The sequence below is a fragment of the Ochotona princeps genome, chromosome 22, assembly GCF_030435755.1.
Source record: "Ochotona princeps isolate mOchPri1 chromosome 22, mOchPri1.hap1, whole genome shotgun sequence".
Lineage (NCBI taxonomy): Eukaryota > Metazoa > Chordata > Mammalia > Lagomorpha > Ochotonidae > Ochotona > Ochotona princeps.
The window spans coordinates 40,440,552-40,512,640 of record NC_080853.1 but is presented as its reverse complement, the minus strand read 5'-3'; the positions used below and the strand labels follow the sequence as shown (position 1 = coordinate 40,512,640).

The 72,089-nt window shown below is 47.6% G+C and overlaps 1 long non-coding RNA gene and 1 pseudogene across 1 annotated transcript; one reads left to right on the top strand and one right to left on the bottom strand.

Annotated features, from left to right (window-relative positions):
- Positions 1–5,648: 5,648 nt before the first annotated feature.
- LOC131482972 (catechol O-methyltransferase-like) lies at positions 5,649–9,114 on the bottom strand (annotated as a pseudogene).
- A 35,838-nt stretch (positions 9,115–44,952) lies between these two features.
- On the top strand, positions 44,953–52,652 carry LOC131482987 (uncharacterized). The gene is made up of 4 exons (XR_009247462.1): positions 44,953–45,072; positions 47,932–48,249; positions 51,770–51,871; positions 52,471–52,652. It is a non-coding gene; the product is annotated as an uncharacterized LOC131482987 (long non-coding RNA).
- The last annotated feature ends 19,437 nt before the right edge of the window (positions 52,653–72,089 follow it).

Below are 72,089 nucleotides of genomic sequence, written 5' to 3'. Positions count from 1 at the left end.
GTTTCAAATTTGCCACTGTTGCTGAGACTGATAGTATTGATAGCTTTAAGAGATGCTTATACTTTCTGGAATGCTTCAACACATTTAAATGACTAAAGTATACATTACACTGGAGCTAAATGTCTGGGCTTCATTTGTTTTATTTGAGTTTTATGACAATTTCAAGTACTCAGAAAATATGTGCAACCGATTATTGTATGTGCAATCACTTCCAAATCAAAGCGATATTAAGATTCTCTTTATTAAAGGCTTTGGTTTTATTTGTTTGTTTGCAAAACAATTCTGACACAGGCAACTTTCTTTTGTCTTATGTCCCTCAGCTCAGGTAAATGTTATCTCAAAGTCTCCGTGTATCATTATCGTAAGTTTTTACCTTTATAGCAGATAGGAAATTACCAATGCACATTTGTTTGTCATTATATTTGACACAAATAGTGTTTCTAAGTATTTTTAATCATTTGTTTGTTTATTAGAAATGTAGGGTTAAAGAGGAAGATTTCCCATCTGTTGGTTCACTACCCAAATGGCTGTAATGGCTGGCGCTAGGTCAAGTCAAAGCATGGAGCCTGAAACTCTGTCCAGGCTTCCCACACACTTTAGTAAGGAGCTGGAATGGAAGTGGGGCAGCTGGCACCTGAACCAGCACTTTCATGGGAGACCAGCACCACAGATGGTGCTGTAATGAGCCATGCCTTCTTTTTTTTTAAGATCTATTTATTTTTATTGCAAAATCAGATATACAGAGAGGAGAAGAGACAAAGAGGAAGATCTTCCATCCCATGATTCACTCCCCAAGTGACCGCAATGGTCAGTGCTGTGCCAATCCTCTGAAGCCAGGAGCCAGGAATTTCCTCCAGGTCTCCCACGTGAGTGCAGGGTCCCAAGGCTTTGTGCCATCCTCAACTGCTTTCCCAGGCCACAAGCAGGGAGCTGGATGGGAAGCAGGGCCGCCGGGATTGGAACCAGTTTCCATATGGGATTCCAGCACGTGCAAGGTGAGGACTTAACCACTACGCCATTGCACTGGGCCCAACAACTTCTTAATAATTGTAATTCTTGAGATTTGCCGATAATAAAGCTATGCGCACTCCAAGTATTTCAACTTTTAGTATGAGTGTTGCCCCCCTGAAGTAATACAACACAGCTGCTATTTCTATTATATTATGTAATTATTTAATCAAAGTGATCATTGATACATTAAACATCGGTGTACATGTGTCCTTGTTCATTTAAAAATAAGTGGGTTTTCTTTAGGGGAGGAGGGATGGTGGGGAATGATGGATAGCTAGACTTGAAATTGCTGTCTTGCCTTTCCTTCATCTTGCCTGTATTTTGCCACATTGCTCTCAGAAGTGCTATCTGATTACTTTCAGTACTGTTTAATTGTCGGGGTCTTCCGTCCCACAGAAGAAATCAGCCGACACTCCAGGCTCTGTTTCTTGAGGAACTTTATTCTTCCAACCAGTCCGTTTCCCAGCCAGTCGACTCGACTTCTCCCTTTTCCTCCCGTTTGTCTCTGCTTCATTCCCCAACCTCCTCGTCACCCCTAATCTTCTGTCCATCCGTCCGTCGGTCCCAGTCGTACTCTGTCCTCCGTCTCAGTCCATCCGTCCGTCTCCGTCTCTGTCTTCCTGTCCTGGCCCGCTTCTTCCTGAAACCCCCACCACTAAATACAATCCTAGTCCAATCAGCTTAAAGGTCACCGATGCACGCGGCAGGCACACCAATCATGGCTCTGATCATGCGAAGCACACGCGCTAAGCATGCAGCTACGGGCAAATCAGAAGGCACTTCCTGAAACCTGTGTACCGCCAAGCTCCGGAGGGAGGAGAGGTCTCAGCGCCATCTTAGGGCACACGTGCAGTGCTCCCGACATCTCCCCCTTTTTGTTTTAATAAGCAAAGGACCGTGCCTGTCTTAGGTGTTCCGAGTTAGGGCTCTCCTTACCGGTCATGGGCTAACCGCGTGGCTGTGAACACGACGCCTGTCTTAGGTTGGTAAAGCCTTATCAGATACTTACCCGTCTTTGACTACCGGTCCATCATGTTCAGCCATACTTCCTGGGATTCTCTGTTGAGAAGCACTAGCACTGCCCGAACAAACAATTACTGCTGATGTAGTTGGTGTCCTCAGTAAATTAGGAGCATGCGGGTACCCAGGTCAATAATAACCAACAATAAATTAAGACCTGCTAGGCCTGCCCACTGGCGTGCAAACAATAAACCCTGAAAAATCCAACCAGTCCAAAACCGTAAAAACAATAAAGATAAATGGGGATTTCACACATACATAAGCAGGATCATGAATAATATTGGCACTACAATTAACTGATACACCCTATTCCCAAACTCCCAGAGCATTACTGCTATAGATACAGTTTCTTATCACAACCTTATCAATAAATGCAAAAGCTGATATAGCAGAGCATCCACCCCTACTGGTGTGCATGTTTTTGTGGTTGACTGTTTACTTGGGATACTGTCTTTCTAAATCTATTTATATATATATATATATATATGATATATAATAATAATAATATGTAATTTATATTAATATATAATGATATATCTAAATATATATAATTATATATAAATATACAACCATATAAAAATAAATATATATATAAATTGGCATAGAATAGCAATTCATTAAAAGTTAAGTGAATTGATTAATATTTTATCAATTTCATCTTAAAGCTGTGACATAAGTAAACCAGATATATAGGGTGTGATGGCTATTTGTGTGTGTGTGTATGTGTGTATGTGTGTTGTTCAAATGAAGAAACTAAGGCACAGACCAACTGCCTATTTTGGGTCACACACCCTGATGGTAAATAATAAAATTTCTTGTTTCTTGGCTTGAGTGAACTTATTTCAAGGTGTACTTAAACATTTACAGTTCTCATAGAAGATGCAGGTTCTTGGTAGTGAGAATCTTTTTAAAACATTGAATTTATTTTTATTGAAAAGTCAAATTTACAGAGAGGAGGAGAGAAAGATCTTGCATATGTTAATTCACTCCAAAAATGCCCACAAAGGCCAGATCTGAGCCCACCTGAAGCCATTACAGGTCTCTCATGTGGGTGCAAGGTCTTAAGGCTTTGGGCTGTCCTGGACCACTTTCTCAGCCCACAAGCAGTAAGCTGGATGGGAAGCAGAGCAGCCAGGACATAAATCAGCACCTGAATAAGAAATCAGGGCATGCATGGTGTGTACTTTAGCCAATAGGCTACCACACTGGGCCTAGTAACGAGAATTTTACGAAATTAGTCTCCCAACCCTTGCATGTTTATGAAGTAGCAGTGTATGCCCTACATTCTGAAATTCAGATACAGGTTGGCTAGACTAACAGCTGAGCCTTTCATTCTCATGCAGTTGGAAACACTTAGTGCTTGGCGTGTGGACAAGATGCAGTTTTATGTATGTGGAATCAGTGACTGAACCCTTTCCATTCTGGAATCTTTTACTCTGTGTAAAGAAGTATGGGCATTAAACAGTTAACAATAAGAACAATAACAACAACAACAAAACAGGAAAGGCAGGAAGAATAGGTGACTCCCAAAGCCTGCCTTCTGCCAAGCCAGCAGGCCACATGCTTGAAACCCAGGTGTACGAGTTCTTAAAGCATAGAAGCAATCCTTAAGACTTCAGACCATGGAATATATCTACTTTCCTTAGGCGCTGGTCAAGAAAAGTAATATAGTCAGATAATACTTCAAAAGGGTTTATAAAGATGGAAATTTTAAGTTTATTTTGCATTTTTTTTATTTTTTAAAGATTTGCTTTTATTGGACAATCAGATATACAGGAGAGACAGAGAGGAAGATCTTCCATCTGCTGATTCACTCTGCAAGTGACTGCAGCGTGGCCTAGTGGCTAAGGTCCTCGCCTTGATCCCATATGGCCGCTGGTTCTAATCCCAGCAGCTCCACTTCCTCTCTATTTCTCCTCCTCTCAGTATATCTGACTTTGTAATAAAAATAAAATAAATCTTAAAAAAAAAGAAAGTGAGTAGTGTTAGTTATTTAAAGCAGTTTAAGTTCTAGTTCATATGATATTACAATATTTATTATGTGCAGCTAATTCCCGCAACCTGGTTCTTTACCGTGAGCTGAAAATACCAGACGCAACAAGGTACCTTAGGAGGTTTGTTCCAGTGGGGCAGGAACGGGGTAGGGGTGGTGGAGAGGCGAGGAGGAAAAGGGGAAGGGGAGGGGGAGGAAGGGAGGGCTGAAGGGAAAGAGAGAGACAGAGCCGCACTTGGGGGCCTTTTTGTCTGCAAGGTGTGTGTGGGGGGGATTGGGAGGAATTGAGGGCAGGCCTCAGGGGATTGGTGCCTGAGACTGTCACAGATGATTGCCTAAGAATGATTGGTAAGTGAGCAGAGTTGGGGATGGGGCTGGGAGAGTGGGGGTGGGATTTTCAGGTGAAATGGCTGATTGGTGGACAACTGGAGTGGCGCGAATTTCTTGAGCTGTGAGAAAGAGGAAGTGGTGCTGTGTCCAGGGTGGAACATTCAAATCACTCCTTACAAGTAGTGATTGGCTGCCAGGGAAGGGAGTGGATGCACCCTCCCTTCCTCAAGAGCATCCATTGCAGTCCTGAAGTCCTGAGCCCTGGGCCATTGGGCGCAGGGAACACAGCTGGCCTGTCCACCCTGTCTGGGAAGAAGAGCAGGGTCTGGGCTCTGCATGTGCATGCTAGGCGAGGCCCACCACCTGCTCCCCGCCAGTTCTCCTGGCTTCACGCACAGGCCAGTGCACCCATCTGCTCTGGCCAGCTCGGGTCCTCCTTTGGCACTGTGGTAGCGGACCCATCGTCAGGCCCCTCCCTCAGTCTCCCCCCACTAACCTAACTGCTGTGTTCTGCCTCTTAAGGCTGCTGTGCTCCTGCCTGCCCATTCACACACCCGCCTGTGTGCCTGCTGCAGCCCAACCCTGGCAAGAAGACTCCTCCCCTCCTGGCCCAGGAGGCCCACTGTCAGGCTGGTTGTCACTGCGGGGGACACTAAGCCTCAGCTTGTTGACTCCTGGGTCTAGCTTGCATGCCTGGTATGTTGTTCTCTGCCCTGGCAGTTCGTCCCACTTGCCCTTTCCTCCTCTGGCCAGGGGCTTCTTGTAATGATTGCTGCTAGCTGTTCTCCCTGTGTGCCCCCAGCAGCACCACTCCTCACTCACCCACACACAAATTTGGCTCAGGGAAGGCCACACCTGCCAGCTCCGGGCCTGAGGCCCCTGAAGATCAACCCATACCACCCCTGAACTGAGCTGCATCCATCCGGTGTCTCCATTCACCGGAAGCCAAGCTTGTTTGCCCGCTGTCATGCCCTGTCCCTCTCCCAGCCCTGCGCACATGTGCAGCTACAATGCCCTCCTCCCTCTGCCTCTCCCTCCATAGGGCCGGGGCCCAGCCATGGGCTCCTAGGGATTAGATCTCCAGCAGCAGGGCCGAACTGAGCAACACCCGCTGTGGGGTGGGGGCAGGGACTGCTGCTGTTGGGTGCCTGCTGTTATGACTTTGGAAACAGAAGAAACATTATAACATTGAAGATGAGCATTTAAATGAAGCCAACATTAAGACTATTAGTACACATCTACATTTTTGTAAGAAAATGCAAAAAGTTTAAAACAAAACACCAATAGAGCAACTGCAGCAGAAGCAGGATTGGCAGGGGCCAGCTTGGTGGAGGGACCCAGGGCAGGGTGCATGGTTGAGGTCATGCTGGGCCACCTGGGCCCACATAGATGGCCTTCTCCAGCCCATCCACCACCTGGATGTGTTCCAGCATGGCACTGTAGTGAATGCACTCGAAGCTGATGCTTCCACGCATGTGTGCCAGGAAGTCTGGGGTTCCCGGGCAGATGACGTTGTTGGCCAACAGCACCATCCCCTTCTGCAACAGGCCACACTGTTGCAGAGGACAGAGATGGCCCTTGGGGCATGGTAGGGTCAGGCATGCCCACATGGGAACCCCAGGAGAGTTCATGGTTCTTGGCTTCAGCCAGGTCCAACCTTGGCTGTTGGGGGTCGTTTGGGGAGTGAAGCAGAGGATGGAAGATTTTTTCTCTGTGTCTCCCTCTTTTTGTATCCTGCTTTCTAAATAGTAGAACAGGAAGTTAAGAACTAGGTGTTGGAGCATAGCATGGGAAGCCCCTGCCTGGGATGCTGCCACCCCACTTGGGCACTGGCTGCTCCACTTCTGAAGACTCCCTGCAAATGATCCTGGGAAAGCAGTGGAGGATGGTCCCTCGTTCTCACCCCTGGCACCTTGACTGCCACTCCCCACATACCCCTAATGCAGGAGCCAGCTCTACACCCTGTGTGACTCAGCTTGACTGGGCTCCTGGAGCAGGTCCACGCTGGGTAGCCGGGGGGAGACCTGAGCCTGCTCTCCCAAACGAGGGGTGGGCAGGAAAGGGAAAGGAGGAGTTCGGGGGATAGCTGAGTGAGCCACACTTCACAGTCTCCTTCGCATCTCCCAAGACAGCAGCATCATCCAGGCGGCCCTGTGCTGGGCAATGACTTCCCTCCCTGGAAGGAGGCTTGCAGTGTCCCACTGGTTACTCTGTCCAAGGGTCAGGGAAAAGCCAACTAAAATACACTCGGCATCTCCTGGCACTGGGTGCCAGGTGAGCAAGGTGGCTAGAGGAGGAACATGAGGGAGGATGTAGATATTCCTGCTCCGTGTTATTTATAGAAGATGTACAGCCATGTGATCATGAAATAAATGTCCTCAACTTCCCCCCCCCAAAAAAAATAACCTCCAGTCACCTCCAGTCATGGCTGGGCTCATCCTCCAGGATCAGTATGTCCGGCAGGTAGCTCCTACCAGTGGTCCAGGAACACCATGTCCAGGGTGTCCACGTCATGCTGCTTAAGCTGAGGGAGGAGGTCCTAGGATGTTCCCAGCAGCACGGTGACCTGTTACAATGGCTGTTGATGCCTCCTTGGGCAACAACTGGGCACAGCTGCAGCCCTTTCTTCCTGGGCACCAGCTGGGCACAGCTGCAGCCATTTCCTCCCTGGACATCAACTGAGCATGGCTGCAGCCCATCCTCCCCACCCCAGCTCCAGGCCAGCCTCCCCACTCTCCCGCTCTTGGGAAGGGACCTTAAGTCGATGCCCACACTGGCCATGTGGGTCAGAGAAGCTGCACCTTGTCCTGCAGGCCGGCAAAGTCCAGCATCTGGTGGGTGATGGCAACAAAGTCAGGGTTGATCTCCATGGTGAACAGTCGCCCACCAGGGGGCAGCAGGCGGGCTATGTGTATGGCCGAGTAGCCACAGTAGCCCCCAGCTCCAGCAGCAGAGAAGGGTGGTACTCCCGCATCACTGCATCAACAATCTCTCCTGCAAGGGGCAGAGGCAGCAGAGGGTGGCTTGAAGGCAGGTGGGGGTGGCAGGTGCCTGACCCAGCTCCCTCTCTCCCTCCAGTGGCATCTGCTGCCTACCTCCTCCAACTCCCAGCTCACAGACCCCTGTGTCCTACAATGTTGTCTCCCTGGCACTGGAAGCTAGATATGGTGCCCCCTCACGGGGTGGGGGATGACCAGCAGGGGCTGCCCCATCCTCTCCCCTGGGTCCTGCAGCTAAGATGCCTGTGTCCACCCTTGAGTTCAAGGCTAACAGGAGAGCCAGGGAGAACCTGCCAAGCTGGTCCCATCACTCATGTCTAGAGATCAGAAGGAGCCGCACCCACCACTCACATCCACCTAGCCCAGGAGCCCCTGAACCCAGGGTGCTGAGAAGTCACGGAGGCTGATATTGGTGGACACCACGGTGGTCCGTGTTTCCCCTGGGCAGACATGCACTGTCCACCTTATCTGTATGGACAGTGGTCTGGGTGCAGGCTGGGGCACAGGAGGCCAGACTGCTGGCTGCACAACCTTTGTTCAGGGAGAGGGCTCTGAACCTGCGGCTGGGCCCACGGAGCTCCAGACCATTCCCTCGCCCTGGCCTGGGTGCAGCCACAACCCCAGAGACAAGGTGACAACAGGTTTCCCCAGCCCTCGGCTGAGGACCCCACTCCAGCCCTCCCTAGTGACCACGCCTGTGTCCTCTGTCTGCGACCACTCTCACCTTTTTTTTTGCCCACAATCATGGTTCACTCCTGGGAGCAGAAGGCGTCGATGGTCCCCACGCTGAGCGTGCTGCTTCACGTGGTGCAGGATGCGAATGTCCTTGCTGTCACCCACGCTGTTGGAAGCGGCTGCAGACAGCAAGGCTGCGTGCTGTGCTGCTGGTGGTCAGCAGCGGTTGGCACCGCCCACAGGGGGCGGGGCCTGGGATTGAGCCTGCAGGTTGGGCGGAGCAAAGTGTGGGAGTGGCAGAGTTTGGGTGGCCATGGGCGTGGCTAAAAGGGGGCTTGGCGGGGAATGATGCACATGTGGAGCACACAGGATGGAAAAGGGCGTGGAATGGTAGAGGTTGGTTCGGGGCGGGACAGGGCTGAAAGGGGCGTGGCGCAGACTCGGTCGCTTTTCCTAGTGGCGGAGGTCGGGAGGGGCGGGGTTAAGGAAAGGGGCGTGGCGGGGATTGATGGATGTGTTGCCCCGACAGGCTGGGACAGGCCGTGGAGTGGCAGGGCTCGGGAGGGGCGTGGCTATGCGGGCGGGGTGGGGCCAGAGGGGCGGGGCTCCCTACTCCTCCCCCGCCGCGCCCGGGCATCAATGGCCCCCCCACGGCGCATGGGGCTGGGGTGACCTGTGACCTTCAAGGCCGGAAGCCTGCCCCAGCTCGGCTCCCTGGGCCTCCCCACGGGGAAAGGCGTGGAAGCCGGCTTTCCACTGCACGGGCCCGCTGCAGAGCTGAGGAAGGACCCTGCCGAGGGGAGCGCGCCCGGTGCCAAGGCCGGAGTCCCGCCTGGACCTCTTGACCCGGTGCCTGTGGCCTTGGGGACTCAGAATTAGCTTCCGCCCACGTCCTTCCCACCCCGCCACCTCCACGCGCCCTGCGGAGACTTTGGACAGATGGGAAGAAGTTTGTTTTGGCGTGGGTTGGTTTATCTGAATGAACGTTCCTGGTAAACTGCACGTGTGGATTTGCAGGAAACTCACGCAAACCAGTGTCTCTGAATTCCGTTTTCCACAGAGTCGTCCCCGCCCCAGACCCGCCATGCCCAAGCTGGACTCCGGCCACTTGCCTGGACGGCACAGGTATGGGGGGTGGTTTCTCTCTCCCACCCCCATGGTGAGGTCCCGTGAGGGGCGAGGGGCGAGGGTCTGCCCAGCCGTGGTGTCCCAGGGTGGGCTTGTAGGGTAAGCAGAGTGGGCTGAGTCCAGCAGGGTGGAGTTCCCAAGGCTGAGTCCCCGAGGGTGCCAGGGGACAGGCTTACAAGCACAGCCAGGCCTCTGTTGGGCAGGCCAGCACCTTACACCTCGGATCAGATCCACCAGCCACAATCAGCCCCTTAGCTTCCTAAAGTGCCCAGGGCCACAGGGTACAGAACAGAGCTGGACAGGGGACAGAACTTCACTAGGCATGTACCGGCTGTGGATCCTGGACATGGCCCAAGCACCCACCTCAGACCACCTGGGCCAGGCCACCTCTGCCCTACCCCAGGCAGGGAAGACTGGGACACCTGATCCCTACTCTATACCAGTCCCAACCTCAGTAGCCAAGGCTACTGTCCCATGGTGGCCAGCATGGCGGCCCCACAACCTGGATGGGGCTAGTGGGACATCGCCTGTCCCTCCTAAGCTGAATTTCCAGGTTGAGGGACAGGCAATGCCCAGGTCAGGCTGAGAGGTGGGGATATTTTTGCTCCACAAGGTTGACTGGCCCTCAGTGGTACATTTGAGAATAGTTACAACGCGAAAGGATAAATTTTGTGTATTTTACAATTTTTAAAAATGCAGTAGAATAAAATAATTAAAAAAAAAAAACCAGCAAACCCTTTTGCTGGACCTCCCAGTTCCAACAAGAATAAGGATAAGAGACACGCAGTTCCCATGAGCACTCGGGGCCCAGGCAAACAAAGGCTCCCCCCAGGACTCTGGCTGGCCAATGAGATCGATGGGGAGTTGTGCCCCCTGGGGACAGAACACCTGTCCACTGTAGCTCCTCGCTATGGGCCCTCCCTCAGTGTGGGCACAGAGAGGTGTCAGCAGGAGCTCAGCAGGTTCTCGACCCTGGGTGGGGCAGGCCCTTGGTCAGCTGCCATCCCTTGGATGGCTAGGGAGAAGGCGGAGTCTGGGTCAGCTTTCTCTTCCGGAAGCAAAGCAGGTGGAGTGAGCTGCTTCTGTGCCCACTGGGGCTGGGTATGGCCCTTTGTCCACTCTCCTAGGCATGTGCCAGGAGGAAGGGCAAGTAGCTGGCCCCATGGGGCTAGCAGGTGCCACCAGGCAAGCGTCAGGAGGAGTGGGACTGAGCAGGGCTCTTGGGGTGCCCAAGATCAGCTGGGCCACCCCATGGGGGAAGCTAACCAAGGGTCCACCTGCGGCAACCACCCCCATCACAGGCAGCCAGGCAGGGGCAGGTTTGTAGCATGGGAGGGCTCAGAGACCGAGAAGAATGGACTGAGCTGCCACCCTCTATTGAAATATTAGATCTTTAATTTCCCTGGCACGCAGTTGTGTCCAAGGTGCTTACACCTGCCCAGACAGTCAAGGGGTTAGAATCCATTCTGTCAGAAGGGCAGAAAAGCTGGGCTGGAAAGAGGAGCTGTGGCTGAGGCACTCTGCTGCCACCTGCTGGCAGGAACCTGGAGGGCAGCTTGAGGACAAGGCCAGGCCATTTGCAGGTGCAGCTCCTGGCCCTGCCAGGCCTGTGGCTCAGGATCCCAGAGTCCAGATGGGAGCACCACTGGCTGGGCCCAGGCATCATCCTGCTGGCATCCCTTTATTCATTACACAGCTGCCCTGGATCACAGCATAGGGAGGCAGGTGTGGTCAGGGCCCAGGACTTTCAGGAACTAAGTATGCCTGGCACTTGAAGACAGATACCAGGTAGAAGCAGGGTTGGCAGGGACCAACTTGGCAGATGGATCCAGGAAAGAATGCATGACTGAGGTCACACCAGGCAGCCTGGGCCCACACAGATGGCCTTCTCCAGCCCATCCCCCGCGGACATGTACTCCAGGAATGAGCTGTAGTGGGTGCACTCGAAGTTGCAGCTGCCATGCACATGTGCCAGGAAGTATGGGCTCCCCAGGACGATGACATTGTCAGCCAGCTGCACCGTCCCCTTCTGCAACAGGCCACACTGCTGTGGGGACCAGAGAGATGGTCACCGGGGTGTGAGTGGGGGAAGTCAGGGATGCCCTGCTAACCTGCGCTGGACCAGAAGTACTACTCCAGCTCTGCCCCCACCCCCTGCCAGGGTTTGGGCCTGAGAACAAGAGCTTTCTGTCCCACAGGCTCCTGGTTCCTTGCCCAGCCGTGCACACAGCAGGTGCTCAGTAAGCACTAGCTAGGTGAGAGCCAGGGTCAGCCTCAAGTGTGTGGGTTGGGTGGTGAGGTGGGATGAACAGCAGGGCAGCCCAGGGAATGTGGAAGGGAATTTGGGAGTGTGGCAGTTTCCCTGACACAGCCATCAGAAAGAAGCTGCGTTGAAAATAAAGCTGCCTTGGGTGGGCATTTGGCATAGCAATGGGACTTCTGTGTGCCAAGTGGGAGTATCTGGGTTCAATGTGCACCCATGTGGCTTCTGACCCCCAGCTACCACCTAAGGTACACCTTGGGAGCCAGCAGGTGCTGCAGCCACCTGCTGGGTGCCTACCACCCACTTGGGAGCCCAGGATCTGCCAGCCTAGCCCCAGCCCTTACAGACACTTTGGGAATGAACCAATGGATTGCACCTAGCCTGCTCTCTGCCTTTGGAACAAATTTATTTATTTTCAAAAGATTTATTTATAGTTACAGAGAGAGAGGGAGAGAAAGAGAGTTCCTCCATCTGTTGGTTTATGCCCCAAATTGCTACAACGGTCAGAGCTGGGCTGGTCTTAAGTTGGGAGCCAGGAGTTTGCTCTGGGTCTCCCATGTGGGTACAGGGTCCTAAGGCATTGCTTTCCCAGGCCACAAGCAGGGAGCTGGATGAGGAGTGGAGCAGCTGGGATGTGAGCTGGGGCCTAGATGGGATGCCTGTGCAACAGGCAGAGGAATACCTTGCTATGCCACTACACCAGCCCTTAAACAGATTTGTTGTTTTTCTTTTCTTTTAAAGATTTATTTATTTTATTACAAAGTCAGATATACAGAGAGGAGAGACAGAGAGGAAGATCTTCCGTCCGACGATTCACTCCCCAAGTGAGCCGCAACAGGCTGGTAAGCGCCAATCCGAAGCTGGGACCAGGAACCTCTGCCGGGTCTTCCATGCGGGTGCAGGGTCCCAAAGCTTTGGGCTGTCCTCGACTGCTTTCCCAGGCCACAAGCAGGGAGCTGGATGGGAAGTGGAGCTGCCTGGATTAGAACCGGCGCCCATATGGGATCCCGGGGCGTTGAAGACGAGGACTTTAGCCGCTAGGCCATGCCACCAGACTGTTGTTGTTGTTTTAAAAAAGTAATCTCAACTCCAAACCAGAATCAAACAAGCAACCCTGAGCATCTCCGGTCTCAGGCAGGAGGGGTCCCTAGTGATGATCCTGGCATTAGTCTCTGTGCAGCCAGGCTCTAAGGTGAGAGAGTTCCCAGTGTCTCCTGCTTGCCCGTGGGAGAAAATGCAGGGGCCCCTGTGCAACTGTGCAAAATACACATTCCTGGGAGTCAGGCCATCGAGCATGCTCATGAATGCAAGCAGGAAGTGGTACCATACAAAGCCAAAGAAGTGAAATGTCTCAGGAAAGCAGTTGGAGCTCCTGGCTTCAGTCTGACTCAGCCTTGGCCGATGCAGCCATTCAGAGATACAGCAAGAAATGGAAGATCTCTCTCTTGCTTCCAGCATGTGGCAGCTAAGCCCTGGCAGAGAAGGCATGGTCCTGCAGCTGCCCACCTACATGTTCTCTACCACTCCCCACTCCCCCACCCGCACAGCAACAGGTCTGGTCTGGTGCTCACCCCACTACCTGGCACCTCTCCCCCCAGGACCCTTTCTCTCATCTACCTGCCCTGACTTCAGGCAGCACCTCTGCCATAGCTGCCTGTAGGAGCTCCAAGGCAGTGACCAGTCAACATGCATGGGTCTCAGTGGCCCTGTGGCATCAAGGCCACCCTGGCTCAGCTCACTTCCAGGAGCAGTGTGTCCGGCAGGTAGCGCTCCTTTCAGTGGTCCAGGAACACCATGTCCAGGGTGTCCACGTCATGCTGCTGCTTCAGCTGAGGGAGGAGGTCCTGGGATGCTCCCAGCAGCAAGGTGACCTGTAACAGCAGCTGTTTGTGCCTCCGTGGGCAACAACTGGGTACGGCTGCAGCCCTTTCTTCCGTGGGCACCAACTGACCATGGCTGCAGCCCATGCCGCCCACTCCTCCATTCCAGGCCAGCATCCCCATTCTCCTGCTCTTGGGGACAGCTCCTCAGTGCTCTGCACCGCCTCCAGGTGGGAGGGGTGAAGGGGGGGCCGGGGGAGTGTCCTGTCTGGAAGGAGTTAAGAATGGGTCACACCTCCAAATGTTCTGGACCAGTAAAATGAGGTATGATTTGTTTTTTCCTTCCTGCCAGCAAGCCAAAGGTTTCTTTGGAAGGAGAGCAGCCATATGACAAGGTGACATTGGGGGGAGGGCCAGGATGGAACCTGAACTCATCCCATAAGCAGAGAGAGGTTTGATGAGGATGCACTGGCCTGGGTGCCTCTCTCCACTGTGATGTCCCCAGCTAGCCTGGGCCTCTGACAGCTGTTACCTTCGACCTTGGACCAGAACCACCAGCCAAAATCAGCCACTTCCCGGCACTCCAACAGGCATTCTTGTAAGGGATACAGGTCTGGCAGGTTATCCTCTATGCCACAACAATGGACCCTGTCCTATTTATTTTTATTGGGAAGGCAAATTTACAGAACAAAGGAGAGGCAAAGAGAAAGATATTCTATCCACTACTTCACTCCCTCAATGGCAGCAATGGCCAAACCTGAGCCAATTTGAAGACAGGAGCTTCTTCTTGGTCTCCCATGTGATTGCAGGGTCCCAAAGATTTGGAACATTCTGTCTGCTTTCCAAGGCCACAAACAGGGAGCTGAATCAGAGGTGACCATACAGGATGCTGGTCTTTGTGGAGAATTAGCCTGTGAGCTAACATGCTTGCCCTTAGGATTATTTTCCAAATGTGAAAAATAAGTACTAAAGATTAAAAGTTGAGCCCAGTGCTGTGGCCTAGCGGCTAAATTCCTAGCCTTGAATGCGCCTGGTTCCCATATGGACACCAGTTCTAATCCTGGCAGCCCCACTTCCCATCCAGCTCCCTGCTTGTGACCTGGGGAAGCAGTCGAGGATGGCCCAAAGCCTTGGAGCCCACACCTGTGTGGGGGACCTAGAGGAGCTCCAGGTTCCTGGCTTCGGATTGGCTCAGGACCTGCCATTGCAGTCACGTGGGGAGTAAATCATCGGATGGAAGATTATTTCTCTCTGTTTCTTCCTCCTCTCTATATGTATCTAACTTTACAACAAAAATAAATAAATCTTAAAGGCAAAGATTAAAGGTCTATGCTACTTAAATGACAAATTGCTGGGTGGATGCTGGGATATTAAATTGTACAATCTAGTCCCCAGGGGTACCTGAATCACTGGAGGATTTGGCATGTAAATCTAGAATCTCTAGATCTAACTGTTGGTGAACATGTGGGCACTGAGGCCTGGACAAGGACAAAGGGACAGTGTAGCTGGGATCTGACCCACAGACTACCTATAGGTAGACCTGCGCCCCAGCCATGAGTAGATCTCATGCAGGGTTGTTTGGAACCAAAGAAAGGGTGGGTGAAACCACACAGTGGGATGGGCATTTGGCCTGGTGGTCGGGACACCACAGCAGAATGCTGCAATGTCCTACTATCCTGCTAATGTAGACCTCAGTAGGCAGTGGGGATGGCTCAAGAACCACCCACATGGGAGGCCTGGATGGTGTGACCAGCTCCAGCCAGCCATACCCAGCTGTTGTAGGCATTTAGGGGAGTGAACCAACCAATAGCAGCCTCTATTTCTTTGCTTGATAGAGATATCACTAGCAATAGAAATGGGACATGCACGGTTGTGATGCAGCAGCAGGCAAAGCCAGCATCCCCTAAGAAGTGGCTGCTCTACTTCTGATCCAGCTCCCTGCTGATGTGTCTGAGAGAGCAGCAGAAGATGGCTCCAGTGCTTAGGCCTCTGTGACTATCGAGCAGACACATGTGGGAAGCTCCTGACTCATGGTCCAACTCTACTCATTGTGGGTATCTGGGGAATGAACCAACAGATGAAAGACCTCTCCTTCCCTCTGAAACTCTAATTTTTTAAGCAGATTTATTTATTTAAAGATGTATTTATCTTTACTGGAAAGGCAGATTTACAGAGAAGCAGAGACAAAGATCTTCCATCCACTGGTTCACTTCCCAAGTAGCCCCAATGACTAGAGATGACCCCACTCCCTTTCCTTCTGGGTCACCAGACCTATATCCTAGTCCCAAGCATGGGGTTGTTTTATGGGCGGGAACAGAGAGGGTGATGTCCTGGTTGGACCTGGTCCCACAGGCCAGCTCAGCTGACCAAGCCCGGGCTCCTGCTGTGCCTGAGAGCTGTGCCTTGTGGCAGCTGTCTCAGGCTGGTCCCAGCCCTGTCCCCTGAATGTGAGCTGAAGCTCATCTGCCCCTTTCACATCACTCCCTCCTTTGATGTCCTGAAGGGGTCCAGGGCCCCCATCATGATGGGGTAAGGAGACAGGAGCTTGCCTGATTCCCCAAACTCACCTGAGCTCTGCTCTCAGCAGCCATGGTGGCTGGGACCTACTGGAGCACACCCTAACATTCTAGGCAGCATTCCTGGGATGACTCCCTGCACCTGTCCAAGCTGCCTCCAGGAAAACCAGGCCTGGAGACAGACAGGGCCCTGACTCACCACTCTCTGTAAACTTTGCCCTTCCCAACTCTGCTGAAGTCCTGCCCTCATACCCTGCCACCCTGCCCCCATACCCTCATCAGGCTCCTCTCTCAGCTTCTTCCCACACTTAGGGCCAGCAGTCACCGCACATTCCTTACCTTGATCTCTGCTCCAGGAGCTGGCTGTGCAGAGGAAGGCTCTGAGTGGACTGAGGATTCCCAAAGGAGGACTGATTTGCCCACTGGGCATCCTGTGGTGATGGAGATGGTGCGGGCAGGGAGGAGCAGACTTGGCCCTGAGGTCAGAGCCTATGTGCACTCCCAAGGAGGAAAGGCAGGCAGGACCCAGGATGCTGTTTTGGAAAGTAAGCGTGCGCTGGGCCTGGTGGGTTTATTCTTGGCTTCTGGGTTAGAGTGGTGATTCACTCTCCGAGCCTTGGAGTGGAATTTATTTTTTTTTCCCCTCGCTGAAGCCTTCTTTGTTCTTTCCATTGGCTTCTTCTGTCCCTCCCATGGGAACTTGCTGGGGGCCAGAAAACACAGTGGATGTTGGCCAAATGGTTCTGCACTACCTGCACTCCCTACACAGTGATGTGTTTGTGGAAAATTGAATTTTAAAAAGTTAAGTTTACCTTAATTTACGTAACAAAGATTTAAAAATAAATAAATGCGGGCCTGGCGGCATGGCCTAGCGGCTAAAGTCCTCGCCGTGAACGCCCCGGACTCCCATATCGGCACTGGTTCTAATCCCTGCAGCTCCACATCCCATCCAGCTCCCTGCTTGTGGCCTGGGAAATCAGTCGAGGACGGCCCAAGGCTTTGGGACCCTGCACCCATGTGGGAGACCCGGAAGAGGTTCCTGGTCCCAGCTTCGGATTGGCGCTTACCAGCCTGTTGCGGCTCACTTGGGGAGTGAAACATCGGATGGAAGATCTTCCTCTCTGTCTCTCCCCCTCTCTCTATATCCGGCTTTCCAATAATAATAATAAAATCTTTAAATAAATAAATAAATAAATAAATAAATAAATAAATAAATAAATGTGAATTTTAAAACGTTAATCTGGGGGTCTGGCGCGTGGTAGCCTAGTGGGATGCCCATGCTTGGAGGTGGAGGATTAGCCAGTTGAGCCAATGTGCTGGCCCCCCAGGCACCCCTTCTTCATTTGAACTTCTAGAAAACCAACCCCTGATAGACACAGATTTATAATGAAACAAATTATACATATGTGTGTGTATATTGTACCTGAATTAACCTTTTTTAAGATTTATTTTATTTTTATTGGAAAGTCAGATATATACAGAGACACTGAGAGGAAGATTTTCCATCTATTGATTAACTCTCCAAGTGGTTACAATGGCCAGAGCTGTGCCAATCCAAAACCAGGAGCCCGGAACCTCTTCTAAGTCTCCCATGTGGGTACAGGGTCCCAAGGCTTTGGGCCTTCCTCGACTGCTTTCCCAGGCCACAAGCAGGGAGCTGGATGAGAAGTGGGTTGCCGGGACACCAATCAGGACCCATATGGGATCCCAGCATGTTCAAGACGAGGATTTTAGCCACTAGGCTGCCGTGCCAGGTCCAAGGACAGTTTTCTTTTAGTTTTTTTTTTTTTTTAATATTTTATTTTATTTTTATTGCAAAGTCAGATATACAGAGAGGAGAAGAGGCAGAGAGAAAGATCTTCCATCTGATGATTCACTCCCGAAGTGACCGCAACGGCCAGTGCTGCACCGATCTCATGCCAGGAGCCAGGAATTTGCCCCAGGTTTCTCACTTGAGTTCAGTGTCCCAAGGCTTTGGGTCATCTTCTACTACTTTCCCAGGCCACAGTAAGGAGCTGGATGGGAAGTGGGGCTGCCATGATTAGAACTGGTGCCGTATGGGATCTCAGCGAATCCAAGGTTAGGACTTTAGCTGCTAGGCTATGGTGCTGGGCCCCAAGCACAGTTTTCAAAATCAGGGTTTAGAGACTGGTGCAGAGGCAGAGTTTGATAGGGAGAAGGAGACTGAGAGATATCTTTCACCCACCGATTTACTCCCCAGAAGGCAGCAATGGCCAGAGTTATGCGTTCTAAAGCCAGGAGACAGGACCTTTTAAGTCTCCCATGTGGATGCATGAACCCAAGGACACGAGTCATCATCTGCTGCTTTCTTTTGAGCATAAGCAGTGACCTGGATTGCAAGTGGAGCAGCCGGGATGCAAACTGGTACCCTTATGGATGTTAGTGCTGCAGGCATGTTGTGGGCTGAAGAGTTGATTTACATTCCTTAAGCTGAGCACTCAGGAATCGGGCCTAAGGCAGTAGCACCTAGCCTTTGCAGACTCATTGGTGTCCTATTGTCCTGTTGATGGGCTTGGGGGAAAGAGGAGGTAATATGGTAATAAAGAGGCTTGTGGAGGACGGCTAGAAGAGACGGCTCCCAGCACTTGTAACACCATCATGGTCTCCGTGTGTCAGTGCTTTTCGCTCGGACATTCGCCGTGCCTACTATGCTGGCTCAGCTAGCCGCGACAAATGGCACCCAACGTGGGGCATGGCACAGCGCAAAGGACGTCCGAGGGACCCCTGGAACTACAAAGGTAAGGAATTAAGGAATTAGGAATTTTGAATTAAGAATTCGGAATTTGGGAATTCTGCAGGGGCATAACTGATTTAATCCCCAGACCCTCTCCCTGTGCTAGGGCACGAGGGACAATCTGAGGGACCCCTGGAACTCTGGAGGGGCAAATTAATCTCATCCCCAGACCTTCTCCCCATTCAGGGGCACGAGGGACAATCTGAGGGACCCCGGAAATCCGGAGGCAAGTTTAGGATTTAACTCTAGAGGGGCATAATTAATTTCATCCCCAGACCTTCTCCCCGTCTTGGGGCACGAGGGACAATCTGAGGGACCCCGGAAATCTAGAGGCAGGTTTTATAATTTTTGCAGGGGCATAAGTAAAATTTATCATGGGGCAAGAACTCTCTAAAATGCAGGTAATTAAGGGAATCCGAGATCTGCTCCAGTCACTAGGCACCGACACTAAGCTTAAGGCCTCGCAGAGTTTTTTTGAAACTGTCTGCGACGTATTCCCATGGTTTGCTTTCATTGTAGTCATCTTTTTTCTCTGGCGCTTGCTAAATATTGCTTGGTCATCCCGTCAAGCAGTGGTGGAAGCCCGCCATAAGAAATTGTCTGTTAAAAGTAGGAGACAGCTACAAACCAGGGTAAATAAGGAGAAGGAACCCCAGACAAGACAAAGTCTGGAGAAAGTGCGCGAAGGAGATTTGTGGTCCTCTTCTGAGGAGGCTGAGAAGGAAAAGGATGGAAGTGAGTTTGCTGAGGATCCTCCACCTGTAGAGCGTGTGCCAAACAAAAGTCCCTCTTGGACAGGCACAGAGCTCTCTGCGCCGCCTGAGCCATTGGCGCCATCATGTCTGAGCACAGTTGTAAAAGGTTTACAGGAGCAACTTCAGCGCCTCTCCCTTCAGTTGAGGCAGGAGCAGAGTGGATGCACTGTTGGGGCTTGTGCTGGACCCCCGCTTTCAACTTCTCTTTCAGCTGTGGAACGTGCGGTAAAGCAAGCACAGGAGCAGGGAGACCCTGAGGCAGCTACCCTTGCTAGGCGCTTTACCTTCCCAGTAGTTGAGGTAGAGAATCAGCAGGGGCAGAGAATCAGACAGCACCTGGCACTGTCCTTTAAGGACATAAAGAGTCTGAGGGACGCTGTTGCCACATATGGTCCATCGGCCCCCTTTACTGTTTCCATGATTGAAGCCTTAGCACCTAACAATTTGACTCCGGCCGATTGGAAACAGCTCTGTAAGGCTACTCTGGATGGGGGCGATTTTCTAATGTGGAAATCTGAGTTCTTTGAGCTTTGCCTTGACACAGCACGGCAAAATACTCAGGCAGGCTTTCCTGAGAGAAATCATGATATGTTGACAGGAGAGGGGAATTTTGCTAATGTACAGGATCAGATTAATTATGACCCAGGAGTTTATGCACAGACCGCTGCTGCTGCAGTGAGGGCCTGGAAGTCTTTATCACCAAAGGGCTCGCTACATTTACATCTCTCTAAAATTGTCCAAGGCCCGGACGAGCCTTACCAGGTGTTTGTAGATCGCCTACTGGTAACTGCAGATAGGGTATTTGGTGATGCAGATATAGCCATGCCTTTTGTAAAGCAATTAGCATATGAAAATGCCAACAAGTGGTGCCAGGAAGCAATTAGACCTTGGAAGCATGAGCCCCTTAACACGTATCTTAAACTTTGTAAAGACATTGGGGAAGGACAGATAATGGGTGCAGCCATTGCAGAGGCATTGCATGGTGGCAAAACCGTGGGCTCTGGAGCTCGCCCAAAAATAGGATGTTTTAAATGTGGCCGGCTAGGACATATCCGCCGGAACTGCCCACTCCAAGGTTGTGCACAGGCTGCTAATATGGACAGGCAGTCCCCAGGAGTTTGCCCTCGATGCCAACGTGGAAAACATTGGGCAAATGAATGCAGGTCCAAGACAGTCATCTCCAGGCAGCCATCTGTGCCGGGAAATGGGAGCAGGGGCCAGCTCCGGGCCCCGCAAGCACCAATGTACGGGGCAGCGATTCAGTTTGTTCCTCAGGGACAAAGGTCATTCATGACCTTGCCCGAGGGAGCACAGGCAGTGGAGGATGGGACCTCCATACCACCTCCTACATAGTATTGACACCCCAAATGGGGGTACAGGCTATTCCTACAGGAATTTATGGACCACTACCCCCTGACACTGTAGGGCTTCTGCTGGGATGTAGCAGCACAGCCTTGAAAGGAGTTCATATTACCCCAGGAGTGATTGATGCAGACTATACAGGGGAAATTAAAGTTTTAGCCAGTGTTCATGCTGGGGTTGCAGTGTTGCCCCAAGGGGCACGAATAGCACAGTTAGTGCTGCTCCCCACAGTGAAGTCAGATAATGCTTGCAGGCTTGGACAGAAGAAAGCAGGGTTTGGTTCCAGTGGTGAAGCCTCTGTTTATTGGGTTGCTGATATGGCAAGCCGCCCTACTTTGGAGTTGAGTATAGAAGGAAAGAAATTTACTGGGCTTCTAGACACTGGTGCCGACACCACTCTTATTTCACAGAAATATCGGTCCCCAGGTTGGCCTGTTACACCCACCACGACCACTCTGCAAGGTTTGGGGATTACCCAAAGCCCCCTTGCTAGCTCCAGGCCTCTAGCCTGGAGGGATAAGGAAGGAAATGGTGGCCATGTTACCCCCTATGTAGTACCAGGTCTGCCAGTTAATTTGTGGGGGAGAGATGTTTTGCAACAAATGGGAGCAGTATTAGTATCTGGTCAGGAATTAGCTATGCAGCAGATGGAGAGGTACGGCTACATTCCTGGAAAAGGTATAGGAAGAAAGCTGCAAGGAATTACTCAACCAATCTCCGTGGAACATAAGAAGGATAAAGAAAGGGCTAGGGCATTTTCCCTAGGGGCCATTGTGATGGTGGCTAAGGTTACTCCACTGAAGATTACATGGAAAAGTTCTCAACCCGTTTGGATTGACCAATGGCCCCTTTCTACAGAAAAAATAGCCGCCGTTAAGGAAATAGTTCAAGAACAGCTAGCTGCTGGACATATTGTCCCTTCCACTTCACCTTGGAATACACCTATTTTTGTGATTAAAAAGAAATCAGGGAAGTGGAGACTTTTACAGGATCTCAGAGCAGTGAATGCTACCATGGAGATAATGGGATCACAGCAGCCAGGATTACCGCTGCCTTCTGCCATTCCAAAAGATTTTAATATTGTTGTGATTGATTTAAAGGATTGTTTTTTTTCCATTCCTCTTCATCCAGAAGATTCACCTCGTTTTGCTTTCAGTGTGCCTTCTGTTAATTTGCAGGAACCATTTGAACGGTATCAATGGAAATTTTTACCCCAAGGAATGGCTAATAGTCCTACTATGTGTCAGATTTATGTGGCTGCCGCCTTAAAACCGGTGCGCGCCAGCTTTCCCTCTGTTATGATCGTTCATTATATGGATGATATTTTGCTGGCAGCTCTATCTACTCAGGTGTTGCAATCCTGTTTGTGTAAGTTACAGCAAGAGTTAGAAAAGGCAGGATTAGCTATAGCCCCAGATAAAATACAACTTGTTTCTCCATTTAATTATTTGGGATTTCAACTTTTTCAGAATTGTGTTAAACCCCAAAAAATTTCCATAGCCACAGAAAAGCTGCGAACTCTTAATGATTTTCAGAAATTGTTAGGGGATATAAATTGGATGAGGCCCAGTTTGAAACTTACTAATGCAGATTTGAAACCTTTGTTTGACATCTTAAAAGGTGACTCCTCTCCAACATCCCCTAGGGTAATGACTATGGAGGGACTTCAAGCCCTACGCAAAGTTGAGATAGCAATTGAACAATCCCATTTGACCAGGATTGATTACAGTACTCCACTTTTATTTATTGTTATAGCATCCTCATATACACCTACAGGGGTGTTTTATCAGCAGGGACCTATTTTGTGGGAACATTTGCATGTCTCTCCTGCTAAGACAATTGTGCCTTACTATTTGGCCATAGCAGAGTTGATACAAAAGGCCACTAAAAGCAGCCTAAGACATTTTGGGAAGGTCCCAGATACCATTATTGTTCCATACACTCAGAAGCAGCTTTTGTGGTTGCAGAATATGGAAGAGACCTGGTCAATACTTTCAAGTACTTTAAATGTTAATTTTGACAACCACTATCCCAAGGACCCCATTGTACAGTTTTTTATTTTGCATCCTGTTGTTTTTCCACTTGTAACCTCTCTTCAACCATTGCCAGAAGCTTTAACTGTTTTCACTGATGGGTCGTCAAACGGTCAGGCAACTTTTGTAGTAGATGGCCAGGTTACCACCATCCCCACATCTTTTGTCTCTGCACAGGTTGTAGAATTGGTGGCCGTTCTTGCCGTCTTTCAAACATTTTCCGTGCAGCCCTTTAATTTGTATTCTGATAGTGGATATGTTGCCCATTCCCTTCCTGTGCTGGAGACTGCGGGCCAAATTTCTTCCCACTCCACAGCAGCATCTCTATTTGCTAAAATTCAGGCCTGTATTTGGGCCCGCAAAGATAAATTCTTTGTGACTCATATTCGAGCCCATACAGGTTTACCTGGGCCCTTGACATCAGGAAATGCGGCTGCAGATTCAGCCACCAAATTGGTAGCCTCAGCTCTTGAAGAAGCTCAAAAGGCACATGCTAGATTTCACTTGAATTCTAACACGCTTAGTTTGCGCTTTAGTCTGACTAAGGAACAAGCCAGAACCATCGTGAAGCAATGCTCAGTGTGCCCTCAATTTTTACCTGTTCCTCGTTATGGTGTAAATCCCAGAGGACTGTTGCCCAATCATGTCTGGCAAATGGACGTGACACACATCCCAGAGTTTGGGACACTAAAGTATGTGCATGTCACTATCGATACTTGTTCTGGATTTATTTTAGCTACTCCTCAGACAGGAGAACAAGTCAGACATACTCTAGCCCATTGCTATGCATGTTTTTCCATCTTGGGAACTCCTAAAGTTATCAAAACTGATAATGGTCCTTGCTATACTAGCAGCAAGTTTCGTGATTTTGCTGCCTCCCACCATATACAATTAATTACAGGTATTCCTTATAATCCTCAAGGACAAGGTATTGTGGAACGTGCCAACCGTACTATTAAGGATTACCTTATTAAAACCAAAAAGGGGGAATATAGCACTCCCCGAGATCTTTTGAATCTTGTATTATTTATTTTAAATTTTCTAACATTGGATGCTGAAGGACGGTCTGCTGCAGATCATCATTGGAATCCGTCTCAGAAGCAGAAAGGTTATGTTATGTGGAAGGACCCCTTGACTGGTAAGTGGCTAGGCCCAGATCCCGTCCTCATTTGGGGGCGAGGATCAGTTTGTGTTTTCCCAGAAAATGAAAATGGTCCGAGGTGGATTCCTGAGAGGCTTGTCCGGCAAGCTTCTGCTGCTGAGTCTTGTGAAAGCTCAGATACTGGACAAGATGATGGCATTTGAGTCGGAAGATCAACGGGACAAGCAAGTATATTAGGCCTTTATATTTAACATAAGTATATCAGTATTTTGTCGCTGTTCTGCAGCGTGTTCCCTGACTGTTGGCAAAGCCGAAGTTTATCGGTGGCTTTGGACTTTGTTCTCTGAGAGGCATGTGGGATGGGGGAGGAAGTATTGAGCCTTGCTATTACCCATCCGTGCTTTGATTTGAAACTCCTTTTGTTTTGTTTATTTTTTCCCCACCTTGTCTTGGAGTCACCAGAGCATGTCTCTCCCAGGACAAATGCTTATCTTAACAGGTACTTACTTCCCCAACAGACAAGGGTGACATTTGCATTTCTATTCCCCACCTGAAGCCTCAGCCCACTTCTCCAGGCATTGGCAAGGAGGAGGGCTTCAGACTGGCCTCTTTATCATTTGAAATGGACCAAGGAAGTTGGCCAGTGACACCTTTCTGGCCTTTTGTCCCAGGGCCAGGTACCTTGGATACCAGGAATTTTCTTTGTTTTTGGAGAAACATCTTTGAGAGGAAACTTTACGGGTTTTTCTCTCTTGTTTCTCCTCCCGCCACTATGGCAGAGGATTAGTTCCTTCTTTCCTCTGAACCTGAGGACTCGCTCTTGTGAGTGAACCTTAGCTCTTTGAATTTGAAGCTTGTGTTTGCTTGTGTTATCCCTATGCTTCTCTCTTAAGTACAGGAGATGCCTCTGAAAGGAATGACACCAAGTTCCAGTGCACCCTGACAGCATGCTGGAATGGCAATCGCGATTCTGCTGTTATCCTGCAGCTGCCCTGAATCCCGCCTCTGCCTGTTGGGACTGATGGAGAGGCCTATGTTGGCCTGATAAGAATAAAAGAGACTTTGGCATAACGGCGACCATCATAGCCAGTACATCAACAGCCGCCACCACCAGCTACCGTGGTGACAGTGAACAAGGTTGCAGAACAGACTGCCAGAGTTATGGAACAACAGGACTTTACTGATGAACATGAGCGGGTGGGCATACTGGACTATGCTGGACTATGGGTTGATTTGTTGGAAAAGAAATAGCAAATGCTGTTAGATTTGGTCTAGGCCTCCTGTACCCCATCATATGCCTTTCTGTTGTATTGTATGCATTTCTGTTTTATCATCTGTGCAAGTGCTAATTGTTTTCCCAAGCCTGGGAACTGCTGTCTGCTCATTGTTACGAGCTAAGTTACTCCTAAGATCATGGCCTCTTGCCTCCCATTGTGCCTTTAATGTATGTTTCACCTGTGAAGTGCTTTGTTTTCCCAAGCCCGAAAACTGCTGTTTGCTCTTTGCTACTGAGCTGATATTCACTCCCAGCCTTGGAACAGGGTTACCAGCCTCCCCAAGTATGGTTGAGCAGCTGCAGCAGACAAGGCGTTGAATGGCAGCCAGTGACGGGTAAGATGGACCGGGAACTGACCAACCTAGGACAGGGTCTCCGTCATGCTACGGAGGTTCCCGATGACGGGTAAGGCTGATAACCTGAGAGTCCACAACCTAAGACAGGCGCATTCAAGTCTGCTTTAATACAGAAGGGGGAATATGTTGTGGGCTGAAGAGTTGATTTACATTCCTTAAGCTGAGCACTCAGGAATCGGGCCTAAGGCAGTAGCACCTAGCCTTTGCAGACTCATTGGTGTCCTATTGTCCTGTTGATGGGCTTGGGGGAAAGAGGAGGTAATATGGTAATAAAGAGGCTTGTGGAGGACGGCTAGAAGAGACGGCTCCCAGCACTTGTAACACCATCATGGTCTCCGTGTGTCGGTGCTTTTCGCTCGGACATTCGCCGTGCCTACTATGCTGGCTCAGCTAGCCGCGACACAGGCAGAGGTTTAGCTTGCTATACCATGGCCAGTCCTGAGGTTAAACTATTAATGTTGTTGATATGCTGTTCATTAGAATCTTTCCCTCAACAGGATCCTATGGAGGACACCAAGGGTCTGACTAGATGTAGCCTTTGAGAATCAGGTGTCTCCAGCTGACAGTTAGGAACTACGCTGACTTTGTGAGCCACTGCACACACACACTGTATGAGAAAACTGACGGCTCACAGAGAAGCCAGCCAGGGCTGCAGCTAGCTGCTTCTCAGTGGCCCTGGGAAAACTCAAGGGCCCATCCTCTGCCCCTGCAAAGACAGACACTCAACTCGCTGGGTTCATCTGATGCAGTGAACTCACAAGTCGCTTGTTGGCAGCCCCAGGGAACTTGGGATATCTGGGTTGTCTCAAGAGGAAACTAATTCTTCCAGTTCTAAGGAAATTTCAGGTGAAATTCAAGGGCAAGTTCTTGGCTTGGCTTCTGAACCTCAAAAGACTCTTGAAAATCTGATGCGTGAGACTGGCACAGTGGTAGAACATGTTGATCCTCAGATAGAAGCTCCAGCATTCCACACAGGCAATGGTTCAAGTCCTGCTTGCTCTGTTTCTGCTCCAGCTTCCTGCTAATGCAAGACCCAGGGCTGGGCATGGGTCTAGTAGGGGAACTCTGGGGGACTCCCCTGCTGAGCTATAGTTCCCATTGGTGAGTGTGAGAGACAGGTTGGGGAGTGGACCAGGTAGGCTAGACTGTAGCACTCACCGGTGAAAGCTGGAATAGGTGTAGGCCAGTTGTGCTAGGCCACAGTACCCAACAGTGAGTGTCAGGACTGGGGACAAGCCATGTCCATCTATCTGGCCAGAAGCATCCACCAGTATTTGTATTGACTGGTGCAGGTGACAGACCGCACCTGACCCTGCCCTGGCTGGCACACACAAGAGTCAAATCAGGTCGCCCCAGGCCCGGCGGCGTGGCCTAGCGGCTAAAGTTCTCGCCTTGAAAGCCCCGGGATCCCATATGGGCACCCGTTCTAATCCCGGCAGCTCCACTTCCCATCCAGCTCCCTGCTTGTGGCCTGGGAAAGCAGTCGAGGACGGCCCAAAGCTTTGCGACTCTGCACCCGCATGGGAGACCTGGAAGAGGGTTCCTGGTTCCTGGCATCGGATCGGTGCGCACCGGCCCGTTGCGGCTCACTTGGGGAGTGAAACATCAAATGGAAGATCTTCCTCTCTGTCTCTCCTCCTCTCTCTATATCCGGCTTTCCAATAATAATAAAAATCTTAAAAAAAAAATCAGGTCTCCCCAAGTGAGGTTTCTTGAGGGACACCCCAACTAGACAGCTGGACTCAGATCCCTGCCACAGGGAAAATCAAAGGATGTGTGGCCTGATCTTAGAGTCTCTTCAGTTGCTGATTCCTGTGCAGCGGACAGCATGTCAAATGCACACAGGGGACATGCCAGCCCACTCATCTAGGTCAGCAGAGGGATGTTGACTGCCTTGTCAAAGGATAGAAAGCAGGACAAGTTGGACAATTCTCCTGGCCAAGCTTTACAGCACGTTCCTGTGTCTGTGGATGCACTAAGCTGGACTTTGTCAACCAGTAGTCCTTGGTTAGATTCTCTCAACCCTGGACCAATGAAACCAACTTCTCAGAACTATCAAAAAACCACTCAGATAACACCCTCGGAACACTCTTCCTCACATCGGGGTCTCTAAGGTGTCATCGAATGACCGTCTCTTATGGCTGAGAGCTGGCATAGTTTGACAACAAGGGATGATCTCGTCTTCCTGTATGACTACAGGAGATAAAAAAAGAAAAACATCTGGGCCCAGCACAGCAGCCTAGCAGCTAAAGCCCTCGCCTTGAACATGCTGGGATCACATATGTATGCCAGTTCTAATCCTAGCAGCCCCGCTTCCCATCCAGCTTCATACTTGCGACAGGGAAAGCAGTTGAGGATGACCCAAAGCCTTGGGACCTTGCACCCCTGTAGAAGACCTGGAAGAGACTTTGGGCTGCTGGCTTCGAATCTGCTCAGCTCCAGCTGTTGCAGCCATTGGGGAGTGAATCATCGGATGGAAGATCTTTGTTTCTCCTCCTCTCTGTATACCTGACTTTGCAATAAAAATAAATAAATCTTTTAAAGAAATTAAAAATAAAATAGAAGAAAAAATCCAAAATCAGATTACATGGTGGATATCAGGGTGGGAAGGATCAAGGTTTAGGGAAAATTGGATGTACTCATTGCTTCCAAATTTGTGATTTCTTGTTGTTTTGGGGGGAAGGAGAGAGACAACTTTCCACACATCCAGTACCCAGGGATGAAGAACCACCACCTCATATCAACGCAGAGTCTCAGGGTGTACAGATTCTAAGGGTTCTGTCCAAGTGGTTTGGAGAGTTCTGAAATGCTGCCTGTTTCACTGATTTGAGGATGATATCACCCTCCATTGGCTCCATTGGCTCCATTCACTGAGATTTTTTGCTATCATCGTTTGTTTAGGTTAGTTGTCCAGTTAGTTCTGCTCCTCTTGTACTACAAAACCAAATGAGCTACCGTATTCACCTTTTATAACAGGGCCTGTGTCCAGGACATGTTCTTGTAGATGTAACTCAGTCATTTCTTAATGATTCAATCTGAGAGACACATGGAGGGCAAAGACTGACATTTGGAGCCAGTGTGGTTTACACTGGAAAAAAGTTAGTAAGAATAACTTACAAAATGTCATGCCCTGTGGGACTTGGAATTAACTCAGAAAATTAAAATTAACGGGTTAATTTCCTGCCCATCACCAGATAATTATTTTCTGGTCCAATACATGTCTTAATTGAGAGTATCAAAGTACCTTGTCATTAGGACTTTCTTCTGGAAGTTGTTGTACCGGCAATGGCGTCAGGGCGGCTGGATGGATTCAGCTCCCCGGCTAGCTGGCAGACGGGTGGGTGGCAAGCAAGCAGGATTCCCTGGACAAGGCCACAGCCAGGCAGGTGAGCGTAGGCGGGACTTGACCGTGGTGCTGCCAGGCAGGTAGGCGGTGCTTCCTGGATCGTGGCGCAGCTGGGTGGGTCAGCCCGGCAGGAAGGTGGGGCTTCCTGAACCGTGGCGCCGCCGGGCAGGTAGGCGGGCAGCGAGCTGACAGAGGTGGGGCCATAGTCTCAGCTCTTTGGGTCCTAATTGGTCACAACCTGAAACAGTGTTGCAGCTCGGCGGCACTGGCCAATGGCAGACCTGTCCCCGTACAGCTCTGCAGGCGCCAGCTCCTCTTTGGACCGGCGTTGCAACTCTTCAGCCAGGGACGACCTAGGGCCGTCCCTGCTGCTGCTGTGGTCAAGGTCACGATCCGCTGCTGCTTCCTTTTTTGGCCGCTGCCTCTGGGGCCGCCTTCTGCTACCACCTCCGCCGCAGCCACCCCCTAGGTGCCACAGTCGCCCGCCGCGGACACAGCACCGCGGTGCCCTCGCTGCTGCCACTTCTGCTGCCGCCGCTGCCCCGCCGCTCTTTCCCAAAGAATCACCAGAAGTCAGAAGTCATCAGGAGCGTTTATTCGACAATGGCGGGGTCTCGGAGGAAAAAGACCCCGAGCCTCCAAATCTTAGGGTTTTTATACAAAAATCAGCCAATCAGAGGGTTAGGTTTTAGTAGCCTCATTTGTATAAGGGACCTTTACACTATTGGTTAGTTCAAAGAGTAGGTGGGGGCTTCCTATAGGCGTGATGGGACAAGTGTCACGTAGGCAGGTGGGTCCCCGCTGGGTACCTGGGCAATTGCCCCTAAATCGTCAGGCCTGAGGTCACATGGCCTTAGCAGAACAAGTAAAGCAGGGTTACAGAGGCAGGAATACAGTAATTAGCACCAAGCAGGGGCAAATTATTAGATTTTTTTAACTGCACGTTCCTCAAAGTAAACTCTTAATGTCCCAAGAAAATAAAAGATTGAATTGCCGCTGGAGACTATTATCATAAGTAAACACACTACAGCAGCAAATACCCACATCCTTGGCACTGACCTTGTTGAAAAAAACACCTGTACCTCCTTGCATGTTTTTTCTCTCCTGTACTAAGCCCCACGCCAAGTGTTCTGGTGTGAAACTGCTTAAAATGGCCCTTATTGGTGATGATGGGAGTTGAAAGACAAATACCCTAGCTTCTTTAGAGCTGCTTATTCTGAGGCAGCTTCTACACTTGGACCCAGAGGACCATGTAGGATGATTGAAGTCTAAATATCACCCACAATAACTGGGTCAAGAACACACGTTTCGTTACATCCCCTTCTTGCCTTCTCTTTCATTCTCCTGTGCTCATGCTCTGAGTACCTCACAAATAAACTCCTTGCTCTCACATTCTCATCATGGTGTCTGTTCATGGGACAATCCCACAGGAAGCATATCACATTGTCTTGTGTCAATTGCTTGACTTTCATAGGCAGAAAATACTGTGAGTGAACTTCTGACTGCCATATTTTATTTTGCTATTATCAATTACATTAATTCCATACTTTGCTTAGAAATTCCAGATTATATTCTGCAACACTTGTTTCTACTTTCTCAGTAAAAATAAGAATCCAAGGAACTTGGATAAATGCCTATAAAACAGTAAATAAGTAAATAAAATTAACATTTCCTATTCAGTTGCCATATTATTCCTTTCCAATGGTTTTACTAGCAATTTTACGAGGCAGAAGAGGGGGAATAAACTGTCATATGAAATGGGTAAGTGGGATTATTCATTCCAAAGATACAAGCATTCTTGTTCAGTTGTTCCACTTCTGATCCAGCAACTGGGAATCAAACCAGCACTCCAACATGAAATTAAACCCATTGCAACACCAACAATCAGATAGAAATCAAATTCCAGAACTCCCATACATAATGAAGACCCAAAGAAAAGGCCTTAAAACTCTAGAGGCTGGGGGTAAGCATCTAGCCCCAGAGGTTGAAGTTGAGGTTGCGTTTGAGACATTTGCATCCTATATTAGTGTCTGGGTTTGTTGCCCAGCTCTATTCCTAACCCTAGCTCCCTGCTAATGCAGACTCTGTGAGGAAGAGCTCAGGTCATTGGTTCCCTGCCACCAAGTAGTGGATCAGGGTTGATTTTCTGGCTTCTTACCATCCCAGTCCAAGCCATTGCAAGGCATTTGGGGAGATACACTACAGTTAAGAGTTCTCTCTCAAATAAGTAATAGAATGCTAGAGAACCCAACAATGATCCAATCATGCCTTTTATAAACTTGCAAATGCAATGCAACAGGGAAAGGGCAGCCTTTCTTGATAAATCATACTGCAGTAATTGAACACAAAAAATGAAAAATACATCAACAGTTTAAACTCCCATGCTATCACTCTGTAGGAAAATTAAAATGCATCATTAACTTAAAATGTAAAATGAAAAACCATGAAACTTTTATTCAGGGAAAAAAAACTCCACACGAAACACAAGTGAAATCTTTAGGACTGAGAGGGAGGGTCTGACAACTGGTCTGGCACGACACCAAAAGACCAATAAATGACAAGACAAACTGGTGAAGTAGACTTCATGAATCTGAGCTTTTCTCCCAGCCACTGTTAAGTTGAAAAAAGTAAGACAAATATATGCATGTCACTATGCAACCAGGAATAGTATTTAAACTATACCCAAAAATGGAACAGCAGCAAACAACCCAACTAAAAATAGAAAATGATATGTACAAACACCTTACCAAAGAGGAAAGAATGACAGAAATAATGAAAAAATGAAAAGATGATTGATATCATTAGTCAGCTTGTAAATGCACATTAAAAGACAAAAAGGAAAATGACTCTGGCATGACAGAATGAAGCACTCCACTTGCTTATCACAAGATAAATTGCTGAAAACTGTATTTTAAAAAACATATGTATAATATATAAAAATATACAATATATTAACCCTTTGTATACATTTAAATATTTATATATAATCATTTAGGGGCTGGCATGGTGGTGTAGCATCCTAATCCTCATCTATCACACCGGCATTTCATATGGGAGTTGGTTCATGTCCCAGCTGCATCAATTCCAAACCAGCTCCCTGCCTAGGAAAGCAGCAGAGGATGACTTAAATCCTTGGGCCTCTGTACCACATGGGAGACCAGGAAAAAGCTCTAGGCTCCAGGCTTTGGATCAGCTCAGCTGTGGCATTGCAGCCATTTGGGGAGTGAACCAGCAGACTGAATATCCCTCTTTCTAATCTTCTCTCTATAAAATCTGTATTTCAAATAAATCAATCTCAGGGTGAGGAGAGAACTTTGGAAAATGATCCTAAGAACAAACAGCAAAACAAGAAACTTCCATTCAAGAATGTTACCATGAAGAGAAGTGCAGGTTCCATGGTCTGACCATGGGGTGCAAGTGTTAAAGCTGAGCCTCCTCAGAGGCTCCTCGAAGACTCAGTAGACAGCATATCCAGGTGCCCATGAGTATATGGCAGTCCATTAGAACCTGCAGAAGACACCTCGTACCACTACAGAGGATGGAGAACAGAACAAATCAATCAACTACCCAGTCATATGTCGGCAGTGTCAATCTGGGCAAGCTGGAGACTAAGGTGACTATGTCAGTCAGTGAATTCTGCAGCGATTTCATCATGCTTGGAATGGTGAGACTGGCAACAATTCATAATTGCTTAATTGTCAAAACCACTTGAGCAGGACCCTCGAAGCATGTCCCACATCAGGGATCTGGGATGGACGGGTGGCTGGGTGGGGCTTCTCCCTTTATCTCCCCCTTTACCACAGATACAAAAAAAAAAAAAAAGCAATAATGTAGAAACAATGGTCTTACCCACTTTCCCGTCATCCTTGACCGTTGTGCCTTAACAAACTATGTAAAGATTGACAAAATTAAAGGGGAAAAAATAATGTTAATGAAGACTCACAAAGAAAGGCAACAGGCTGCAGTCCTGGAACCTCTTTCTCCCTCTGCACTCCTCCTGACTTAGGTGCCTACAGACTCCCCCGCAGCAACTAGAGGCTCAAGCTGTTCGAAGCTTCCAAGGTAGGGGCTTCCCCAAAGAAGCCCCTGTTCACCCAGCTTAGGAGGTTGCAGCCTCAGACCAAGAGGATCTTAGGCTGCTGCTCAGAATTTAAGCAGCACACATCTAGAATGAGTTGTCACTCGGAAAACCTTGCCACTGTTCCCATTCCCGTAACTCTGTAGCTCAGAAGCAGAAACACAACAGCTCCTTGTCTCTTCCCAAAGCACCTGCCTTATTTACAACACAGGGCAAAGAAATCCAGGCCTTCCTACAAAGCAGATGCTGAAAGGCAACTGGGAAGAAAATCAAGACACAGCCTACGATGTAGGTGAGTTTGCAAGAATGAACCAGGGAACAAGATAGGCAGTAGGATTAGAACACAAATTAAACACTGAAGTCAGAAACTATTCCTACGTAGGACCCAGAATTTGAATTATTCTGTAGAACAACTACATCTGATGATACTGATTACAGTAACAATGGGTTTTAATAGCTGAATGACCAAACATACTATAATCCCAAGATGACTGAAGGCATATCCTAAACTATACATCCCCCAAAGAACTTGCTTTAACATATATTTTTACTCACTTGTCCTACAAGTCCTATAGACAATAGAAAATTGAACATCCTTCACAGCTTGACATTCATTTATTTTTTCCATATTCCTGTGGATATGAGATACTCTCTTAACCACCTCATTTTCTACGTGAAAGTCTCCCTTTACCACAACTCCCGCCCCTTTTCTTGAGATTTGTTTATTTATTTGAAAGGTAGTTAAAGAGAGAGGGAGAGGGAAAGGGGAGGAGAGAAGGAAAGGGAGAGGAGGAGGATGAAGGGAGGAAAGGAAGGAGGGAGTGATGGAGAGAGCAGGGTAGAATGAGTACCTTCTGTTCATTAGTTCACTCCCCAAAAGGCTGCAAGTGCCAGGGCTGGACCAGGGGGAAGCAACAGGCAGGAGTTGCACATCCAGGTCTCCCGCGTGGGTACAGGGCCCAGCGTGGGCCATCCTCCACTGTCCTCCCAGCTAAGAGCAGGGAACTGCATCACTGCATGGGTACAGGGCCCAGGGTGGGCCATCCTTCACTGTCTCCCTTGGTACAGGACCCAGCATGAGCCATCCTCCACTGTCTCCCTTGGTACAGGACCCAGTGTGGGACATCCTCCACTGTCTTCCCAGCTAAGAGCAGGGAGCTGAGCCAGAGGCACAGCAGCCAGAATTGCAGGTGGCAGTTTAACTCCCAGAGAGGCTGCAACAAGTCCCCTTTACCACTTCTTGAAAGATAGCAATGAACTGCTTTAGCTTTAATCTCGGAATGACTTGATTTTTCTCTCATTTTTCCAGGACAAATATAAAATTTTAGGTTAGTATATACAAAATTCTGTCTCTGGTTTTCAACAGTTTATTAGTCCTAGCACAGGTTTCTGAGTTTATATTATTTAAGAGTTCACTGAACTTCTCTTGCCAAATTCAGGGTTCTTCTGTGTGGCCATTTGTTGAAGTCGTCTCTCTGCTCCCTTCTGTTCTCCTGAAACTTCCATAATGTGTCCATTGGGTCACTTACCATACTTGGTTAGTCTCTCAGGCTCTGCTCATTTCATTTTTTGTTCAAATTAATTAAATCTATTACTGGCCTCCTCCAATGAAACCTTTAATTTAAATATTATAGTGTTCAACCCTAGAATTGGGTTCCCTTCTATAACTTCAATTTTTTCTGGTAAATATTTGCTTTCTTTATACACCACTTTTATAAAAGTCTGTACTTACTTGAAAGGAAAAGTTACAGAGAAAGAGGAGGGGGTACAAAAGAGATATAGAAAGGTGGGTGGGGAGAAGAGATATAGAATTCATTCCTCTATCTGCTGGTTCACTCCCACATGGCAAAATGGCCTAAGGAACAGCCAGGGCTGGGTCAAGAGCCAGGAATTTCATCCACTTTTCCCACATGGATGGCAGGGCCCCAGCACTTGAGCCACCTGCTGCTGCTTTCCTAGGCACAACAGCAGTGAGCTAGATCAGAAACCAAGCAGCTAGGACACACTTGGATTTGGGATGCCTGAGTCAGTTCCTTTCTAATAGAGACGGCTCAACTTTTTTTTTTAAAGATTTTATTTGTTTTTACTGGAAAGTTAGATCTAGAGAGAGGATGAGAGACAGAGATCTTCCATTCACAGATTCACTCTGCAAATAGCCAGAACAGCTGGTGCTGAGCCAATCCGAAGCCAATAGCCCCTGTTGCTCTGGGCTGTCCTAGACTGCTTTCCCCGGCCACAAACAGGGAGCAGGATGGGAAGTGGAGCTGTCGGGATTAGAACCGGTGCCCATATGGGATCCCTGCACATACAAGGCGAGGACCTTAACTGCAACACTATCGTGCAGGGCACTTCCAGAGGATTCTACACATGTGGAGAGAGTCTATTAGCCTCAGTTCCCATGAATCTCATGGCCTTTGAATTCACACAGTTCCTCAGACCACAGTACCCCTTCAGGCCTTACCCAGCTGAGTCCTCCATCAAGGAACTCCCTTAGCCCCAGTTGGCAATGTCCCTCTCCATGCCACATTATGCTTTCTTGGGGAGCTTTCCCAGACTAACTCTGTCTCTCTCTGCACTCATCTTAATTGACTGGAACTACCTGGTCTCAAACTGTCTCTATAGGAGATGACCTCAGAGGTTGATGAATCTGGGTGTGACCTTTGGTGAGTCATTTTTCTTCTGAGATCCTCAGTGCTCCTTACCGATGGCCTGACAGTAGCTACCTCCCAGCTATGTGGCATGAGGTGAACTGTCACAGGTGTACTGTTGGTTAAGGTCCCAAGTGGTTGGTCACTGTTGACAACCACATTTGCTGGTGTTGACTCTGGGATTTCAACCCATAGCATGGCCAGGAGATTTAGATGCTCTGGGTGGAGAGTGAATGGGATATGTGAGACGAACAGGATGTTAAGATGCACTCCTAGAGAACATGAGTGGATCAGCATCCTTGGGAATACTATTCGACCGTGGTCCTTTCCATCTCTTAATGTGTGCCTCAGACCTCATTCATCCCCACTTGCAGAAGTCATTTTTCCTACAGGCTCAGTGCAAGAGCTGTGTTTTTTTTCAAGAGTTTTATTTATTTTTATTGTAAAGTCAGATATACAGAGAGGAGGAGACAGAGAGGAAGATCTTTTGTTCAATGATTCACTCCCCTGGGGACCACAATGGCCAGAGATGAGTGGATCCAAAGACAGGAGCCAGGAACTTCTTCTGGGTCGCCCATGCAGATGCAGGGTCCCAAGGCTTTGGGCCATCCTCGACTGCTTTCCCAGGCCACAAGCAAGGAGCTGGATGGGAAGCGGGGCTGCCGGGATTAGAAGCGGTGCCCATATGGGATCCCAGTTTATTCAATGCAAGGAGTTTAGCCGCTAGGTTACCACACCGTGCCCAATGAGAGCTATGTTCTTAGCCTGCTGAGAGCCAGAATAGGCTGCTCTGACTCATCTTCATCTTCCAGGCAACAGAGGGAAAGCATGCAGCAGGGTCAAATGAGGATGGTAAACTCAGAAACCTCCTGGATGAGGCAAACAGTAGCAGTGTGGAGGAATTAGAGTGGAGATTTGGTATGTTAGAACATTCATGCTACCCAACATCTCTACATACTTCCCACTAAAGTAGCCATGATGGTTCCCACCAACCTAGAAAAAGAAATCACAAAATCCATATGCAGTCTCAAAGATCCAAAATAGCCCAAGCAATCCTGAGTGAGAAAACCTAGAGAGGAAACAAACTCAACTTCAAAACATGATCAGACTCCCACGAAACTATTAAACATAACTTTTTTATGCTAGATTTTCCATCATTGCCAATATCTACAATGTCATGATAGAATTAAATAGCAAAATGTTAGACTTGTGACTATTGCTGAAGGACTATAATATTGTAATAATATGGTAAAGAGTGGTCAGGGTGGGAAGAATGGGGGGGAAAGAGGGGAAGGTGGAATCCATATACCTGGAAAATGACATAAAACAATAGTAACAATAAAATACCCCAAGTTTTCTTAAAAGAAAAAAATGATGAAGTTATAGTAACCCAAGCAACCTAGTTACTGGTATACAAACAGATACACAGGGAGGGGTAGGGGGTTAATGCTGTGGCATAGTAGGTTGGGCCGCTACTCTGCTTCTGATCTGGTTCCCTGCTGGTGTGCCTAGGAAACCAGGGAAAGATTGTCCAAATCCTTGGGCCCCTGCACATAGGAGACCTGGAGGAAGCTCCAGGATCCTGCTTTAGACTGGTTAAGTTCCAACAGAGATCTGTCTCTTCTCTCTCTCTCTCAATGTCCCTTTCATATAAAAATAAATGCATCTTAAAAAGCCCAGACAGTTAGACCAATGGAATATACTGGAGAATTCAGAAATAAATCCATGTAATTGATTTTTGACAAAAGCAGTGAGAATACAGAACAGATAAAGAAAATTCTTGAATAAAAGCTGCTGGGAAACATGAATATTCACATGCAAAAGAAACTAGACCCTATCATTACATGTCATTTAAAAAAATCTATTCATATTGAATTTTAAATAAGACCTAAAATAAGACCTAAAATTTAAAATAAGACCTAAAATTATGCAACTACTAGAAGAAAACCTAGAGACAATTCTTCAAATATTGTTTAGGAGGAAGATTTTGGAAACAAAGCTGGAAACACAAACACAAGAAAAATATTGACAAATAAGATTATATCAACCAAATATGCACAGCAAAGGACACAAGCAACAGAGTGAAGAGACAGCCCTGGAAGTTTGTATTTAAAGTGTTTACCCCCCAAAAGAGATGTTTTTGGAATATACAGGAACTCAAATATCTCAATGGTGGAAAATGGCTGGCTGAACTGAATACATTTCCCAGAAGACATATCAATGGGCTACCAAACACATGAAAAACTGCTTAACATTTCTAATCATGGGAGACGAGCAAGTCAACACTATAATAATGTATCTCATGCCAGTTAGAGTGGCTTTAATCAGAAAGACAAAATGTAACACAGGCTGGCAATGCTGCAGAGAAAGAGTGGCTGTCAGACTCTGTTGGTGGGAATGTCTATTAGCATAGTCAGTATGAAAAGCAGAGTGGAAGTTCCTCTGAAGATTCGAAATGGAGCTACCATAGGACTCAGTAATACCTCTTCTGGGTCTGTATTCAAAGATAAACCAATAAGCTCAAGAGACACCTGCACGCTCATGTTTGTTGCAGCACCTTTCACAGTAATCTGGAGATGGAACTAGCGTGTTCATCAATGGATGAGTGAATAAAGGAATCACGCTGACAGTGAAACAGTGAGCCATAAGAAAGAATGAGATTCTGTCACCTGCAACAACATGAAGGAAGTGGAAAGCATTTAGTTGATTAGTTTGGAAATATATGACATGCTCTGACTTTCAAAGGGGAGCTAAAAGGTTGGTTTCAAATAGATAATAGTGGGCTGCCAGAGCTCGAGGAAGGTTTGATGAGAGATGACATGTAAAAGTGTGATGGCCACTTAATAGCTAGCACTTTCTTGCTGGGTTAATTGACAGTGCAGAAATGGCTCTGGAGGCCCCATGCACCTGGCCCCTCTTGTCTCCTACTGTGCTGCTTTAGATTAATTAACTATAGGTAAACTTTGGGCTCTAGCAGCTCCCTTGCTGCCTCCTGCCACTTAGCTAATTGAATGTATAGAAACTTTGTTCTGTACAGCTCTCAATCTCATTGGAGGATGAGAGCTTAAAAACTCCTGACTTTGACTGCAAGGAGAAATGGCTCCTGGAGTATAGTGGAAGCTTCTGTCACCAAGCATGGCCTACAAAGACTCTTCCCAGCATCCTACACTTGGATCTGGTGTGTGGGCTCTCTTGCTCTCTGTAACAGCCCTAAGCAGGGAGCTAAATTGGAAGTGGAGCAGCTGGGACTTGAACCAGTGCTCAAATGGATTGCCAGTGCTAACAGTAGGAGGATTTGCATGTTGAGCCATAAGGGTGTCCACATAAAAACATGTTATTATGAAAGGAAGTTGCACGTGGATTCTAAAACTCTTTTACATTTAAAAACTTCCTTTTTGATTTTATTTTTCCACAGAGCTTTTTAAAGAACCTGCACATACCCTGTGATCTCATTTCTGTAATATTCTCTAAGGGACGAAAGAACGGAGATGGAGAATAGAAGAGTGGTGGGTAGAGGGTAGGGACAATGAGTGAGAGTCATGCTAGGGAGCATATTTTGGTGATTGACTTTGTGGTGGTGGTTTTGGTAATCTATATAGATGACCAAGTTGCATTTAGCTATCAAGTAAACACACACACAAGTTCACACATATGCACAAAAGTGTACTAATGAAATCTGGATCTGTTTAGGTTATTGCAAAACCTAGTTTTTTTGTAAAAAAAAATATTAACACGACAAGTATCTATTTCATTTGAAAGGCAAAGGAAGAAAAAAAAATGAAAGGAAAGGAAAGGAGAGAACGAAAAGAAAGAAAGGAAAAGAAAAGAAAAAGAAGCACAGACCGAGAGAGAACTCCATGCGCAAAGCTGAAGCCTAGAATTCAGTATGGGTCTCCCACATGTGTGGCAGGGAGCCAAAGCCATCATCACTGTCTCCCAGGTGCAGAACAGCAGGGTGCTGAAATTGGGAACAGAGCTGGGATTCAAACCCAGAGTCTTGGCAATGGGATTTGGGTGTCTGACGTGGTGTCCCCACTGCATGCCCACAGCCCTCCCACTTATTTCCCTTTGCTGGTATTGTGTTGCAAGGCAGTAGTGCCAGATGTCACCATGAAAGGAAGCTGGATAGAGGGCACGTGGGACCTCACTGGTTTTCAGTTACCTATGACTCTGTAACTGTACAAACCAGGTTAAACAAGTCAAAAATGTGACAACGTGGCAATAGGTTCCTAGGCATTTGTTACAGCATTGTTTGCACTTTCCCAAAACCTTTTTTTCAGAATGAAAAAGCATTGCATGTCAAGGCTTTTTGTTTGTTTATTTTTGCTTTTTACAGTGGTATATTTTTAAAGGTCCAAGGGTTGCAAGTGTTGCTCACAAACCTTAGGAATCCATAGGAGAGCAAAGCTCTCAATAAAACATGAGTGAAGACACTAGCTATTGGGCTGAGCATTTGACCCACAGCTAAGATTTCTTCGAGTCTCATCACAGGGTCCAAGTTCAGTACCTGCCTCAAGCTCCCAATGCCAACTCCCTGCTAGTGCAGACCCAAGGAGATAGCAAGGAATAGCTCAACTGTGTGGGTGCCTACCGCTCAGGTAGGTGAGCTGACTGAGTTCTTTCTTCCTGGTTGGGCCCTAGCCCATCCACAAGTATTATAGGCATTTGGGAGTGAACCAGCAAAAGAGAACTCTGCCTCTCTAAGCTGAATTAAATTCTACACTGGCACCTTAAAGCAAGGAGCAAGATTTGTGAGCTGGCTCCATTAGAGGATGACAATAGTGACTTTCTTCCAATTGGTGTAGGATGTCCAAACGATTGGCAAGAATAACTTCAGGAGCTGGATACATCATTACCCAAACAAGTCTCCTGCCTTATATAACGACTCTTCTGTATCCTTGGAGAATGCTCATGGAGATGAGCCAGGCAGGACCTTTATCCAAAGTTACGGGAGGGGTGGGGTGAGGAGACTGGTGGATGAGAGGGTCTGACAGTCACCAAAAGGGATTCGCATTTCAGGGTGGGAGAGGGTGTTGACCAACATGATGGGGAAGTCTGGTATATTTGCCAAAGGGGTTGCTGGAACAGAAGCCATGCAAAAGCAGTATCAGGGACACAGAAGCAAAAGTCCGGAGAAGGCACCCGTCCCAAGATGCATATATTAGTGTTGACTGTAATGGAAGCACTGGCAAGCCAACATCACCCTGCTTGGGGGCCTAATGTCCCCTTTGTGGACTTCCTCACAATCCTCTGCACATGCATTATAGCCCCTGTCCATGAGTGGTCTGAAACTCCCAGGTGAGTCCAGCTTCCTAATGTCCCTGGTGAGGGAATGTGGTGGAGTGTGGTGGTCACTGGAATCACCTCACTGTTAGCCAGGTTTCCCGCCCCCCCGCCAATCATCTCTGTCTTGGGGCTCTACTTATGCCTGGGTACTTCTCTCCTGCCGGGACTTCTTGCTGTGATCTGCCTACACCCAAAGCTCACCCTTTCTCCCACTCCCACCTGGCTTGTGTTACATACCACATGTCAGCAGGCTTGGTTGGGGCTTCTGGACATGCCATGTATTCAATCTTAAAAAAATCCTGGGGAAATCATGCAAATCAAGTCCAGGGGTGGCCATCATCTCTCAGAAGAACATGCTGAAGCAATCTGTGTTTTTGCTGTGTGGTCTAGCTCAGCCAGGCATGTTCACCACAAGCTCCAGCTTTTGTGTGTGCCAGTGGACAACGCCATTTAGCCTCGCCCAGGTCTCCCATTTGGGTAGGTGCCTTGGCCTGACCCAGACATGCCTTCCTGCTCCTTTCTCACCAAACCACTCTGTCTAGACTCCCTCACCTACCATTGAGTGCAGTGGTCTTCTGGGTGCAAACCCCCAACATTCATTCCTCCTTTGTCAGACATGTTCTCAACCACTTCCATTTCAATGAGTCCCCAGACCCTGTTCCCTAGGCAAGTTGTAGCTCCCTGCTGAGGGCCTGGGTGGCATGTCCTGGCTCAACATTCCCACCTTCCCCACGTATCTTTAAAAAAGAAAATAGAATGGCAACAATGCTAACATACTGAGCTCCAGCACTGTTGGCACTCACAAAAGCCAGAATGGGTGTGGGACAGGCTGGGCAAGGCCAGAACACTGGATAATTCACATTAGAGTAGGATTAGGAAGTGAATGAGGCCGAGTTAGGCTGCATCACTCAAAGGCAGGGGCCAGAATGGATGCAGGCCATGTAGGCTAGGCCAGAGTACCTACCAGTGAGTACCAGAACTGAGAGCCATCATAGCACACGGGCCACAGCACCTGTCAGCACACGTGAGATCTGGGGCTGGATGTGGGACTAATGGGGAAATTGGGGAACTTGCCTGCTAGGCTGCAACTACCCTTGGTGAGCACAAGAGTTGAAGCTGGGAACAGGCCAGGTTAGGCTGGGCTGCAGCAGTCATCTGCATAAGTGAGTCAGGTCTAGAGGCGGGCAAGTTGGACCAGTCCATGCACACACTTGGATGATAAATAGCCAGGACAGAAAACAGACTAGGGTGTGTTGAACCACAATACCTGCCCGTTCACATGAAGGCTGGGAGTGGGTGGGGCTGCCTGTGCTAGGCTGCCACACCCACTGACAACAGCTGTGATTAGGGATGGACTGGGCTGGGTTTGGCTGTAATACCTGCTAACAAATGTCAAGACTGGGTGTAGGCCATCTAAGTCTGGGACACAGTACCTGCTGGCATGTACAAGACCCAGGGCTAGGAGCAGGCCTGGTAAGAAAACTTTGGTGACTCCTTTGCTGGGTCGCTGCTTCCACTGGTGAGCATGAGAGATGAGACTGGAGGCAGACCAGCCTGGGCTCGGCTGCCATGTCTGCTGGTGTGCATAAGAACTAGAATGGATGTTGGCAGCCAAGCTATGCCACAGTGCCCATTAGCAAGGTCCAGGACTGGTTACAAGTCATGTGAGGCTGGACTGCAATATTTCTTGGAAAGTGCAAGATCTGGAGCCAGGAGTGGACCTGGTAGTGAAACTGTGGGCACTAATATGCTGGGCTGCAACTCTCAGTAGTAAGTGTAAGAGCCAGGGCTGGTGGAAGACTAGGTTGGGCAAGGTGGCAGCACCCATTAGTATGTGTGTAGGCTGGGTCTGGGGACAGGTTAGACTGAGTTAAACTTCAGCACCCATGGATGTGTATGAAGACCAGAGGGAATGTGGGACAAACTGGGCTGGGCTATAGCACATGCTAGCACACCTAAACCTAGGGCTGGTAGCTGGCCTGGAAGGGACTATTGAGGGTCACCCCAACCAGGCCACAGCACCCAATTGTATGCATGATGACCAGGCCTGTGGTGGGCTGGGCTGGGCTGGGTTGGGCTGCAGCATCCATGGGGCTGAGTGTGGAATTCACCAGGCAGCTCTATCTACTATTATATGCATTGGCTGGCGCAGGTGACATAATAAACCTGATCCTGCCCTAGCTGGTGCATGCAGGAGTTAAGTCTGAGGTCACCCTAGGCAGGATTTCTTGGGGGTACTTCCTAACAAGATGACTAGATTCAAACCCAGTCACAGGGAAATCAAAAGATAGTGTGGTCCAACCTTGGAGTGCGTGTGTCAGAAGTGGGCCTCCTCAGTTGCCGATGCCTGTACAGTAAAGAGCATATCAGACGCACACAAAAGGGACAACAGCCAGCACTAGGCCAGCAGATGTCTAGTGCTTCGTCAGAGGGTGCAAAGCAGAACAGGTTGGGCCACTCTCCTATCAAGCTTTGCAACGTGTTCCTGGCCCTGTGTGTATGCATTAAGGTGGATGCAATCAGCAAACAGACTTTGGGAATTTTTGCTCTGGTGCAAGGAAGCCAACAATGTCACAGAACTGTCAAAAACACTAAGGTAACACCCTTAGAATTCTCCTCCCCCCATCCCATCCATTGTCTCTGTAACACAGTCTGTCAGCATTCTTAGTTTGTTTTGGAAAAGATCTATTTGTTTTAATTTGAAAGGTAGATTTTGCAGAGTGAGGAGAGAGAGAGAACGGTCTTCCATCCGCTTGCTTTGCTCCTTAAATGGCTACAAAAGTCAGAGCAGAGACAATCTGAAGCCAGGAGCCAGGAACTTTCTCTTGGTCTCCTACATGTGCTTAGGGTCCTAAAGATTTGAGCCATCCTCTGCTGCTCTCCCAGGCCATAAACAGAGAGCTAGATTAGAAGTGGAGCAGCTGGAACATAAACCAACGCCTATAGAGGTTACCAGTAGTGCATGCAGAGGCTTAAGAAAACTGACAGACTATGTTACAAAGAAAATGAATAGGAGTTAGGGCCAAGGAATGGTGGGGTTGAGGGTGTGACTTGAGGCTAGATGTCAAGTGTCCCTGAATGGCAAAACCTGAGTGAGCCTCATTTTAAATGTTTGTCCTTTCTGTTAATTCCACATTTGTAGACGATAACTCAGAATTAGCTATGAGGTCTTGTTAAAATTTAAAAGGCTAAGCCAGATTTCAAAATAAATAAATAGGGCCCGGCAGCGTGGCCTAGTGGCTGGAGTCCTCGCCTTGAAAGCCCCAGGATCCCATATGGGTGCCGGTTCTAATCCCGGCAGCTCCACTTCCCATCCAGCTCCCTACTTGTGGCCTGGGAAGGCAGTTGAGGACGGCCCAATGCATTGAGACACTGCACCTGCGTGGGAGACCCGGAAGAGATTCCTGGTTCCTGGCTTTGGATCGGCGCGCACCGGCCCGTTGCAGCTCACTTGGGGAGTGAGTCATCGGATGGAAGATCTTCCTCTCTGTCTCTCTTCCTCTGTGTATATCTGGCTGTAATAAAGTGAATAAATCTTTTAAAAATAAATAAATAAATAAATAGAAACACAGTGAGGTAATGTAGGTCTTGGGTCCTAATACCTACTAGTCTGGCTGTACAGTGGGACGACCACGTAAGCAAGTCCCATGGAAAAACATGCTACACAAAATCCCATGCTATGCACACAGTAGGTGCTCAATATATTTTACTCACTTATGCAATACGTGGGCTAACATAAATGTTTTACCAGGAATAGTTTCAATGAGGGGTAGGCTTGCTGCCACATTCTAGGCAGGGTTTGGGCATGAGGATGCAACATCAGACAATTAAGGACGATGATGCAAGCCTTGCCCCTGCTCCAGCTGACTGTGAAGAGTGGGTTCCAGCACCTTCTCCACATACCCCACCCAAGTATGAAGTGCGGTTACTACTGCTGTCCTCTCCTTCACATAACAGTCATCCCCAGTCCCCAAGTAAGGAGCCACAGCTTCCCCCCCCCCCCAGCCCCACCTTCCCAACTGGGCGCTCCAGGAGTCGCTGAGTCCACCCAGTGACAGGCGGGTCTCGCCAACACGCACCCGGCAGCAGGAAGCGGCATGCGGGGCCAACTGCCACGCATATTCCGTTGCCGGTGCCCGTCTTCCAGAGCCCGCGAGGGTGGCTAGAGTGAGCATCAGGGTGGAGCCAGAGCTTAAGAGTAGGGGCCGGCTGCCATCAGTGAAGTCAGATTCATAATCGAGTCTTCTTGCGTTGCTTTGCTGTACTCGGAGTGACTCAGAGAGCAAAGAGATTACAGCCGGCACAATCCTCGCGGGCAAGGTAAATAGATTTTTTTATTATTATTAATTACATTGCATTATGTGACACAGTTTCATAGGCTCTGGGATTCCCCCGACCCCTCCCCGTACCCTCCCCCGTGGTGGATTCCTCCACCTTGTTACAATATAATGGCAAATAGAATTTAAACTCTGCCTTTTGCTTCCTCGCCTCCCGCAGCAGTCGCCGCCTGGCGCAGAGACCCCCTCCGATACCTTGCCGCTTGCTTCAGCGATCATTCATTGGCAGCCTAATTATGATTTATTGTGGCATGCATGGGACCAAAACAAACAGGCGGGTCAATCGCCATAACGAAGCAGCCAGCCTGTTAGGCAAAGGGAGTTGTCCGGAGGGCTGCAGCCAGGATACCTGCCTGCCTCCTTGGGTGCTTGGCGGGCACTGGGATTCCAGTACTAAAATTCCGCTAGCCTGCTCCAAGGGACCTCAGCGCTGTTGGTGCAGGGAAACTGAAAGAGCCCTCTCCCTATCCCCCAAGAAGGAGATCCCAGGTGCCTAGTGGGCTCTGCAACCATGACCTCCCCATTCTAGTTCCGCGAGTTTGTTTTCTTTAGCTTCCAGTCCTGAGCTGTGGGAGCCAGGACCGTGGGGCGCCCATGATGGTCCTGATGGACCGTGGGGCACCCATGATGGTCCTGATGAACCTTGAGGCGCGCAGGGATCGGCAGCTACCTGGAGATAGAAGTGACTGATCATAGCTTGCTCTGGGTTCTGTGAAAGGTAACATCTCGGGCCCAGCAGTGTGGCCTAGCGGCTGGAGTCCTCACCTAGAACGCTCCAGGATCCCATATGGGTGCCAGTTCGAATCCCGGTAGCTCCACTTCTCATCCAGCTCCCTGCTTGTGGTCTGGGAAAGCAGTCGAGGACGGCCCAGTGCATTGGGACACTGCACCCGCGTGGGAGACCTGGAAGAGATTCCTGGTTCCCGGCTTCGGATCGGCGCACACCGGCCTGTTGTGGCTCACTTGGGGAGTGAATCATAGGATGGAAGATCTTCCTCTCTGTCTCTCCTTCTCTCTGTATAATATCCGGCTTTCCAATAATAATAAATCTTTTTTAGAAATAGTAAGAAAAAAGGTAACATCTCTCCCCGTCCCCTCTCCCTCCCCTTACCTCCGGTTCCTCAGTGGTCCTTGGCATTCACACATTCTTGAGCCTCTGATTCTGCATAGACAAGCTGAGCTCTTTTCAGGCTTGGCTGGTCCAGACATCCAGGAGCTATTCCACGACTGCTCCCTAGGTGGTGTGCGCTAGTGATGGTCGTGACCCCATCATATCTGCCTTGCCTGTTCTTGAGTTCCCCTTAATCCCGGGTGTTTCCAGGGAGCTTGTGGACCAGACCTTACAGGTCCTCTCTGCGGAGGAGTTCTGTGTGCATTTCCATTCTCCTTTTTTGATTTTCCCAGTGAGACCTCAGCAAAAAATCTGTATTTAGGTTTCTGCAGGTTTTGTTTACAACGTTTCAGAACATTAAGTCCATCACTTTTTTTCTTTCAATTAGCATTGCATTAGATCACAAGGCAGGCATGCACTTTGGAATCAGACCTTGGGTTGGATGTGGGAGCTGTCAAGATTTGATTGGTCTCTGGGGGCAACTCACTCACTCACTATTAAGCCCATCTCCTTGTTTCACAAAGATCTTCAAGGATTGTTGTGATGACTAAAGAATTCACGTGTCCTCTGTTCTACCCATTTCTCCTGGGTCCACTTCGATGTCTCAACCAGAACCACCATCTAGGTTTGTCTCCAATCACTGGCCTTGGTTGTGCCTACACACATAACAGTGTCAGGAGACCAGTACACCCTGTTCCCCCACCCCGAACAAGTAGCCCAGCTTCTTCACCTCTTCCTGATCCAGTGGTCAGTTGTTCACCTCATGCTCACCTACCAGCACCCAGGGTAGCAACTGTTTTTAACAATGCATGGAATTTTGGTTGACTTCCCCTCCTGGCATCACCTGCCTATACCCCCTGTGCTGTCCGTGCTGACTCCCATAGAAAATATCTATGATCACTCCATAGAGCAGGCTCTGCTGCTGGAGAGAACACAAGTGAGACAGTATGTGCAGTGCTAAGCCCATTGTGCCTGCAAGTTACCACACACCCAGTAAGCCACAACACAGGATGGTCTTCATTGCCCACACACTGAGGCACACTGATTGTGTTCAGGTCTAGTTCTCTAAGCCAGAGCTCCTTTGAGGGAGTAGTACCCTGTCCCTCGGTGCCTCTCCTGTGGATATGCAGCTGCCACTGCCTGTCCCCTAGAATGCTGGCAACTGTTGAAAGCTGGACATGTGACCAGTCTGAGTCAAGATGTACTTCAAGGGTTAAAAACTGCTGGATTTCACAGATTAGCATGAGAAAAAGAATGTAAACTATCCCAATCAATAGCTTTTATATGTTGGAATGCAAGTATTTTAGATATGTTGTTTTCAGGAAAAGGTGCTAAAAATATTGCCTGTTTCTTGTTCAATGTAGTTGCTAGAAAGTCTTAAAATGTACATGTATATACAAAATATAATGTGTTGATTTTTTTGTAAGATTGACATTTATTTGAAAGGCAGTTATGGGACAAGGCAGAGATTCACTTTGGAAGTGGAGCAGCTGGGACTCAAACTGGGTACCCTGATGTGGGGTGCTGGCATTGCAAGAAACAAATTGAGCAACTCAGTGTGCCCCAATGCTGATCCCTATATTTAATTTTCACATTCTTTATGACTAAATATAGATTAAGTTAAATATAGATTAAGCCACTATTGTGTTGTACTATCCTTGCAAATTGTCAGAGTATTTGGGAATGCTTTGTATTCAACATCTGGGGGAAACCTTGTATGTTTCATTTCAGATCACATGTCACAGCACCCATCTCCAATGGGAGCCCCCAGAGCATGTCTCCAAGCCCAAAACCCAGACGCCACCACGCCAACCAAGACCCCTCATCCAGGGAGAGTTGCAGGCCATGAGGCAGCCCAACAGAAGACCCTTGCATTCCAGCTGTATTGGCTGCAAGCTCAGAATCTAGTTTACCCTGCAGCTCACAGTCCGGGGGAAATGGATGTTGCCTGGCATGCAGCAGAAGCAGCAAGCACCACCAAAGCCCCAGGCCGTGCTTTAGCCAGCATCTCTGCAGCAACCAAAGCAGCCACAGTAACAGCCACAGCAGGTGCTCACCTGTCCCAACAGGCTAAGTGGTAGGTTCATGTGATGCGAGAGCCCTGCATGGGTAAGAGAGAGCATTCACATGCATGGGCACTGACTTGGGGCTGACTTAGCTCTGGTGAACTCTCCCTTTCCTTGCACCCCCTGAAGTGGCAAGCTTCTTGGTTTTCTGTGGTGGAACCATTGAGCAGTAATGGTAATCTCTAGAGACCCCCCCCCCCCCCGCAAGTTGTGGACCTAGGGGAATGAAAGCACCATCGCCCACGATTCTGTATTCTGTCTCTCATGATTTCTCCCAGACCCTTCCTGCATTCCAGGTTAAGAATCCTCATGGCCAGCATGCTTCATGAATAGCGCTCACTCCCCTGGAATGGTCCCCACCTGAGCCATCACGTTGCTGTGAATTTCCTTATTTCCAGTCCTGCCCTCCCCCACCCTTTTGTTGTTGTGAAAAGCATTTGGGGAAGCTCATATGAAGCATACCTGAAATAAAATAATGACCAAGGAGGAAAGCACAAGAGAGCAAAATAGGAAAAAAAGAAAGTGAGGAGTAGAGATCAGGCAGGTAGAAGTCCCAGGAGCCTCCCACCCAAAAAGAAGAAAACAAAACATTTTAGTGCATATGAGGGCCTGGCACAGTGGCCTAGTGGCTAAAGTCCTTGCCTTGCACATGCCAGGATCCTATACTGGCACCGCTTCTAATCCCTGCCATCCTGCTTCCCATTCAGCTCCCTGCTTGTGGCCTGGGAAAGCAGTGGAAGATGCCCAAAGCCTTGGGACCCTGCATCCATATGGGAGACCCGGAGGAGGCTCCAGGCTCCTAGGTTTGGATTGCCACAGTTCTGGCAGTTGCAGCCACTTGGGGAGTGAATCATCGAACAGAAGATCTTTCTTTCTCTCCTCTCATATGTCTGACTTTTTTTTTTTAAGTGCATATGAAGCTTGGGATTTATGCATGCTAGAGACAGCCTGATGGATACAGTGATGAAGTTTGCTTTCATACCTTCCTTAGCACAACTTACATGACCTCATGGTTTGACATCCAGCTTGCATTGCTGTTTCTGGAATGGCCTTCTCCTGATTGCAGTGGTTCCGTGTGACTCATGCCGTCACATTAAGGAACCTGCTAGTTCTCAGAAGTAACCCAGTGCTTCTGTGTTATTTCTGACCAGTTGTCCTCTTCGTGTGTGAGAAACTGCCCACACCCGCATGGTATCTGCCTGCTGGCTCCGTTTGCCTCCTTGTCTCCTTCCGCAGCTTCTCTGTTTCTGGCCATCCCACTCTTGAGTGTAACTTCTCCCAGGACCCTGTCCTTGGCCTTTCCCTTCTCCAGCTTCACCTCCTCCCTCAGTGCTCCAGCCTGTGCTTCTGCTTACTAATGGTTTCTAAACTGCATTCACCCAGGGATGTTTCCCAAGGCACTACTCAGGCAGGGTTATGCATTTCCGGTCCTCTAAGCATGCTTTACATAAATCTCTTACAGGTGTAGCAAATTCAGCGTGTGAAGATTTGAATTCATTTCTCACTGTTTCTATTACTTGTGTCCACTAAGTCAGTGATGATGATGGAGATGCTGAAATACCCGACACCTGCAGTAGGCAGATGAGACTGATGGCATTTTATCAGTCACACATCTGCCCAGTCCAAGGTTGGGCGACACTGCGTGCCCAGCAAGGCCATCTGAGGTTACAGTGAGGTTGCACTGAGAAACAATGAGCCCTCCCTCGCTCCCTCCCCCAACTTTCCTTTGGGTGCTGTGATTGAGAACGACACAGGGATAAACAGAACTGTTCCTGGTCTGTGTGACAGAGCTTGCTGGGTTGAAGGACTTTATCTACAGGAGCAGAGTGGGGAGGAGATGTTATACTGACAGCATTAGGTGCCCTCCTACTTATTTTTTTTATTTATTTTATTTTTATTACAAAGTCAGATGCATAGAAAGGAGGAGAGACAGAGAGGAAGATCTTCCGTCCGATAATTCACTCCCCAAGCAACTGCAATGGCCGGAGCTCTGCCTATCAGAAGCCAGGAGCCAGGAGCTTCTTCCAGGTCTCCCACATGGGTGCAGGGTCCCAAGGCTTTGGGCCATCCTTGACTGCTTTCCCAGGCCACAAGCAGGGAGCTGAGTGGGAAATGCGGCTGCCTGGATTAGAACCAGTGCCCATATGGAATCCCAGCACGTTCAAAATGAGAACTTTAGCTGCTAAGCCACCACACCAGGCCCAGGTGCCCTCCTATTTTACCAGCTGGCAGCGCAGCACACAATATTGAGCTGTAATTTTAGGTCTTAATACTGCCCAAGCCAATTTCTCCTGTATGGCTTTGCAAAGAAGATTAAAATCTGTAAGCAAAAACTATTTGGTTGTATAGAAGGAGCTGAATTTGCCAATACATTTCTGTTAACTGCTTCATAGAAATATTCACAGCCTTTGTAGCTTTTTTCATTTTAGAAATTAAGGTGGTAAAATACCATAATAGAGCATGAGGGAACTAAAACAATTACTACCACCGTGAAACTTTTTCTTTCTAATTTTTTTAAACTGGAATATGTGCCTGCTTGTGGTGGTGTCTAAATCAGGGGATGGTGGCTGGCCTAGTGTGTGTGATGTCAGTTCAGTACCTGCATCCGATGCTGGAGTGTGTGAGCTTGAGTCTTGGCCCTTTCCCACCTTCAACTTCTTGCTAACATGCACTCTGGGAGGCACCAGTAATGGTGGTCCCTGCCACCCGTGTGGAAAGGCTGGTTTACGTTACTGACTCTGGTATTGGGCTGATAGGCTCCTGGCTCTTGGGGAAGTTGGGAAAGGAACCAGAGGTTAAAGGCTGGTTGTCTAGTTCTCACTCTGTCAAATGAATAAATAAATGTAATAATCAAAATATTTGAAGAGATCTACATTTTAAAAACATGAACAGTTTCATTTTTATTAATATTTTGTCACAAGCAATTATTCATATTTTCATACAGAATTTATAAGCATTGTTTCCAAGTAATGTTCTTTGAAGTGAATAATACCATCACTAATATTTTCTCCATTATTGGGAAATATTCACATTGCTTTTGTTCCCTTAATCTACTGTAGTTTAAAGTTATACACACTTTCATTGTTCTTGATATATCTTAGAAACAAATGGCTTATTTTAACTTTTTTATTGGAAAGTCAGATAAATAGAGAGGAGGAGAAACAGAGAGGAAGTTCTTCTGTCCAATGATTCATTCCCCAAGTGTCTTTAATGGCCAGAGCTGTGCTGATCCGAATCCAGGAGCTTGGAGCCTCTTCCCAGTCTCCCACATGGGTGTAGGGTGCCAAAGCTTTGGGTCATGCCCCACTGCTTTCCCAGGCCACAAGCAGGAAACTGAATGAGAAATGGGACTGCCCTGATTAGAACTGCTGCCTGTATGAGATCCTGGCATGTGGGAGGGGAGGACATTAGTCACTAGCCTACCATGCTGGACCTGTAACCATCTTTCAGATTTGCTTTCATGCTAGTAGGAGTAATCAGACACATTTCTCTGTTCTTTGCAGGTCTGAGGTTATGATTTCAAAGCTCATATCTGGAGTTTTGGAATCACAGCCATTGAACTGGCCACGGGGGCAGCTCCTTATCATAAGTACCCACCAATGAAGGTGAGGCCTGCATTCACGGTACTTATCCATCTCAACTCACATGTCAGCTTAGAGCCTTTCCTCATTTGCTGCCTTTTCTCTTTCTTTTCTCCTCTCTCTCTCTTTCTCTCTCTCTCTCTTTCTCTCTCTGTTTCTGTCTCTCTTCTTTGTCTTTCTCTCTCTCCTCTCAGTTACAGTAAAATAGACACCCACCTAGCAGCTTCACCATGTGTAAGTATACATACAGTTGCATGGCATTAATCCATTAGTGATGTTGTGCAGTTGTCACTGTAGTCTGAGCTCTCTTCATCTTTAACAACTGAAGCGCTGTATCTCCCCCCCCCCCCGGATTCTGCCTTCCCACAGCTCCCCCTGCTCCACTTTAGTTTCTCTGATTTTGACTAGCCCAAGGACCCCGGCTGAGATGGATCTTATAGATTTTGTCTTGGTGTGACTGGCTTAGTTCATTTAGCAGGATGTCCTTCTATGTCATCCATGCTATAGCCTATTGTGAAATTTCTCCCCGTTTCTGAATCATGCTGTATTGTATGAACATACTGCACTTTGCTTGTCTTTTAAGTCCTAGCCAAACAATTGGTCTGTTCCTGTATTTGTTTTAGCTATTGTGAGGAACACTGCTAGGAAGCACAGGTGTACAAATTTCTCTTTGAAACTGTCTTTGCTTCTGGTTCTTTTAGCTGTCTACATAAAGCTGGAAGTGCTAGATCATAAGTCACTAAATCATCTGGTAATTGCACTCGCACTTCTTAGGGAGCAGCCACATTGCGTCCCACAGTGGCTGCACTATTTTACATTCCCTTCAGCAGTGTGTAGAGTTCCTAATTTCTCTGTATCCTCACCCACACATGATATGTTTTGCTTGAATCCATTGTGGTTGGTATGATGCACTTGTGGTTTAGATTTTCCTAACGGTCAGTGATACCAAGCGTCTTTTCGGGTACTTCTATTAAGTATCTTAGAGAAATACCTGCCCAATTCCTCCATTCTGCTTTGAATCAGGTTTTGTTGTTGTTGTCGAGTTGTTCATGTCCTCCATTTATTCCTGACATTGGTCTCCTATTAGATACATGACTGGCCAATATTTTCTCCTGTAGATTGCCTTTTTATGCTGTTTGTGTCTTTTGATGAACCAAAATTTTATTTACTATTTATTTGAAAGAGAACACACATCTTCCATCCACTGGTTCTTTTCCTCAGATACCTACAATGTCTGGGGGCTAGGGCAGGCCAAAACTGGGAGGCAAGAACTTAATCCAGTCTCCCATGCAGGTGGTAGGGACTGACCCAGCTGCCTGAGCCATCACCTGCTGCCTTGGAGGATGCATGTGCATCAGCAGGGAGATGGGATTGGGAATGGAGCCGAGTTTGGAACCCAGGTAGTTTGATTTGGGAAGCAAGTATGCAAAGGAGTTTCCAAACCACTAGACCAAACAATGCCAAGAATTGTAAATTTGTTGAGTATATATTCATATATATTTCCATCTTTGATGTCATACTCAGGAAATCCTTGCCAAATCTATTATTTTAAGGTTTTTCTCTGAATGATCTAAGAGATTTATTGTTTTAGGTCCTGTACTTACATCTCTGATCCATTTTGACTTCATTTTTTACAAATGATGATAAGAGGTGAACTTTACTCTTTTGCATATGAATATTCAAGTTTCCAAACTCTATTTGTTGGAAGATTTTATTCCCTTGAATGGTCTTGATGCCCTTGTCAAAAATCCTGATTAAAGACAGTTTCTCACTTTTTCTATTCCATTGGTATATACATCTGTTATGTTATTATGCCAGTGCCATACTCTTTGACTGTTACAACTTTGTGCTAAGTTTTGAAGTTCCAGTCCTCCAGCTTTGTTCTTTTTCAAGACTGTTTTACCTGTTTGAATTGTGTGATTGACATTTCATATGGATTTTAGAGTAGACTTTTTAAATTGTTTTCAAATATCATTGGAAGGGGGCTGGTGTGGTAGCCTATTGGCTAAAGTCCTCGTCTTGCACGTGCCAGGATCCCATATGTGTGCTTGTTCATGTCCCGGAAGCCCTGCTTCCCATTCAGTTCCCAGCTAGTGGCCTGGGAAAGAAGTTGAGGATGGCCCAAAGCTTTGCGGCCCTGCACCATCATGGGAGACCCGAAAGAGGCTCTGGGTTCCTGGCTTCAGATCAGTGCAGCTCTGGCTGTTGTATATATTAATATATTATAAATACATATTTGTATGCTATATATTATAATATCTAATATACCATATATTAATATACATAATTGGGGGCCAGCCTGATAGCCTAGTTCCTGAGGTCCTCACCTTGCATGCACTGGGATCCCCATATGGGTGGTGGTTTGTGTCCTGACAGTCCTACTTCCCTTCCAGCTCCCCGTTTGTTACCTAGAAAGGCAGTCGAGAACAGCTTTGGGACGCTGCACCTACGTAGAAGACCTGGAAGAGGCTCCTGGTTCCAGGCTTCAGATACGCTCAGTTCTGGCTATTGTAGCCACTTGGGGAGTGAACCAGCAGATGGAAGGTCTTTCTGTCTATCCTTCTCCCTGCGGATCTGACTTTACAAAAAAGGTAGTAAATTAAAAATAAAACAATGGGTTTGGGCCTTGGGTTGGGGGCAAGTGCCGCTCCTCACAGTGTGGCGGCTATGGGGGGTGCCCCTGCCAGGTCGGACCCAATGCTGGGGGTTCACGCCAAAGACACTGCCACAAGGCAGTGAACGAGTCCTCGGCCTCCCCCAGGACCCAAGAGAGCGCTTTCCTCAGGGTAAGTGCACCATGAGGGAATTGGGAACTGGGTTAAAATTCCTAGCTCCGCCCAGCTGCTAATATCTTGCGGCTGGGTGAGTTTGGGAGGGGTTCGGGCCTTGGGTTTGGGGGCAAGTGCTGCTCCTCACAGTGTGGCAGCTGTGGGGGGTGTCCCTGCCCGGTCGGACCCAATGCTGTGGACTCATGCCAAAGACACTGCCTCAAGGCAGTGAACGAGTCCTCGGCCTCCCCCAGGGCAGCCAGTGCACCATGTGGTGCCAGGCTTTGCCTGTTGGCCACCCTGCGGCCTGCTCTGGGGTTTTTTTAGATATGTTTGCAGCCTGGGGACACCCATGACTACGTCCAATTTTAGTGTAGGTGAGTAGTGAATCTTGGGTGGTTCCCAGTGACAGGGTCATGGAAGTTTTAGGCATGCGTGAGGACTGAGACCTGGTGGTTTGGAGGGAAGTACCCAGGAGACAATTACGGTTAGTCAGATACACCAACCCAATTCGGAATACAGAAATGGCCTATTTGCCTAGAACATTACTGATCATCACATACCAGCGCACACCAATACTATGGATGGGGCCCTTTTTGTAGTGATGGGTACCATTACCCAACTGTTTGGTGGAGTGGTGGAGTAGTCAGTCACATTTGGCAGGGTCAAGACTGTATTCAGCACACGAGAGAACTTGGTCTGGGGGTAGACTCTATGGGGTTGTGTCGTCCCAACCCTGTGGAAATACAAGTTCCCCTAGTTGGACACCCTAAAAGGGTTGAGGTTCCCACCAAGGTGCGCGTGTGCTGGAATGGGGGCTGCGTTCTATCTATGAAACAGTCATAGTCACCCGAGGCACTAGTGTGGGCTGGGATTGGATGCACCAGGCCAGTTCAGACCCCAACACCATCTGGTGTCATGGAGAACCAGGGTAGATGTGGGACTGACTAGGCTGGGTCTCACTCCCCTACTGAGCCATGTGTGAGCTGTATGTGGATATGGACGAGCCATGGCTGGGCTGAAACATCCAACAACAAGAGTCAGAATGGGGTGAAAGCCAGCCGGGAAAAGCCACTGTTCCTGCTAGGACAGGAGGTGAACTAAGTAGGGTTGGCTCAAGGACCCCCTGGTATGTGCTAGATCTGGCATTGGGAAGGGTTCTGATGGAGGAGCCTGGGCAACTCCTCTGGCAGGACAGTCCCTGCAGGTAAGTGCAAAAAGCATGATAGGAAACAGCCCAGAATAGGCCATGGAAAGTTTCCCACTGGCACACATTCGGCATGGGTCAGGGTCAGACCAGGCTGAACCAGTTCATGTCATCCACTGGCAAGTCCGAACACCAGAACAGAGTGGGTTGAGCCGGGTTTGGTTGCAACAAACCCAGTACACATTATGGAATGCCAGGGCGTGGTTGCCTGTACTGGATTTGACTGCAGTGCCCAACCAGCACACGTGAGATCCAGGAAGGGAGGGATAGAGCTGGCAGGTGGATTAAGGGGCTGGTCCCCTCGCCGGATAGCTGCTCCCACTGGAGAGCGTGGGCTGGGATAGACAGACCAGACTAAGCAAGGCTGCAACACCTGTGCACTGCATGTGGACTAGATCAGGGAAAAGCCAGGCTGGGCCGATTATTCCTGTGGGTGCAAGCATAAATTAGAGCAGGTGAGGGATGTTTGGGCTTGGCCGCAGTATCAGCTGGCAGAAACTGGCGCTGGGACTAATTCTGTCAAGTCAAACCACGGAACCACCTAAAGAGTGCATAAACCGGGACTGAGAGAGAGACCTGGGAGGGAAAAAGTGGGTTCCCCCTTTCTGGGTCACTAGTCCTGCGGGAGGGCATGAAAACTAGGACGGGGGCTGGGGTGGCTAGACAGAGAGGCACTCAGCAACATCCGTGAGGGCTGGATGGTTGAGTTGGTTAGATGGAACTAAGCTTTAATACCCATTGACAAGTACAAGAACCAAATGGGTTGGGGGACAGACTGGTCTACTGCTACACATACTGGCAAACTAGGGAAGGGGGTGGTCTTGATGGGGGTTATTATGGGTTGCCCCGACTAGGCTGCAGCTCCCACTGGTTGATGTAAGGGCCGAGTATGTGCTGGGCAGAACCAGACTGGACTGCAACACTCATTGGTTCCAGTGCAACTCGGGACTGAAAACAGAACCAACCCAGCAATTGCAACCACCAGCTGATCGGTGTGATGGACTGTGCCGGGCCCTGTGCTTGCCAGAACATACAAGAATCTGGTCTTGGAATACCTCAAAGTTTCTCGAACTGCTGGACTCAGAACTCTAACCAAGAAAAGACAGAAGACAGAACAGGTCAATCATTCATCTCAGCTATATGTTGGCAGCGAAATACTGGGCAAACGGAGACTTTATGATGGACCATATCAATCAGTGGACGACCTCATCAAGCGAAACTGGCAGCGATTCATAACTGGAGAACTATTAAAACCACTTGAGCAAATATCTCAGAGTATGCCCCACATCCGGGACATGGGGTGGGTGGGAAAACGGGTGGGGCTTCTCCCTCAATATCCCCCTTTACCTCAGATACATGATGGAAACAATATGGACATAATAGTATTACCCACTTACCCACTTCCCTATACCCCTGAACCTTTTTTTTTTAACCGCAATTAACTATGTAAAGATTGTCAACAATACAATAAAATAAAAAAAAGATAATATAAAAAAATAAAATTAATAAAAAAATAAAATTAAAAAAAATAAAATTCATGGATGGGTTAAGAAAAGCTTAACATATATTTCTAAAGGCTTAATATATACATGTATATAAATGTACATAAATCTATATCCATATAATAAAAATTTATCATATAAAACAAGAAAAAACACATAAAAATAAAATAAAACAAACAAGCAAATAAGTAATCATTGGGGTATTGAAAGATTTTTTGCTTTGAATCTTTGGTTTGCTTTGGGTAATATTGACATTTTAATGGTAGTAAGCCTTCTAATGTACAAATATGGTATGCATTTCCGTTTGTGTTAATTTCTTCCATCAGTTCTTTGCAGGCTTCAGTGTACAAGCATTCTATTTAGTTACTTTCTGACATCTTTATGATGTTAACATAAATAAAATTATTTCAATAATTTGCTTTATAGATTTCCCTTTGTTAACCTATAGAAATACAAATGATTTTTCTGTGGTAAATTTGTATCCTGATATTTTGATGAGTGTATTAATTTTTACAGTTTAAGATTTGTTTATTGAAAAGGCAAAGTCACAGAAGAGAAAGGGGTGAGGGAAGAGAGAAAAAAATGTAAGAGAAATGTTTTCAATTTGTTGGTTCATTCCCCATCTGGCTGCAACTGTGGGGCCGTACCAAATCTAAGAGCCTGGAATGCCATCTGGGTCTTTGGGTGGCAGAGGCCCAATTCCTTGGGCCATCTTCTGCTGCTTTCCCAGGTATGTTGAATAAAAATGTTAATAGCTGTAATGTTGATCTTAGAAGTAAATATTTCAGTATTTTACTGCTAAATATGGTATTTGTTGTGAAATTTTCTTATTTGCCTTTTATTAAGTTTTTTTTTTGTATTCTTACTCTATTGACTTTTTTATCATGAAATGTTATGAATTGTCAGTTCCTTTTTCTACGTTAGTTGAGATATAGGGAAAAAACCCTTTTGTGTCAGTAGCATAGTGTATTATGTTGAACCATATGGAAAGCTATTCTTTCTCCATATCTGGCTGCTATTGACAATGGCCTTGAGCCACCATGTGATGCCGATATACCTGTGCACTGGTATGCTCTGTGCACTCCCCAACCTCAAGGTGTCCTTAATGGGGGACACCTTGTAGCAAGTATCTAATGTCCTTGTAGCAAGTATCTAATTCCAGGGTCATTCCTGCTCAATCACCCTTATGCTATTCCCAGGGGATCTGCTGCAAGTGAGGACAACATATCAAGCTATTTGTGTTCCATTTTCAATCCCCCCCAACAGGTCAAGGTGTCCTGAAAGGGTGAATCTAACCAATTACAATGCCATTCTTTCTGTATCTGCCTGTTGTTACTGCCAATTTCCCTGAGGCAGGTGTAAGCCACAGAGCAAGCACATATGTGTTTTCTGGAATCCCACAGCTCAAGATGTGCTCAGTAGGGGTTCTCCAAACAATCCCAGAACTGTTCTTCATAATTTCCTCAGTGCTAAAGTTAGTGGTCCTGAGGTAGATGACCAAAACAGACTGGCAAATGTGTACTCTGTGTGCACCCACAGTACAACATGTCACCAATGGGAATATCTAACCAATGGCAGGGCTGTTCTTTCTGCATTTTGCAGCACTATTACTGTCAGTGGCCCTGAGTCACATGATTCTAACAGGTGGTATACGTTCATGCTCTGTGCATAGCCACAGCTCAAAGTGTCTTACTAGGGATCTTACGGATTGCAGGGACATTTTTTCTTGACTCCACTATGTTAATGTCAGTGTTCCTTATGCCGATATGGCGGGCAGACCAGTTGTGCTTGTATGCTGTGTGCACGATCAAAACTCAAGGTGTCCTCACTCATGGTATCTTACCAATTGCAGGATTGTTCTTTCTTCATGTCCCCTATAATCCTTTGAGTGGATAAGAGACAAGTTAGGCAGAATGACGTGTACACATGTATGCTGTGTGCACTCCCACAGCTCAAGGGGTCTTGGATGGGGATATCTCCCCAATTGCAGGGCAAATGATGCCCTTGCCAAAGCCCTGATTTTTCTTGGTAATGTTGCCAAGATTCCTGCAGAAGAGGAGGAGTGTTTTGGGAGGGATAGAAGCTGAACTGAACTTTGGCACCGGACTGCTAGCTGCCTCCTCACCAGGTAGAGAGGTGCTGGGGTTCATTTCCTCTTTCTCACACTATCTTGTCTTGTCTTTCTCCTCCATCTGTAGCACATGGTCAGCCCTCATCGGTGTGGTATTACTTTTTATTTGAAACGGTAAAATCATCATGACTACCTGGACACTCCTGTTGGCCACCTTGGAACACAAAGTTTGGCAGCATCAGAGTTTGCTTTCCCTGCATCTTGGCTCTTTGGAGAAGCTATTCCTGTGCAAGTCAGCTAGGGATTCGTTCATGAAGCAGAAGGGGTGAGGAAGCTCTCAGGGATTTTGTGTTGGGGTAATGTTGCAGGATGAGGTAGTGGTAGACACAAGGATGGAGGAACAGACAGGCTTAGAGAGGAGGCTGGGCTCCAGTATGGGGAGGGCTTCAGACAGGTAAGCTTAGCTTTGTCCTTAAGAACCCTGGGCTTAGCCATGGGAGTCTTGGAGGAGTTAGAGGTGCAGGTTCAGTTAATAGTTGGTATAGGGATGCAGGGAAAGGCAGGCTTCAGCAGGAAGATGAGCCCCATCATGAGGATAGGTTCAGTGTTAACTGCAGTTTCAGTCAGATTCGGTTTGTTCTTAGAACCCTGGGGTTAGATCCTTCAGGAGCCACACCCTCACATGTGGTTTTGCAGAGGGCTATGTTTGGCTTGCTGGTTAGTCTGTTTCCCGATCCACTGCTGGGCTTAGAGCCTTTATGAAGTGTCCTAATGGCAAATAAAAATGATGGGCATGATGCCACATTTTAGGCTGTGGGTAGGGATGCAACAGAAGACACCAAAGGCCAGAGGTGCAAGCCTGGTCCCAGGTCCAGCTGACTCTGCAGATGAAGCTGTGGCATGAATCTGAGGGCCGTGGGGTGGGGCGCTTAGGGGTCTCAGAAAAGACTGTCATCCTTGAGGTTAATTGTAGTAAAGATGGAACAAAACTGAGAGACCTTGCACTGGGCGTCATTGCCACGTGTCTAAATGTTTATCTTTGAGGAAGACCATTTAGTAGAAAAATGCTTCAAAGCAGCATGATGTATTCAAGTAAGATAAATGTTCAGTAATTACAGACTAGGCATGGCTCCTCCTCTTTTGGTTCCTTCCAATGTGAGGCATTGCATGTCACACCCAGCCTGGAAAATGATAGAATGCTTGGTCTCAATCTGCATTAAAAATGCACACACAAATGAGAATTTTAACTACTTTTCTTTAGTAAATGAGAGTGTGACACACAAAAACATAATTTTGTCACACAAATCAGGAAGAACCTATCCTTAGGGATGGTCATGATGTGGGGAAAGGAGCACAGGAGAGAATGCTGGACAGGTCACCTTCCTCCCTCTGGGACTCACTGCAACCTGGTTTGTGGTCCTCATCACCAAACCAGAGTCATCTTCCACAGTCAGCATGCACAATCTCAGTGGGAAGCTACTGAATAGCCAGTGCGCTTCTCTGTGTACACCCCCACAGCTCAAGGTGTCCTCAATGGTGCTGTCTAACCAAACAATGGTTGCTGTTTCTCTCTCTTCCCGCTGCTACTGTTCAGTGGTCTTGTGTGCTGAGACACGCACTGGCCAGAGCATTTGTATGCCCTGTACACACTCACAGCTCAGTGTGTTCTCAGTGGTGCTATCTAACCAATCACAAGAGCATTCTTCCTCCATCACCTGTGTAACATTGTCAGAGGCTCTGACGCAGGAGATGCTGGCTGAGCAGAACTGCACACACTTGTGTGCTGTGTAAATTCTCACAACACAAGGCATTTTCACTGGTGTAGCTAACGTATGACAGGACTGTTTTCCCTCCAGTTTCCCAGTGCTGTTATTGTAAGTTGCCCTGAGTGTGTTGATGCCCAGTGACAGTTGCACTTGTATGTTTTATACATTCACACAACTCAAGGTGTGCTCATTTGGGGTGTTTGTCTATCCAAACAGACGTGTCGTCTTCCTCCATATCAGTCTGCTACTGACAATGGCCATGAGCCACAACATGATGCCGATATCATTGCAGTTGTATCTCTGTGCACTCTCCAACCTAAAGCTATCCTCAATGGGAGTATCTAACCCACAGCAGGACATTCTCCATCATCTCCATCATCTCCTGTTATCCTCAGTTCCCTGCAGCAGGAGATACAGACGGACTGGAACACATGCCTGCCTGTGCACTCCCACATCTCAAGCTTACCTCAATGGGCTTATCTAGCCAATCAAACATCCATTTTTTCTCTTTTTCCATGCTTATATATCAGTTTCTGTGTGGTTAGAAATGCCAACTGATTGGTGTACTTTGTATGATTTGTGTACTCCCACAAACGAAGATATATGCAGTGGGGATATCTAACCCATTACAGTGCTCTTTTCTCTCCACCTGTCTTGTGCTAATATGTCATTGGCCATGAGGTAGGTGACATTGATGCCCTGTGCACTTGTATGCTGTGCGCACTTCCAAAGCCTAAGGTGTCCCACATACGAATAGCTTACCAATGGGGGGGTCATTCAGCCTACATCACCCCATGTGACTTACAAGAGCCCTGAGGTATGAAATGTCTAATGAATGGGGTACATGTATGGTGTGTACACTGCAACAGCTCAAAATGTCTTCAATGGGGTGTCTAACAAATTGCAGGTCCATGTTTCTCCATCTTCCTACTATTATTATCAGTGGACCTGAAGCAGGATGACACCACCTGACTGTTGACCTTGTATGCTGTGTGTACTGCCACAGGTTAGGTTGTCCTCAATGGGGGTATCTAACCAATCCCAGTGCCATTCTAGCTTCATTTCCCCTGTGGCACTGTCATTTTCACAGAAACATGTGACTTGAACTGACCTGTGTAATGTATATTGTGTGCATTCCATCAGGTCAATGTGTCTTCAACAGAAGTATCTAACAAATTGTATTGGAGTTTATATCCTTCATCACACTGGTTACTATTGTCCATGGCCCTGAGGCAGGTGACAAGGATGAGGGGTGCACTTGTCTTCTGTGTGTACTCCCACAGCTCAAGGTTTTTGCAATGGAGTTATCCACTCAGTTACAGAGACATTTTTCCTCTGTCTCCAATGGCTTTCTTCAGGGGCCCTGATGCCAACTACTCAGTTTCTTGCTAAGTATAGTAGCCCCACAACTCAAATTGTACTGAGTGGGGTATCTGTCTATGTACACTTGAATGCTGCATACACTCCTATAGTTCTATATGTCCTCAATGATCTTTGTGTCCCATCATAAGACTATTTCTCCTCCAAAATCTTTGTGGGATTTTTAGAGGCACTGAGGCATGGGACATCAAGGGATCACTGTTCTTGTATGCTCTTTTCACTCCCACAGGTCAAGGTCTCCTGAACGCGTGCATCTAACCAACCACAGTGCCATTCTTTCTGTATCTTCCTTTTTGTTTATGGTCAGTTTCCCTGAAGCCGGTGATGCCCACTGATAAGGCACATGTGTGTTTTCTGGAATCCCACCAGCTCAAGTTGTTCTCAGAGAGGGATTCTGACCAATCACAGGATTGACTACTCTTCGCAGTTTCCCCTGAACTGTTGTTAGTGGCCCTGCAGTAAGTGATCCCATGCACACCTATTCTGTATGCACTCCTGCAGTCCATTGAGGACTCCACGTGTCCTCAATGGGAGTATCTAACCAATGGCATGGCTGTTCTTTCTGCATTTCGCTGTGTTATTATTGTCAGGAGAACTGAGATACATGACTCCAACAGCTGGTGTACTTCCATGCTCTGTGCATAGCCACAGCTCCCCAAAGTGTCTTATTGGGGATCTTACCAATTGCAGGACCATTTTTTCTGGACTCTACTGTATTAATGTCAGTGTCCCTGAGTCCGGGATGGCCAACAGATCACTTGTGCTTGTATGCTGTGTGCACAATCACAGCTCAAGGTGTCCTCACTCATGGTATCTAACCAATTGCAGGATTGTTCTTTCTTCATGTCCCCCATAATCCTTTGAGTGGACAAGAAACAAGTGAGGCAGAATGACCTGTACACTTGTATGCTGTGTGCACTCCCACCAATGCTGCCAACATTCCTGCAGAAGAGGAGAAGTGTTCTGGCAAGGAGAGAAGCTGAACTGGACTTAGGCCACCAGACTGCCAGCTGCCTCCTCACCCAGGAGAGTGTGCTGGTGTTCAGTTTCTCCTCCTCACATTGCCTTGTCTTGTCTTTCTCCTCCATCTGTAGCACATAGTCAGCCCTGAGCAGTATGGTATTACCTTCTACTTGATATGACAAATTGGTCACGACTACCTGTCCATTCTGCTTCTCTGTTCTGGAGCACAAGAGTCAGAGCATCAGGTTTGGCTTGCCCTTCATGTTGGCACTTTGGAGAAGCTGTTCCTGTGCAAGTCAGCCAGGGATTCTTGCATGAAGCAGAAGAACTGAGGGAGGTCCCAGGGATTTTGCTTTGGGGTAAAGTTGCAGGAGGAGGTTGTGGCACAAGGATGGAGGAGCAGGCAGGCTTAGAGAGGAGGCTGGGTTCAAGTATGAAAACGGCTTCAGTCGGGTTCAGCTTAACTTTGGCCTTAAGCACCCTGGGGTTTGCCACTCTGAATAAAAAATATACTCAGAAATGTGAATTTCAACTACTTTTCTTTAGTAAATGAGCCACTGATACACAAAAATATGATTTCCTCATACAAATCAGGAAGAACCCATTCTTAGGAATGGTCATGGTTTGAGGAGAGGAGCACAGGAGAGAATGCTGGGGAGTTCACCTGCTCCCTCCCTCTGGGACACACTGCAACCTGGTTTGTGGTTCTCATCACCAAACCCAATCTTCCAGTCAGTGTGCACAATCTCAGTGGGAAGCTCCTTGTACATGTTGAATGACCAGTGCTCTTACCTTTTGTATGCATTCCCACAGTTTGAGGAGTCCTCGATGGGGATATCTATTCAAACAAATGATGTTCTTTCTCCATCTTCCAGCTGCTATTATTCAGTTGCCCTGAGTACTGTTACTTGCACCTCGATTTAGGGTGTCGTCAGTGGTGCTATCTAACCAACCACAAGATTGATTTTACTCCATTTCCCCTGTAATGTTTTCACTGGTCCTGTTTCAGCAGATGCCACCTGACCAGGAGTGCACAGTCTCAGGGCTATTCTGACTTTGTTTCCCTGAGATATTATCAGTGACCTTGAGGTAGTAGATGCTGACTGACCAAGAGTGCACACAGTTTTGTGCTGTGCGAACTCCCACAACTCAAGGTGTCTCAATTGGAGTTTCTAACCAATTGCAGGTTCATTCTTTCTCAGCTTTGCTCTGTTAATGTCAATGTCCCTTAGGCAGGTGACACTTTGACACCATTGTGCTTGTATGTTCTATGCACTCCCTTAGCTTAAAGTTTCCTCAGGTGTGGTATCTAACCAATCACAGCGTTGTTCTTCATACCTCCTCTGTTACTTTCAGTGGCCAAGAGGCAGGTGAGGTGGACTGCTCATTACTCTTGTATGCTGTGTGCATCTACATCTCAAGGAATCCTCAGGGTGATGGGCATCCTCTGGATTACACATGACTCGGACTGACCGGTACACTTGGCATGCTGCTTGTACTCCCATGGGTCAAGGTATCCTCAGTGGGGGTGCCCAACAAATCACAGACCTGTTCTTTCTTCATCTTCATGTTGTTCTTGTCAATGGCCCATTGGTAGCTGACACCAACTGACTGGTGTACATTTATCCTAAGTGCACTCTCGCAGTTCAGAATTTCCTCAATGATGATATGTAACAAATTACAGGGCCACTTTCCCCCTCTTCCCAGTACTATTATTGTCAGTGGGCCTCCTGCACATGAGTCAGACTCATTGGTGAAATTGTGTGCTGCTTGTCCTCCTACGGCTCATGTTTCACCAATGGAGGTATCTAGTGAACCATAGGGCCATTCTTTCTGCACCCTCATGTTACTATTTTCTATGGCCCTGAGGCAGTTGATTCTGACAAACCTGTATATTTGCATGCTGTATGCACTCCCACAGCTCAAGGTGTCCCTAGTGGTGGTATCTAACCAGTCACAGGACTGTTCTTTCTTCATACCCTCTGTGTTATTGCCAGTGGTCATGAGGCAGGTGAGGAGGACTAACCGGTATACTTGTATGCTGTGTGTACTGCCAAAGCTCAATGTGTCTTCAATAGGAATATCTAACCAATCTCAGTGCTCTTCAGCCTACGTTAACCCTGTGCTAATGTCCATGGTCCTGACACAGGTGTTGCCCTCTGAGCAGTGGATTTGTATGTTGCATGCATTCCCACAGGCCAAGGGGGTATGTAAACAATTGCAATTCCATTCTTTATGCAATTCTTGTTGCTGTTCTCAGTTTCCTTGAGCCCAGTGACACCCATTGACCTATTCACTTGTATGGTTTGTGAAATCCCACAGGTTAAGGTGTTTTTAGTGGAGGTTCTAACAATTTGCAGGGCCTTTCTTCTTCCATCTTCCCTGTATTATTATTGTCAATGGTACTGAGGCAGGAGACTCCCACTTACTGGGGCACTTCTATGCAGTGTGCATTCCCACAGCTTAAGATGTCCTCATTGGGGCTATCTAACCAATCACCACAGCAACCTCTCTCCATCTGCAATCTGCTATTTTTTAGTTGTTCTGAGGCAGGTGACCATGCTCACTGACTGGTGTACTTATATGAGGTGTGCACTCCCACAGCTCAAGGTGTCCTCATTGGGGGTATATATCCAATAGCAAGGCAATAGATATCCTTCCTAGGCCCTAACCTGTCTTATGTAAGATGGTCACTGCCTGCATTCTGTTCTTGTCTCTTGACTTGCAGTGTAATGTCCTGGCTGATGTCACTCTACTGTGGAAAAGATTGTGTATTGGGGTTGTCATTCTGTCCTTTTGCTTAGGAGCACTGGGCTTCCTTATTAAGGTCAGACAAGCAGCAGTCAGCCAGTGGAGTGCTCTGCAGGGGGAGAAGTTGACCTGGACCCTGACCTCCAGGCTGCCACCTACCGTCTCACCCAGGAGAGAGACACGGATGTTCAGTATTTCCACCATCACATGCATTCTTCTTGTCTTTCTCCTCCATCTGTGGCAGATGGTCAGCTCCCACCAGTGTGGTAATCTTCACAGTGTAGGGTGGTGAAGTTATTATGACAACCCCAAAGGACACTCCTCTTGGCCATTCTGGAACACAAAGGTTAGAAGCATCAGGGTTGGCTTGCTCTGTGTGTTGGCTCTTTGGAGAAGTCCTTCCTGTGCAAGTAAGCCAGGAATTCTAGCATGAAGCCCAAGATCTTATGACACTTCCAGGGGTTTTCCTTTGGGGTAGAGGTGGTGGTGGTGGTAGACAAAAGGATGAGGCAGGCAGGCTTAGAGAGGAGGCTGGGCTCTAGTATAAAGATGGCTTCAAGTGCAAATTCAGCTTGTCTCTGGGAGAAAGAACCCTGGGGATAGCCTTGGAAGTCATGGAGGGGTTAGAGGTGGAGGTGGAAGTGCAGCTGGTAGTAAGCATAGGGGTGTAGGGGCAGACAAGCTTATGGAAGAGGATGGGCTCCAGCATGGGGGTAGGTTCAGGGCTAGCTTCAGCTTCAGCCTCAGGTTTGGGTTTGGCCTTAAGAACCCTGGAGTTAGGACCCACAGGGGTTCACGTCCTCATCTCTGGGAAGCACCTGGTCGACATTTCCCAACATCTGCTAAAACAATTTCCCATTGGGAATGTCAGCTTGCCAGAGGGCTGTGCTCCATGTGCTGGCTAGGCCGTCTCCCAGGCTACTGCTGGGCTTAGAACTTTTATGCAATATCCTCAGGGCAGCTCACAATGAGGGCTGTGCTGCCACATTCTAGTCTAGGGGTGGGGATGCAGCAGAAGATATCCAAGGTCAAAGATACAAGCCTGACCCCAGGTCCATCTGACTATGGAGAGAGAGTTGTGGCAAGAGTCTGAGGGCCCTGGGGTGGGGCACTTTTGGGTCTCAGAAAAGACTGTCATCCTTGAGGTTAAATGTAGCAAAGATGGAGCAGAACTGAGTGACCTTGCACTGGGCATCACTGCCATGTGTCTCAATGGTTTATCCTTGAGGAAGTCCATTTAGTAGAAAGATGCTTGGAAGCAGTGTGATGTATCTAAGCAAAGTAAATGTTCAGTAATTATGACTAGGCATGGTTCCTCCTCTCTGGTTCCTTCAACTATGAGGAACTGGATGTCACATCCATCCAGGAAAAGGATAGAATGCTTGGTCTCAATCTGAATTAAAAATGCACACACAAATGTGTATTTTAACTCTTTTGAAAATAAATGATCCAGTGACACACAAAAGCATGATTTGCTCACACAAATCAGGAAGAACCTATCCTTAGGAAGAGTCACAGTGTATAGAGAGAGGCACAGGAGAGAATGCTGCGGAGGTCACCTGATCCCTCCATTTGGGTCCCGTGCATCCTGACTTGTCATTCTCCTCACCAAACCCAGTCTTCCAGAGTCAGCGTGCACATTCTCAATGGGAAGCTCCATGTACACACTAGTTTCCCACTGAAAACTGGCAGCGTCTGGCTTAGCACCTCACAACTACCCAGGTGGCTGCTTCTTCTGCAGATGAGTCAAGCAGCCATGACCCATGAGCAGAGTCAGATAAACAGGAGCAGGAGCTTGTGGATCACATAGTCTGAGGTAGTCTGAGACCTGTGGGGACACATGAGTGCAGGAACAGAGAGTTTGTGTGAACAGTAGGATGCATAGTGTCAGACCAAAAACTGAAGAAAGGGCTTGGAGTTGGGCCCTCCCAGTGTCCAAAAGAAGACAGGGCTGACAATGCCCACTGCCCTTTCCTACACCCCACAGAGCAGGACTGAACATCCACTTGTTGGCCCATGCCTTCAAGCACACACACACACAGGGAGAGAGAGTGGGTGAGAGAGAGTGGGTGAGAGAGAGAGAGAGAGAAGAGGGAGGAGAGAGAGAAGGGTAGAATTATACACCTGCCTTTATAGCTCTGGAGCTTCTGGCTTCTTTTGGAAAAGAGCAAGTAACATGTTAAAGGAACCAATAGAATGGTGGAAATCTTTGACGGTTCCTATGTAGACAAATGAAGGGAAGGAGCAAGCTCCAGGGTCTACTCATTGCAGCCCCATCTCAGGAACAGTTATTCCCAAACCCAGGCATCTCAGCAACAATGCTGCCTTCTCCCAAATCAAGGGAATATCCCATGCTCATGCCTGAAGTTTGTGTTGAAAGAGCAGTTACTTGGGTCTGAAGTTCCCTGACCAAGAACTGGAGCAGAGACTGTGGCAAGTGTTCCTGGAACCTAAGCTGATGCACTGGAGTCAGAGACAGGACCTGGCGTACATATTGGGCAAATGTGAATGTCTCTTTGGGTCTATTTCAAATAAAACATGGAATAAATAGGTGCCTTTGATTGTTTGTTAATGAGTCTCATTGTTCCAACCATTACTGAGACCTGTTTAAAATCTTTCTTGTAACCCACAGTTTTGTATTTTATTCTACATTTGTATTCTATTCTGCATTTATAAGCCATCTGAAAAAACTTGGCAAACTAATGCTACTAGGGATAAGAAGTAATTCTAATCTATTGGTTATAATTTTTTATTTTTATTAAATAGTGAGATATGCAGAGAGGAGGCAAGACAGAGAGAAAAATCTTCCATCTGTTGGCTCACTCCCCCAGTGGCCAATCCAAAGCCAGGAGCCAGGAGCTTCCTCTGGGTCTCTCAAATGGGTGCAGGGTCTCAAAAGTTTGGGCCATCCTTGACTGCTTTTCAAGGTCACAAGCAGGGAACTGGATAGGAAGTGGGGCTGCCAGACACAAACCAGCACCTATATGTGATCCCAGTGTATGCAAGATGAAGACTTTTTCCAATAGGCTACTGCACTGAGTCAAATAGATTGTAATTTTTAAAAGCATCTAAAGAGCTTAAACTGTTGCTAAAAAGTGATTTATAGTTCTGTCCTTAACTAAGTTCACTAAACACAAATTACTTCATGAAACCTAAATTTCTGGTAGGCTGTTTTAAAATATTTTAATGCACAAATGCATGCATTCATGTTCAAGTTTGCTAAACAAACAAGTTTACAAATTAGTTAAATTGCTAACCTATGCTCTTGTCTTAGGTTTGTAGCAGGCATTGAACCCTTGGGTGCATAAATGTTTTTGATAGATTTTATTTGATAGTTTCCACTTGATATTGTTCATGATAGTCAGTAACCTGGTGGCTCAAATTTATTGAACATGCACACCATACCCTTAAAAAGCCAATTGTTATAAAATTAAAAGGAGGAATGTCCTTCAGAGATACTTTATCTCTAACTTCTTAAACAATTTTCTAAATTTACCTCAATGACACATTAATATTCCCAATGACAAACATTTTTCTACATCTACATTCCCTAATAAAGCCTTACTAATTCCTGTCTGGATGAAACTGCGGAATAATTGGGTTTTTTGAACACTAATAACTTGTGACAATGGTTATGCTTTTGTCTCTTTAGAATTTCCCGAGGGATCTTCCAGAAAACTATAGGTTTCCCTTAAGGTTCAACCAGCCTCAGAAATGTAGTTGCTCCTTCGAATACAACCCTTCCCCTGGAGACAATGGCATCCCCAGTGGAAATTCTTCAAAAAATGGAAGAACGCTACCTATAGAGAAGAATGCCCATGAAAGAAGATTGCTAAACTAGCTTCTTTTGGGGGGTGAGGTGTAGTTCATGTAACTTGAACAAACCCCTGGCAGGTCAGTGTCACAGAGAAATCCTCTACCGTCTTAGAACGTTTGAGGAAGACTTTAAGTAAACTTTACTAAGCTCCTACCAGGTTACTTTAAAATGACAGATTCCTGACTGCCCTGGAGATTAGGAGAAAGCTTCAGAGTCTTGCAGGTGGACCCAAGAGTACCCTTGGTCTTAAAGGTGGCCACCATGGTCTTTTATCACAGATCAGGAGGGGAGCCTTCCTGACTTTATCACAGACCAGGAGGATAAGAGGAAGCACGTATTCCTGGTCCCAGCAAGACCCCTGGAGACCTCCCAAATGCTTTCCCTGTAGAAACAGCGCAAAATGGCACTTAGGGCCATGTCCCATTGCCAAGGAGAGCATTGGAGATTTGCCTGTCCTCTAAGGCTGAGACCCCAGGGTCAGCTGTTTCCTTTTGGATCTCCCTCATGGAACTGGGGCCCCTGGTAGACCAGGGGCCTCACAGCACCCAGAAGATCTGAGTGGTTCTCATAGCAAAAGGGAAGCCTATAAATTCCCTTTTGGGACACAAGAAAGCAATTTTCTCTCTTACTAGCTGTTTTTTTCTGATCTACTCTTTTCCAGTTGTAAATATATATTTTGTTAGAACTATAGAAATACTAGATTACTTGCCACTGTCCTAAAGTGCACAAAGTTTTCTGAAATCTTGCTAGAATGCTGTAAAGTACAACTAACTGAAATCCTTTGCCCTCTACAATATGATTTATGTAAGTCTTCTAACAGTGTTTTTGTTGTTTTATGCTCTAAAAAAAAAGTCTTCCTGAGATGGTTAAGGTTTACAACAATCAGTAAGTGTAATTGTTTTAGAGAATCTAACACCTATTTCCTGCCTAGAGGCAAAAAAATGGCTTTAGCTTTTTCAAAGCTTATGTAGTTTAAATAATTATGGGCTAAAATTCTATATATTCTCTCAAAATATTTTTGTTAATTCAAAACCTTCAATGTTTGACAAGATGTGACTCCTTGAAAACATTAAAGTTACATGTGCATTTAGCTGTCCTATGTGATGGGCTGTATAGCCTGATGTTAACACAAATCTTTCATTGTTCCTATGCCTTCTAACTGATCTAGGTTACAATTTTCTGCAGCTCATGGAAGCTTCATGTGTTCTGTCGAGTTAATTGTTTAGAATTGTTAAACTAAAATGCTCAGGTCTAAAGTTTACTCTGAGAAATGTTTAAACCTGATAGTTCTTTCACATCTAGGCTCTAAAGCTTAACTACTCAAATTGGAGTTTCCAGCTGAACCCATGACATGAGAAATTATAACTATTTTGTTTTGTTATTGAAACTTCAACAGAGAGAAGCCTCCAAGCTTCAGGCACTACTTCAGACACATAATGAATTTAACCTACTAGGCACATCTAGATGGACTTCCGGAAGAATACCCTGCTGCTATTGCTGCTGGACAGCACAAAGCAGCCAGAATGGTCATCACCCCTGGTGCCTAATGGCAGTTAGGGTCCATCCTTCTAGAAGAGGGCATGTGAAGAGTCAGATGGGATAATAGGCAGTTAGGGCATCTGGTCCCTGGTGCAGTTTACTTGCAAAATATAAAATCTTATTTCTGTACATCATTTATCCTCCCATGAGTGAGTTCTCCCTAGCTTCATCCCTCAGGCCCAGTTTACAAAACAGAGGAGGGGATCTGTAGGAAGACAACTGATTGGATCTATAAGCCCAGTTTGCAAAACAAAGCTACTTCCAGGAGGGGTGCTGGAACTCCCATAGTCTCAACTCAGCTCTTCTTGCTGTTGATATGTAAATTCATCAAACCCTGCTCCCTCATTGTCTTGTTGGCCCTGAGTCTAAGTCTTTTGCTGTTAGTAAACTTTGGCTATTGACCATTAGACCATGTGTATGAGTATCAGCTCCACGCACCAGCACCAAGTCCATTGCTGCTGGTCAGTGAACACCACAG